This window comes from Amblyomma americanum, chromosome 11 (assembly GCF_052857255.1).
Source record: "Amblyomma americanum isolate KBUSLIRL-KWMA chromosome 11, ASM5285725v1, whole genome shotgun sequence".
NCBI lineage: Eukaryota > Metazoa > Arthropoda > Arachnida > Ixodida > Ixodidae > Amblyomma > Amblyomma americanum.
Window position 1 is genome coordinate 124,757,592 of NC_135507.1, and position 72,089 is coordinate 124,829,680.

Here is a 72,089-nt window from a genome sequence, read left to right on the forward strand (position 1 = left end):
ACCGGCAAACAGCGGGCGTCTCTCCCGGAAGTCGGGAGCAAAGCCGCCACCTGCGGCGCGGCCATAGCTTTGCGCGCCGCCTATAGGGAGCATTCACATTTCGTATTCTCGGTGTTGGAAACCGGTGTATGGGGAGTGTACGGTTCTGCATTCTCACTTAGCTTCAAAGCCCCAATTCTCTTAAGTTAGTTTACCTCCAACATAAGGGTAAACGTTGGTTTTGAAATATTCTGCATGCGCTGCACTGGTGACATTCTATACGCGGCATGTTGTGCTCAAGAGATATATTTGACTTAGAAGCCTCATTCAAAGCGAGCAATACTCAGCAGTAGTTACACTGCGTAGCCCGCGCCATCTTATCACAGTGGCTCCTTCGAGACTCATACGAGCTTTGGACACTTTGGCCGAATGATTGCACAGGGTTCATTCTTGAAGGCGCCTCTCCAAGAGAACGTTTCTGTTTCATAGCACTCGAACATGGAAGTTCTCCCTTGAGAAGCGCTATATGTTTCCAAAGCGTGCGGTGAAGTTGAAGTCGACGTTATTATGGCTGAAAAAAATCTTTCTCAAAAATCTTTCATGAAATCGGGTCTCAAACTGACACTGTTATGTGTGACGCCAAGCGCATGCGTTGCCTTGAGTGTTCTGCTTCATAATATGTGTTTATTTCTCTTTTGAAAGCTGGGTGCTTCCAATATAATGTTTATTTTGTGCATGGTTTGTCCTGGGATAATAATGCTGCGCTGCCCAGCCGTGCCCACTACCATTAATGCTTAACCGGGCTGATTATTATCGCGTACACGTAACTGGTAACAAACTATTATTATTATTACTACCACCATATAATGTTAGCTTCTTGGCGACAGACACGCAGACGAGAAAATATAATTCAGTAGTGCAGCGACCAAGAACAGTGATTTTAATGCGTTAAGACGTGCGGAAATTCAGTTTCCGTAGTTGGATAATCAGTCAACATGAAAACAGGTGCATGAATCACGAACTCGAACCAAAAGGATCCGAAGTTAAAAAATGGCACAGTAAAGCTTCTTTCCTTGTTTTTGTCTGTCTTCCTTCCCAACGTCATCCAGCCCAGGATAACTAACGGTTGTTATAGCAGAAGAAATAAGTGGCTTTATTAAGGGCTAAATAATTGATTGATTGAAACCCTTTATTTCAAGTGGGATAGCTCAGTGGGCTAGTTTTTTGGGAGAGGAAGTAGGAAGGAAGGTCACATATATAAGATATTTCTTTAAGAAACAAAGGGAGGTCCTGGATATGCAGAGTTTCAGCGGAAGGCAGTTTCTGCTGGAATAATGCAGGAAAGCTACTCCTAGCATCCTGTTTTCTTGCTCACTTGTGTTTGGCGTCAAATCAGCGGTGTTTTAATTGCTGAAGCTGCCTCTACCGTGTTTTCCTATGTGCGAGCAGTACGCAGGTGCGCAGAGACCACACATTGGGAACAATGCCGCGCAATCTTGACCCATTATTAACGCTGCAAAGAATTTATCTTATGCAGCAAGTAATGCAGCCCCTTACTCAAGTTAGACGGTAAGGAAACTTGCACACACTGATACTGGTCTCCACCGCACATCGCTAGCCTCCAATTGGCCAGGGATCACTTTGCTTAATGTCTTCTTTCGTTTTCGTTAGCGTCACACGAGACTACGAGATTTATTCCTAAATTGCTGATATGGCCAGTGATCTGGGGGTTGATGTGGTGTTTCTCAGGGAATCCTTTTCCAAGGGTCGTCGTCGCTTGTGGCCAGTCTGCAGCATTCGGTGAATCCTGGATCGGCCAGCACACGCAGAACCACCGGTGGAACGTTGGTAATTACTCCGTCGATCCGGTGCCTGCGAGAGAGAGGGGCCAGTTAGACTATTCCTGAAAGTTGGAAACTTATGATTAAAAACGCAGCACCTGTACGTCTGATTCGCCTTTAGGCTGACGTCTCACTTTTAGATAAAATCAGAAAACAAAATTACGAATCGCTTCGTTTGACCTTTTCAGCAAGGGTAAGTCAAAACAAATACAAACTTCGAAATGTCCGTTAGTAGAGATGGAGTTGCTTACACCGTGAGTATGTTGTCCGATAAAGAGCGTTTACCCCTACCTTAGTAACAGTTGTACTGGAGGTGCTTGGTCGACTGTGTACACATAGACCTTGTCCGCGTAGTTTTCCGCGGATGCGGGATGGGCTCTGAGGGCGGTGACGCTGCGAACATATCTTGAATAGTTATCCTCCTTCCAGCTTTCATTCTGAAATGCGAATCCCTGCCAGACATGACGTCTGATGCCAAGTCGATGAAAGATATTTGCTATGACTGACAGCTCTCCGTTGGTGACGGCAAAACCTGCGACGATAGATTGTGCATCTTTAATTTCTCTAGACTGGTTCATGCTGCGGCATACACAGTCTACACAGCGCCTCACAGAATTTGTTAGCCGAGCATCAGCTTAGCATCAGCCACCTACTTGTCAGCGCTGACGGTAGTCTATGAACTGCCACATCCCTACATGGGTAAGGTTACTCTTTCGCCATCACTACCATCACCATCAGACTTACCATGTCATATATGCAGGACGTCCAAACTGTGCATCATTGTAATACGTGTTTTGTTACCGGCTGACAGCTGGCGGCTAGCCTGAAATCCCTGTAGATGTACTTCGCGACATCGTTGAAGAACCAGAGGTGGAGGGCGGAGAAGTGAGCATTACGCGAACACGTACTTCGCTTCTATGTGGTCAAGTTTATTTCAGTTTATGTCGTACAAAAACCGTGGGTGACAAAAAAAAAAAGCGGTTCGCAATGGCCGCTTGGCAAGCTTCGTAAACCGTAGAAGTCGGCAGCATTAGCAGAGACAGTTACACAGGGGAATCATTATGCATTGTTAGAGAAAGGAGAGAAAAACGAAAAAAAAATAGAAATGACAAGTAAAAACATTTCAACACAGTAACAAAATACAACCTAATCAATGAACAGTTCCCTAAGTGCAGAAGAAGTCATTTTTGTTAGATTGCTATAGAGAGGGGTGTTCAAACATTTCGGTAGAATATATTTTAACATCGCAGAATCGTAGTTTGTTCTGCACCTGGGTATTGCAAACATTCCATGGCCACTAGTTGCATAGGGTGTGGCATATGGTACAAGAGGAACAATGCGGCTGTTAAAGGATCATTTCCTGCCGTGATTTTTTTATAAGAGCAGGCAAACCTGTACTCAAATAGCTTAGTAACCGGAATAATTTTTTGTACTTTTGTCTCAAGGAGCGAGTCGGGCGATTAGCCTGCAGCTTCGTGTAGTGAAAGAGAGGAAAGACTGCTGCAAACAAGGATGTGCGATTTCTCGTTTGTGCGCGCTTTTACAGCATATGAGACGTCCGGCAAATCCCGGCGGATGGCCTATTGCTAGATAAGGCGTGCGTGCGGGGTGGCAAGCGCTTCACGCCTTGCCTTCACAGTGTGCGTGACCATGCGCAACGCCTACCCTGCGCGTCTAGCCCTGTGCCTCAAGACTGGTTACGGTACCCGGCTACTTCAACACTTTGACAAAACTGCATCCACTGCAGCTTACCCGGGAAGCTAATGACAGTTTTGAGGCAAAATTGCAACCGAGAGCCCACACCCCTTCCGGTAGCTCCTAAGCATCTCGATTAACATCAGCATTTCACCCTTCCCCCCCCCCCCCCCCCCCCTCCGAGCTGTCGTTTAAATTCGAATTACAACAAGGGTAAACGTCCGGTGAATTCCGTTCCATCGGCAGTTTTAACTGATCCGCTAAAATAGGAGAGAACCGCCGTGCTGCCAGTTAGACAAGGTTCTCTATGGCCGCCGCGGTGGCTCAGTGGTCATGGTACTCGGCTGCTGACCCAAAAGGCGCAGGTTCGATCCCTGCTGTGGCGGTCGCATTTTGGTGGAGGCGAAATGCTAGAACCCCGGATACTGGGCGATGTGAGAGCACAAACCCCAGGTGGTCGAAATTATCCACAGCCCTCCACTGCGGTGTCACTCATAGCCTGTGTCGCTTTGAGATGCCAAACACTCATGAAGCATAATTTTAAGGAAGGTTCTCTACAGGGCAATATCATTCCCAACCTGGCTGAAAGTTCCCGTGAGGGACTAGTTTGTTGCTAAGAAGGGTAGATACACGAATATTACAGCCCTAAATCTGCTCACTTATAATGGAAGTTGTATACTTTCTGAAATCCAGATCAGAGACTTGGAAATCCAGGATGCAAGTATGCCGCTTTGAACGCAAACAGCCGCTTCTCGGGGCAAAATTTCTTTCCTGTATTGTGAAACATGCTCTGGATGCCAGCTTTTGTTACAACCGAATTCGAGCAAAGCACTTCAGCGCTCGGCACTGCTTCGGAGAGAGACTAATGTCAATTTAGAAGAGACAGCCTTGGGTAAGCGACTTTATGAAAACTGCTGCTGTCAGACCCGAGGGTCCCGACTCAGCCAATCTCGCTCATTCATTGCAGAATAGGCCCTGCTGCTCCGCTTTGCTGGGTAACGTTTATTCGCTAGCGACTAAAAGCCAACACGTTCAACCCAACAACATTTTTCACTGTTGAAAAACTTGTTATAAATGGCACTGCCAGCAGTTCACCGCAGTGCAGTAGATCTAGCGCAGATTGTGTTGCGAAACGGCATCACTAGAATACGTGCACTGCTCAAGACATAGTTAAACCATCAATGCGCTTTTTAATGTATAAGAAAACGGACCTTGAATATAATGTATGCCCTGCATGCCCACTTTCTGGCTTCTACTCAAGATGTTCAAATTTAGAATCAGTTCTTTTCTGTGAGAAGCAACAAAGAAAGCTCAGACGAAATGTGGACCAAGCTCACTTGATTGCGTGCAAGCCCCCTTTTCATGTCATACACTGACGGCAGAATTCTATTCTAACAATATGTAAGTACATTTACATTTTAAACGAGAGAGCAAAAAGTATAAATTGTACAGAAAGAACCGAGAAAAATAAGGCACATCGTGCCATTTTTCCAGTTAACAATTCTACGTAGAATATTCAAGTACGAAAAAAAATTATAGAAAAAGCATTTTTTTTTTTGCAAAACACATCATACACAAGGACGTGAGGTTAATCTGATCAGGCAAAACCAAGCAGTAGTGTTTTTACAGTGTTGATAAATTCAATGACCTGAACATTGCTTCCAAAGAAAAACCTTAGGCTCGGAGATGTTAATGTCGTTAATATCAATTTGATTGCAGTGAAAATTGTTTAGTAATGTTGGGAGAAAATGACGTAGCATTGTTTTTTGTCTAGCTTTGTCCGTCAAAAGAGTTTTCCAAGGTTGTGACTAACGCGAGTCCTGAAGGGTTGTTTACTTGTTTACTTGTGCTATTATTGCATTAAGTTCTTGATGGTTATAGCAGAGTTATTTGTATTTGCCAATGAATATGCGTATAAACTATGCATTCTTGTTATTTTAAGCCAGGTAAAATATTTGCCAGTATCAGCTTGTGTAAAATTGTTGCTGGGCGAGTTGGTATTTCTTCCTTTGTTCACACAACGCGACGCCGAACACGGACACGGAGGAGACTCAACAAAGCGCTGATTTCTACAAAGGTTTATTCTTGCGCGCAGCGTATACATATGCAGTACAGCGCGCATGCGCAGCAACGAAAGGAAATGCGAAGAGTTAGGCTGAGACTGGGGCAACGGCAACGGACTGCACGAGACACATTCTTCATCGATACAAGAAAGCGGGCAGCTAAAAAACTGAAGAGCAAGCTATCACGAGGCAGAAAACAACAAATCCCCATCGTACGGACCTACTGCAAAGTTAGGAGGAGGAGGAGGAGGAAAGGCAGGGAGGTTAACAAGACGAATAGCCGGTTTGTTACCCTGCACGGGGGAAAGGGGTCAGGGGAGAAAAAGATGAAAGAAAAAAGGCAGTTGCAGGAAATTAGTCACTATGTAAAGTTACAGCGTTCAGTAAATCACAGCCTATCGTGCAGGCCACAAGTCTTCAAAAAGCAGAGCAGTGCCTTGGACGCCTTCACCGCCGACGACCACCGCGGCCAGTGGCCGAGAATCTTCGTTTCCGTCAGTGGGCGCAGGTCGAGATGCTCCAGTGTACGGCAGAGAGACTGTTGTCGGCGCTGTAGGCAGGGAATTCACCAAGATGCGGGCTATTGTCTCATCACACCCGCAAACGGCCCATGCAGGGCTGCCAGCCATACCTATTAAGAAGGAGTAGTGCTTGGTGAAAGCTACACCAAGCCACAGGCGACAAACAACAAAGTTGCTTCACGTCGTGGTAGGCCGGATGGAAGCCGAAGCTTCAGTTCTGGGTTTAAAGTTTTTGAACGCGAATGCGAGAATTGGCCTGAATTCCACGCGGCAAGCGTGATGCCCCGCGACAGTGGTCTAAGCCTATCCGCTGCGTCGGCTCTCGAGAAAGGGGTGGACACGCAATCACCCTCATGGTGAGCAGTTCGTGCGGCCTTGTTTGCGCGCTGGTTGCCTGCGATGCCGCTGTGTCCTGTCAGCCATTGGTAAACAATATCGTGCCCTTAGTTGATGGCTGTGTGGTGGAGCTCTCGGATTTCGGTGACAAGTTGTTCATAGGACCCATGACGAAGAGCAGATTGTAACGCTTGGAGGGCTGCCTTTGAATCAGTGAAAACAGACCATTGCTGGGGTGTTTCTTCAATGATATGCTCAATGGCGACACGAATAGCAGTAAGTTCTGCGCCAGTCGATGAAGTCCGGCGTGATGTTTTCACTTTCTTAACTATGGTCCTTAGGGGGTGACTACGGAGCCCGAGCAACTGGAAGGGGCCACTGAGCCATAGGTGTATACGTACAGTCAGTGTCCGTGTTTCTCATGCAAATATTCTAGGGTTGTCTGTTTCAGTCCTGCCGTAGATAAATCAGCCTTCTTTTTGATGCCCGATATGGAAAGCAGCACACAAGGTTGGTGCAGACTCCATAATGGAGAAGACGGTCTAGAGGCTGGTGTAAATTGGGTTTTTAGGAAGTCGCGATAAGCATCAATAATTTTCGCAAACGATGTACTCGGCCGCTTAGCGGGAAGACTGGCAAGATGGTGCGTGGGAAGCCGAGAGAGGTGACGAATATGCGATCTCAAGGCATCGATTGAGACATAGGCAGTCACTGGATTCTCCTGAGCGATGAGTACTGTTGCGACTGTAGACGCTCATTTGGCAGTTCAAGGCACGTCCGCAGAGCTTGAGCCTGTACACTTTGCAGACACCGTATGTTCGTTTTCCTCAAGTTTCCTAGTTCAGGGATACTGTACCGAAGGAATCCCATGAATAATGCCGTATACAGCTGGAGCATCGAGTGCACTGATGCTCCCCACGACTTCCCTCCGAGAAAAAATAGAATGTGAACGATCGATGTCAGTCGCCTTTTCATGTACGAGACATGTGGACTCCATGTTAGATTACGATCGATGATTACTCCGAGAAAGCGATGGCTTCTTTCATAGGGTATTGTTGACCCATTTATGCTTACGGGGTAATGGGACATGCTCTTGCGTGTAAGGGCAACAACGGAACATGTTTCAGTAGAAATCTCCAGGCCTTCCAGGCGGAGGTAGGCCGCAAGAATGCTTGTCGCTTTTTGAAGCCTTTCTCGAACTTTTGGTCCCGTAACACCTGATGCCCAGATACAAATATCGTCTGCATAGAGTGAGACTCTCGCCGACTGTGGTAGTACATCGACAACGCCGACAAGCGCAAGATTGAAAAGCGTTGGGCTGACTGAGTACTCCACCTTGTGGGACCCCACGGGAAGTGTAATGTGAAGATGTTGGTCCGTACTCAGTCTGCATAAATAGTGATCGGTTGGATAGATAACTGCGTATCCAGAAGAACATGCAACCACCAAGTTCTGCAGCTTCCAGAGAGTCCAAAATATCTTGATGAGTGACGTTATCATACGCCCCTTTAACATCCAGAAATAACGTCGCGGTCAAGCGCTTCAGGTGCTTCTAATGTTGAACTGTAGAAACCAGGGCAATCACACTGTCAATAGAAGAACGTCCCTGCCGAATCCCGGACATTACATCTGGGTATATTTGATAGCGCTCCAGATACCACTCAATTCGCGTAAGCACCATCCTTTCCATGGGTTTGCCCACGCAAGTAGCCAATGCGATTGGGCGGTACGATGCTAGGTCAAGCGGCGATTTTCCAGGTTTAAGGACTGCAACCAGACGACTTGATTTCCACACGTCCGGAACTGTACCCGCACTCCATGATGAGTTCAAGTGGTCTAAAAAAACATGTCGAGCCTCCTGACCAAGGTTTGCAAGTGCAGAGTATGTTACTCCATCGGGCCCCGGTGATGAAGCACGTCTGCAACTGGCCATGGCGGCGTCTAGTTCTTCCATGGAAAAAAGAAGGTCCATTCGTGAATCCCTAGGTCTAGGCACTTCGCAGCAATTCAGAGTTGTGGATTGGTTCCTGGGACATGCTATTCTTGCACAAAAATCTTCACCAATCTCCGCTTCGCTACGTCCTTCGTGAAGTGCGAGAGGCTTGAATGGTTGGAGCTGTTCAGGAGATGTTCGCAAACCACGCACCACACTCCAGATGCGTGAGAGAGGCTTTCGTGGATCCAGTGATTCACAGAATTCTTTCCGACGGTAAGCCTGCAAGATTTGAATTCTGCGCTGAATTTATTTTTGTGTGCGCCTTGCATCCCTTAAGTCGTGCAGCGACTTTGTGCGCCGGTATCTTCTCTCTGCTCTTCGTCGAACTGATCGGAGGCGCTGCAGCTCCACATCGAAGTCTGTGAACTTTGGCATTAGAGTGAAGAAGCATCTCGCGTGTTTCATAGTTTCCTAGATGCGCTCTTCAATGCATGTTGTGATGTCTTCTCTGCACGCTTCTTCCATATAAGTTTTAAAAATAGGCCAGTCTATTCGTTGCAAACGTTTGTCAGATCTGCATCCAGTGAGACCAGGAACAATAATATATGTGGGGATGTAGTCACTTCCATGTCTTTCCACGTCAACAAACCACCGGACGCGTCTCGCAAGACACCGAGACACAACGCCAAGTCCAGAAAACTGCTGTAATACAGTCCGCGAATGTACGTCGGAGAACCGTCGTTAAGACATTGTAGGTCGTTGTCAGATGCGAAACAGACAAGACTTCTTCACTTCGAATTCATCCGGATGCCTCCCCACATAGCGTAACGCGCATAACAGTCACCAGTGACAATCCAAGGCCCAGGTGTTGCAGCCAACAAGTCCCTCAGTCTGTCGGCGTCAAACCTTGTTGTTGGAGATAAGTACGCGCCCACAAGCGTAAACGTCAGGGTGCTGCTTTTTACCGTTACACAGACGTACTGGTTATGGTCGTGAGGGGAACCGTATGGTGCACGTAAGCAAGCTCCCTTCGAATGTAGAGGATGACCTTGCTATTTCCCCTGTGCGTGGAGGATGCAAAAGCTTCATAGCCAGAAATTCGGATGGAATTTTGTAAATTGGGCTCACAAATCACAAGGATTAGAAATCTGTGTTTATAGACGTATTCGCGAATGTCCAAAATGCGGGAATTGAGTCCACGGGCATTCCACTGGAAAATTGAGGCTTCTCTGACTTGGCTTTCAAATGGTAACGCTGGGAGAGCCATTGTGTCTGCTACTGGAAAGCTGAAAGAACTGGATTTAGCGCGTCCAGTACCTGCAATGCATTCCGTTCTGCTGGCGAGTGAACGCTACACAGCATCACACGCATGGCGTTCATAAGAGATCTTAAGATGGCGAACACCTGCACTTCCTCTCCCAGGGCTGGATCTCTGCCTTGGGCTCGGTCAGCTGTAGGCGTGAGACAGTGGGGGCGTGGTGCCTGCTCAGACACCAAGTTCGAGCGTGGCTTCGGCAATGGTGGCCATTTCACCTCTGAAGCACTCGTTCCGGCTTCACCAGTCACCGGGCTTACATTACTCGGTGGAGGGAGAGGACAAGTAGTAGGAGCGATGGGGGCTTCCCTGCCGCTGTCGGCCTTTCGTCTAGCAGATCGTCGACGACGCCAACGACGCCGACGCACCGCAGCTGCGGCCTCTCTGTGCGTTGAATGGTCTCGCATCATTTGCTTCAACACCGCCCGTTCTTTCTTCAGGCGGGGACAGACGAAGAAGCGTCATGAGGGCTACGGCAGTTGGCGCACTTCAAGGCAGTAGCGCGGCAACTGTCACCGCTATGTGCTTCAGAGCAGCGCGGGCACGCTATAGTGGTATTACAAACGCCGCTTACATGCCCAATTTTTATGCACTTCTGACACTGAAGCAGCTTCGGGACGAATGGGCGAACTGCATGTCGAAAGTGGCCAACCATCACGTGTGATGGAATACAATCGCCCTTAAAAGTGAGCTTGACGCACCTTGACTTGCCGAGGCGCTGACCCTTGGTTATTTCGTTGCTGTTCGTCGCTGGTTTAATGAGTATCGGCAGGTCGGAGTCAGGGATGTTCGCATCGATGTCGTAAATGACGCCAGCGGTTGTGCCATTGTTATCAAGAACAAGAGAGCGGACGAGGATGTCTCCGATCTTGATGGTGGCTAGACTTTGCAAGGCGCTCCGCTCCGTTACATCGATGGCAAGGAGTTTCCTTCGGCTGTTCATCCTGACGTCCTTGAGCACCTCCGGGACGCGAGCCTCGAGGAACACCGACGTAGCCTGCCTGTCCAGCAGGTTGAGGTTGTCGGTGGGCGATTCAGGCGTAAACAGGACTGTATGCGCCGATGCACTACGCATAGTGATGACTGTAGATGTGCTTGATGAGGATGAGTCCTCACTCTTACGACGTCTTCTCTTGGCTTTCTTGCTCATCACTGGGACGAACCCGTCGTCCGCCGAAGAGTCCTCGCTTGTGGCTGAGTGCAGCACGGTGGCCTGGCTGCTTGCCTCGCTCGATTGGTGGAAGCGCTTCCTATGGGCGGCTGCCGCTGACCCACCGGTTTCCAGAGGATGCCCGACGTCCACTACTTCCATCGCCATTACGAAGAGGGAGCGGCGCCTCCCTGATTGTGGAAAAAACACGATAAAACTTCAGAGGCAAAAAGATAGCGTTCTGGTCTGGAACAACTTCGTCTTCTCTCTCTCTCTATCTAGTTGATTTGTTGAGATTATGAAGTATTGTGGTTCTCCCACGTAGGACCACGTTTCTGACCTGAGTATTTATTATTCTAATGAGCATTTGTGCTGGGCTTCTGTATCTGTCCGTCTGTGTCTTATTTCTTTGTACTCGTCCATTTGTTGCGCTAAATTTTCCAGGATACATAGCTTTGGACAGCTTATCTGGTGCAGACAGCACCAGATGTACACCTGCTCTTCTGCCAGTTTTTGTTTTTAGATTGCGGGTGACAGCGTGCAAGTAAGGTATTAGTCAATTTTTTCTCAAGATATTTGTCAGCTCCACCACTGTTTTGAACCATTTTTGGTTCTCTGAGCATGCCCTCTAGAACACACAAGGGCGTACACGGATAGCCCGCGCCCCTCAACCGGGCCAGCTGGCTATGCAATACAGATTCCAGTCGATGCTTCCACATTTTCGCGAGGAGGAGGGAGGAGGAAAAACATTTATTCAGAGCACAAAAACTGGGTGGGTTCAGTACGAGAACCCATTGGTCGTCATCATAATCCGGCCCCTCTCAACCAGCAATTTCTGGTCGAGTGGGCTGTGGCTATAAAGGGTTGCCTCCCAGCGCTCATGAATCGGATCGGGATTGCTGTCCAAGTCTGGGTTTTCTTGACATTCCCAAACCGCATGAAAGAGTGTGCCAACTGCTCCACAGAAGGGGCAGGACGAATTGTAGGTTTCTGGGCACCATATACTCATTAGGTAACGATTGGGCAGAGTATTAGTTTGTAGTCGCCTGATTATGTGCTCTTCATATTTACTTAGGGTTTTGTGAGGAAGAGGATATTCCCTTCTTGTGATCTTATAGTACTCCGTAATTTCTGCGTGGCTTAGTAAGGGTGAGGGGTTGTCAACTATGTCAGAGAGAGGCTGCGTGCCAGATGCTCGGAGGAGGAGAGCTCGAGCAGCTGTGTTGGCCGCCTCATTGCCCGTCGTTGAGAGGTGCCCTGGCGTCCAGAAGATCTGGATGTTTGAAGGATTAGACCTTTCCAAAATTTCCCAACACGGAGCGCCAACGCGGCCTCTGAGGTAATTGCGTACCGCTGCTTGTGAGTCGGACATAACCGTTGCCTCGCTGTTCTTTGATATCGCTAGTGCGATAGCTGCTTCTTCAGCCGATGTGGTATCCACCTCTTGGATAAGGCTGCTTGCAATGATATCCCCCCGGGGTGAAACTGCTGCAATTGCCGCGACTCCGTTAACGGGTCCAGCCGCATCGACGTAGATCGTGTCCTTGTTTCCATTCCAGCGCTTAGAGAGGTGTCTAGCTCTGGCTAGTCTCCGTCCTCTGTTGTATTCCTCATCCATGCGTTTTGGTATGGGGTGAGTCGTAATGTGTGATCTCATCTGCATGGGCATGTCGATCTTGTCAGCGACTTCTCGGGGTGGACTGATTCTCAGCTTATGTAATATTTTCCTGCCAGGCTTAGATGTTGAGAGCCTGACAATTTGATCACATTTTCGCGAGAGCATTGCCCCTTTTCACTCAAGCACACCGGTGTTGTGCTGACCCAGTCGTCTCCTTTCCCACGATTTCACCAGCCTCAGCTACCTCTCTCGTTGATTTGTTGACATTCTTATGAAGTATTGTGGTTCTTCCCACGTAGGGACCACGTTTTTTGCACTGTTCGCAGTCACGGCAGTGTATGCCGAGATGCCCCGATGACGTTGTTGTATTGTTCCATGAGCCTCTGGTTCAGACATGCCCGATCATGCTGAGCTAGGCGATCTGTCCGATCCCGCAGCTATGTGCAGTGTCTTGTCAGTGCTGTCAGACTGCCTTCAACAACTAGCATCGACGGATAAGTTGCCGTGAACAGCCCATCAAATTTCCTGACCTGGGAATTTATATTTCCAATGACGATGTGTACTGAGCTTACAAAACGCGAAGAGACAAACACGTACTTCCATTTGCTTTAGCCCACTCCAAACTAGTGAAACTGGCACTTGCAAAGTCTTGTTTTTGTAATGTCCTCGCGAAAACGTGCAATAATTGACTGGAATCTGCATTCTCTAGCCAGGTAGGTGATCCGGTTGAGGAGTTCCGGCTGTCCGTGTACGCTCTTGTTTTCTGATGCAGAGGACATGCTCAGAGAAAGTAAAAATGGTTTCAAACAGCGGTGGGTCTGACACAGACTGATATCTCACATGCACGCTGCAGGCCACAATCTAAAAAAACAGGCGTACATGTGGTGTTCCTTGCACCAGATAAGCTATCCAAATTTTGTAGGAAGGTAAATTCCGCCGTCACTGTGAACAATAACTGCACTGTTAGACACCAGCAAACGTTTGTAGAGGGCGCAAAGAAACGTGGTCTACTCGATACATATGCACTGTGGCCGAACTTATATCTGAACCAGGGGCTCATGGAACACAACAATAATGTCATCTGGGCATCTCGGCATAAGCTGCCGTGACTGTGGAAAGTGCAAAAAACGTTCAAGGTTCAAGGTTCGTTTATTACATGTTTATGGTACAAGGTTAGAGAAAAACATTGGTATACAGAAGGAGGTCCCAAAGTCAGATACTGTGGACGGGACCTCCTGTAAGAACAATTGTAAAAATGAATTACAGACAGCAGATGCAAAAAAAATTTAAGTTGTTGGCATCATAAATGAGCAGTGAGCGAAATACGAGAAATAATGCAAACCCTTATTTGAATGAAAATGATTACACACCTAATATCATACAGACCAATACAAAAGACAACTCATTGAATAATATAAATGACAAAACTAGTACCATATACCAAGTAAAATACTATTAGGTGGTTGTAAAAACTGACGTAGAGTGGATTTAAAGGCACAGATATTAGGTGATTGCTTAATGCTAACTGGTAATGGGTTCCATAATGTACTGGTAGTCAAACGAACTGTTTGCTTTCCATAATTAGTGTTAGGTTTAGGGAGTAAAAAAATGTTATTAGCAAAACGCGTGTCGTTGCTACGCGGATTTTGATCACTGCTAGTTAACGAAAAAGGAAGATTTCTAACAGATTTGTACATAAGGGTACATAATTTGTGTTCGATTATTTTGGGCACTGATAAAATATTGTATCATAGGAGCAGACGAGGGGAATTTGCATAGTTGTGACTATAAGTGATAATTCGAATTGCTTGATTTTGAATAGTTTGCAGAGAAGATAAATGCGAATGATACGTGTTTCCCCAAAATGAAGTGCAATACTGAATATAGGAGTGGATGAATGAGTAATAGAGGGAAATGAGAATGGGAACATGGAAATACGGGCGAACTTTAATTAATACTCCAATACCATACGCCATTTTTCAAGAAATAGATGAGATGTGGGTCTGAAATTGAAGATGTTTGTCCAGTACTACGCCTAAAAAGTATGCGTGGTCAGCTGAAAGGATTGAGTTTGAGCCTATGCTAACAGACGGGTTTTCGCAAAGAATTTTTTGAGGTGACCTAACAACTAAAAAGCTGTATTTGGATGCATTAATGAACAGCAAATTATTTCTGCACCAATCGAATACATTCTGTGCATCAATGTTAAGTTTATCGATCACTTTATTTGTGAATCTGAGGTTAAGATTGTTGTGTCGTCAGCATAAAGAAAACATTTGGAATTATAAAGAAAGCGAGGGAGGTCATTGATATATAATAAAAATAGAAGAGGGCCAAGAAGGGAACCTTGCGGAACTCCAACGTTTGTAGTTTTGAATTTTGAGCATGTTCCCGAGATGACCACGGCTTGTTTTCTATTGAATAAATAGCTTCTAATTAGCGAAATTGCAGGCCCAGTTATGCCGACAGCGTCAAGCTTATTGACGTAGTCCCTACTTGGGAAGAACCGCATTACTTCATAAGTATGTCAACAAGTCAGCCAGAGAGATAGGTGAGAATGGTGAAATCGCGAGAAAAGCAGACGACTGTGTCAGCACACCACCGGTGTGCTTGAGTGAAAAAGAGCGTCGTTTATTGCGAATTCTAACTTAGCGGTGGGTCCGGACTATGGGGATTCTGTTGTTCTCTGCCTCGTGATAGCTTGCTTTTTAGTTTTTTAGCTGCCTGCTTTGTTCCTTGTATCGATGAAGGGTGTGTCCTCGTGCAGTTGGGTGCTACTGCCCAGTCCAAGCCTGACTCTTCGCATGTCCTTTCGCTGCTGCTCATGCGCGCTGTACTGCATATGTATACGCTGCGCGCAGCAATAAACCTTCGTTGAAGTCAGCGCTTTGTGGCACCTCCTCCTTGTCCGTGTTGGCCGCCGGGCTGTGTGAACGCAAGCGTGAGCTTGTGAGCCAGCCCCTATGATATGGCGAATAAACTTTTTTGTAGTATATGTATGCGATGTATACTGGTTACGGTTGTTGTCCCACATGCCAGAAAGCAATAGCTGATATGAGAAAAAAATGAATTCATCTTATTTGTTTAGTTTCACAGGTTGTGGCAGGAACGAGTGGAATTTCGTCGGAAATTTCAGCAGAATTCGACATTGTTGTATAATGTAATTAACATGGTTGTTCCTTGACATGTTTTGTGTGGATATACCCCAGTATTTTAATTGTATCGGCGAGTTCTATTCACTCTCATCCTAATGTGATATATAAAGCGCTCGGTGTCTAGAAATGCCTGGGAGCGAAAAATGACAGCCTTTGTTTTCTCAGTGCTAGTTTCTAGGAATTTTGAAGCACTCCACTTATGTAGACCTTAAAGGAGATTGATGATCTCAGCCTCTAATAACTGGAAGTTACTGTTGCTATTAGGCATGGTGGTGTAATCTCCCTATGAGACAAAATATGCAATATGGGTAAGCGTAATTATGTCATTTACGTAAATATAAAGGGTGAAGAATGCTCCCTGTAGTACGCCAGTATTAACTTGTCGGCATGATGACAAGTAGTAATCTATTGAGACGCTTTGCATTCAATGCTTAAGGTATGGTGTTAGAAGTGGTAAAACGTTTATTCTCACTCTGTATATTTCAGTTTCTTTAACAATGTTTAAATATTAGGATGATGAAACACTTTTTAAAATTCTGTGTATATTTTATGAAATGTTGAAGTATTAATTTTTTTCCGTGTTAATAGCGCTATCTCAGTTGATTTCGATTTCCTGAAGCAGAGTTGTGTCGATGCTCATAAGTTGTGCTTTTAAATAAATTTGGTGATGCCAGTGTGAATTATTTTTTCTTGCCCATTTTAAAATATCAGTAGCAGCGAAATCGGACGATAGTTAGACAAGTTGTTGTTGTATGCTACATGTAAAATTTATTAGTGTTTCCGAGCACTGTATGCTCGCCTTAGGTACGCAGTGGCTGAGCTGTAATGCTGCTAATTAAGCTAAAGGTGGAATGATCGAATCGTGACTACGGCAAGCAGATTTCGATTGGGGACAGATATATTCCTGCGTGTAGCGATTTCAGCGCAACTTAAAAAAAAACCCTCAAGTAATCGAAACAAATGCGGAGCCGTCCAATACGAAGTGTCACCTAGCCGAAGTGGAGGGGCAGATGATAAAGCACATCTACAATGTAAATTCTCTATGAGAAATTCCGCGAAATTTGTGGAAACAATTCTCCTCTATACGTCTAGGGTGGTCAACAAACAGCACTCACCCAGATGGTCAAGAAGAACCGGGGCCAACTTATGCCGCAAAATGGTATCATATGCACTACGAATCAGTTCCACGTCTTCAGGAAAATAACACGAGATCGACACGTTCATCATGTCTTTTGGTTCAACTGAAAGAAAAAGAATACGTAGCATTTTTTGAAACGAAGTGATTCTTCATGGCCTTGTGTGAGCGTAGAATAAAGAAATGCAGTTATTCTAAATTCTCAGTCATGAATATCTTAAAAGGCTTCACCACGATTTGTCCATCCGTGCGGATCGAATTTATTTGACATAAATCTTGATTTTATTTATTTTACTGCAGGCCGTGGAGGCCCAATCAGCAGTGGGACACCATACAGTAGGTCAGTATCAGTATTACACGATGCCAAGTGTAGGGTTCTATACGAGCAGTGAAGAAAACACAAAAGAAGAAAAACAGAAAGCAAATTGCGACTAATGAGCGACAAAGGCTATCGGTCAAAAATTCATTCCATCGAAGAACGAACTTGTTCGGATGCAAACATGTGACTGGGTAGGTTGTTCTATTCGGCTGTATTCGTAGGAAATGAAGAACATCTAAACTTATTTGTGCCGGCCAGTAATGAAAGTCGGGTATGTAGTTGTCAATATTTCGTTACTTTCGTATAAAAGAAACTGCAGTTATGTTGAATGGTTAACATGGAATTGGAAATGGTAGATTTTAAGGCGGGGTGAGATTTCCACGAAGGCTTTCGAAAGTTGGCTTTAGAACAGTTGTAATAAAAGCTAGGGCTATGAACTTTGCTAGCAATCTTCTAAATAGTTGCAGATATTATTAGCGAGAAAAGCTGGATTGAAATTCCTTCTAGTATTATTCTTTTTTTTCTACGAAAGCACCTTTCTTTCCTTGAATTCTACACAATGCAATATGTTTAAATTCTTGCATGAAAGTAGAATTTCTTGTTATACTCAACTGGTACCAGAAGCATGCGGAATGAATAAAAAAGGTTTATAACATTTTTTCCTTTATGCGTGCTATAAAATTTTGACATGTATTTTGTTTATCATTGAAATATAAATTTACTTGGGCTTTTGATTCTGGTATCAGCCAAGTAAAATACATTGAGTGAAATCTGGGAAAAATTTTGTTCACATATGACAAACAGTTCGTGTTAAAAAGTGCATCAACTTTCAAGCATGCTTTGTTGAATACAATGCGGATGAAACACATGAAAACCCACACCTTTCCGCTCGATGCGACCGCTAAAAAAGATAAAAAAAGCAGTTCCGAAGTCGCTAATAATCAAGTGTAATATATTTCCTGAAAGCTAAAGAAACCCTCTATTGCTTTATCAGCAGGGTGCAAAATATAACATTGAATTTTTTGACAGAAAGTCTCACCTCTCTTGAAATAGGAATTTTATTCAGGTTAGCGTTCTCCAGATCTCTAAGAAGTTGATGTTATTAATTTTTATTAATTCAGATGGGGAATCATGTCGATAGTAGCGATTGCATATAAACCGAACTAGTCATTTTTTAACATATTGAAGCCTGAGATGTCTTTTTTAGTGAAATGATACCAAATGTGGCAGGCGTGCTGCAGGCGAATTCGTATTAGTAAGTGGACCAGCAGCTTTACGCCGGAAGGTCACTATTTGATTCTGTGCATTACTTAACTGAGCATACCACGTGCAGAAGGAGAATTATATTATGAAATTGGCGAACCAGCTCAGGTGGTTTGTCATTGTTACGGCAAAATATTTCGAGACAGTCACTTTGAGAAATCGGGGTCGGCTTCAGAATATACTGGAAAGGAAAAGGAGACTTTTCCTTGTGATGCATCTTGAACAGTTCAATCAGCATCAAGTTTCATGTTCTAGAGATCACACCAGTCATAAGCAGTATTGAGAGTTATGTTAAGCCATCTTAACTTTTGCATTAATGCCGTTGAAGAGTAAGCAGTCATTTGCAAATAAATGAATACTAACACTTTAATGTATGCAATTTGTCAAGAGAGGACGTCACAAAGATGGCATTCGAAATCAAGCAATTATTGGCGCATGCCTAGATATGACGATATGCAGCTAACTACAGTCCGAGATAAGCACAGCTCATCAAGCTTTAACAGTATACCGGAATGTGGGATCTTGTCATATGGTTTGCTAAGATAATGGATTATGATATCTATTTAACCAGAGCAACCGAGAAGGCTGCCTGCACAATTTGCACATTAATGCGGATTGTATTTATTGAGACTTCGGGCGGGAATTGTGTCCACGGAAAGAACGAAGTCGGGCGAAACCAACTGCAAATAATTTGATATCTCTCGGATGGTGCAGCGGAGGAATCGTTAAGAATGAGCAGCATGTACAGTTGCAGCAGAGCGCACTCCTATGGCACATGGGAGGAACAGGAAGCTAAATTCAAAGGTAACAATGATGACGGTGAAGTTTTAGAATATATTGCACCAGAGCGACTTAAGCTCTAAAGGTTTCAAATAAGGAGGGTATATTTACGGTTGGTAAGCTTGAAAATTGCGATGTGAAGATTTAGGTAATTATTGTGGCCGTTATCGAGAAAGGATCAGGATCATGTCCAACATTCTCTGACAAAAAAAAAATGAAAATTTGAAAATTGTAAGGTACTGTTACCGAAATATTGAAGGTAATTGTCCATTCGTCTGATATGTAACAAAATATTTCTTTTAAAGAGTCGCATCGATCGCATCGAACGGTTAACATTGCCATAAACAAAAAACAATCGGGGGAACGCTTTTGACGATAGCAAAAGCGTTAACAGAAGAAAACAACAACAACAGCGTCGTCGGGTGATCTGCAGATAAATTGATTGTTCTAGTGAAATCTTACATTATATGAAAAAATTGCGGCCATACACTGTTTCCCGCTCAAGAATGCATTTGCCCAAAATTGTTGGGTGTGAGTGGCAAGTACCGTGTGCCCTCGGTGGCCGCACTGATATACAAAGGTACACCTCGGCCAGAGAATGTTGTTGCGCATCTCATTAAGTCCTAAACGGCGTGTAAGCGGCTGAATTAGTTTAAATTTTTATTATAATTTTGTGACCGGGCACAGCAGGTTCACTGCCCAGCAAGAGGCAAGGATAAAGGAACATAGATTTCTTAAAAACCCCTTCATATACTTTTTTATTTCAAATTTATAAAAAATACAACTTATTTGTATTTGCAATGCTTTTACTATGCTCCATTGGTGATTATCAGGTGCGCACGCTGTACGGAGGAGGTGGCGTTTACAGAAAGGGAAGAACCGTTAACTCTGCCGAGGGGCTCCGGTGCGGCGTCAGAGGCAGGGAAGACGACAACTAGTAGGACACCAACTTAAACCTTGACGTAATACTTTGGCGCTAATAGCTGGTTCCGCCTGGCAAGCCACAGCATCTGCACCTTGGCTATGCGAGGAGTTCTGTTTTTTTTTTTTTCGAAATGAGCCAAATTCAGAAACCGAAGCTGAGTCGAAGTACGTTGGAGTGAAAGGCATATCCGTACGTCTTTTCTTTGAAAAAATAATGAATACGAACGTTTTCTCGTAACGACTAGCAAACCCAAGCGCAAATTCTGTTTTGAATAAAAAATAAAGCGAGCCATATCCTGCTCATATACGGATCACAGTCAGCCTGATGCACTCGGGAGAGTATTTTTTGTCTACTTGAGATTCATAATTTGAACTGTCGCGAGCGTGGTTTTGTTTATTCCTTTTCGAGCGCTACTTCTGAATCGACCGCGTAGAGATGGACGGAAGATCTGAAACAAAAAAGCATATTAATAAAAGGATCAGGAGCCATTTGCCAAGGAAGCAAGCATGCGTCTCTGCTGCATTCTAATTTAAAGTTTGGGCTTGTAGACATTGGCTTCCTATATTCGTGTAAAGCTCTGTAACGGCTTTTTGTTCATCCCTCAAAGCTGCCGGCGCGCGGCTTTTTCGCTTTGTTTCTAATGCAAGTCGCAAAGAGGAGGAGGAGGAGGAGGAGGAGGAGGAGGAGGAGGAGGAGGAGGAGGAGGAGGAGGAGGAGGAGGAGGAGGAGGAAAGCAGGGAGGTTAACCAGAAGAATAGCTCGTTTGCTATCCTGAACGGCAGGAAAAGGGGCGATGGGAGAAAAAGATGAAGGAGAAAAAACAGTTGCAGTAAATTAAAGTCACTGCGCAATGTCACAGCTTTCAGTAAAGTCACAGCCTATCGTGAAGGCAAGAAGTCATCAAAAAGCTGTGCACTGCCTTGGAGGAAGTCGCAAAGAGATTCATCTCCAGTGATCGCACCCAGGCGCAACGAATTCTACATGGTACTTTTGTGGACCGGGGAGTCCTCCTTCTTTCAGGCTCATCTATATCCTTTTCCAGACTAGGGTATCTCGATAGTTCGTTGCTAGCTTTAAATTGAGCGCGGCGGAGAGTGGTGGCCACTCTGTTTGAAGACCGCCGAGCACGTTTTTGCTATTGCCGCTGCCGAGTCATTCATTTATATGTGGGCACAAATCCCTCCAATAAACAGTTTCTTTTCGAAACCATTTTCGCTGCCTTCTTTACTGCCGAACTGCCGTCACCACCACGTGACATGTAGCCAGCAATTCTGGAGAAAAGCATTTTTCAAAGGGAAAGAGTTTATGAGCGTAGTTTATACACAATTTAAAGATTTCAGAATAAAAATTATTATATCTGTATATTTCCCCTCGGCAGACTTGCATTTTTTTTGCTGTTAAAGTTATTGCTATCCTCAAAAACCTTCCTGATCGGGTTTCTATGGGAGTCTTAAATGCTCACGTCGAATGAGGGATAAACTTTAAAAGAAAGATTTTGCTACGCATCGGAAGACTGTACCATTACCTTCAATATTTGCATAAAATTATTTTAACATATTGCAATATTCAAAAATTTAGCCTAAGGATGGTGAACATCATTATTAATTACTAGCAGCGAAATGGCAGATGTAGGCAGGAAGCGACAGAACTAGCGGTTGTTATGCTGTTTTCACTCCTGTCTGCGTCTGCCATTCCGCTAGTAATCCTGGATCTGAGATACTAGAGAGAAGTAAGAGAAATTCTATATCCTTATGCATTATAGCTATAGAGTACTTTCCTGCTGTCGAACACGAGAACAGAAAGCTGTCTCTACAGCGCTTGTGACACAAGCTTGTTGTCCACTTTCACTCGCCGATGTTGACGCGCAGCAGTGGCGCTGATTGCACGCAGTTAATGCTCTAAATGGATTTCTGTACAATTCAGAGCATAGCTATTTTTAAGTATTATTTTTATAAAGAGAGGTTGAAGTACTGCTATCGAAATAAAATTCTCGAAAGAAAATAGTTCAAATACAGTCCCCAACCAAAAAGCGTCAAATCCAAATTTCACGTGCTGATATTCACCAAATTATATGCATAATGTTTTCAGTACGCGGAGGTGTGCAGTTGTTCTCACTTACATGTAAAGTAAGTCACATAACAGCTTCGATAGTACTATGGTTTATGCAGATCAGAAATTTGCGAGCTATGCTCAGTTCCGGTATAAGTAGATTTGGCTGATTAAAAAAAAACTCCATATATACCACTGCGTAGAATCCCATTCAGAGGATCTTTGGCGACAGGGGAACTAAACAAGCTCATTTACATGATTTTCATTTTGTATTTTGCGTGCGTTGAGCTCATACTTTACAATGTAATAATGAGAAAGCGCAATTCAAATGGGTAAACCCCTAGCAGGAACTTGGCATGTTTGTGGGTTTGTGCCAATAGAAAGAAATAAAGATATATGAAATAAGTATCCGCGACTGGGATTCGAACTCGTGGCGGAGCGAAAGGATAAGCTCCGCTGGCCAGTGCGCGAGAGCACTAGGCTATAGCTGCAGCAGAACACGCCTCGTGTTAAACACACACTCGCTCTGTGTATTGCGCATCGTCTTCTTTGTCAACTAATACTACTATAAAGCTAATATTGGCACTTTGAGCTATGTGGCAGTAGTGACAGAGAGATGAGCGCTGCATGCGTTGGTTTGGACATCGTTGTGGGAGAAACAACGGCACTAGAGCAGTACGTGTTGGCGTTGACAACATTGATGTAAAAACGCAGCACTGGAGCACAGGCCGCCGACGTGCATTGTGTAAATTGGCATTGACAATCAACACTTCGAGACGCGCATAACTGACTTCCTGAGTCAGTGAACACCTAAAGCGCGCTTTCAGGTACGTGGCGGTGGTGTGCACCTCGAAAAAACAGGGCTTTCGCGGAATATTTCGTGCTTAACAATGCTAAATCTCCACCATTTTTTTAGCAGTCGACGAACACCAGCGCTTTTCCGAAGACTCGGGATTTAAACTACAGATGAATTCGCTTAAGACCAATGATAAAGTCATTGTGAAACGGGATGCAGGCTGGTTGGTTTTCATTTTGATATGGAATGGGCTGAATTAGGGGAGACGCTAAAATGCTGCACGTTCAAAGATCGAGGCTTTTCGGCGTGCATGTTTCAGTTTACGCTCATGAGATCATCAGAAATGTACGGAAAACGGAAAAGAAAGCGCTATCCAGGCAACCTTATTCGTTTAGAGCCCGCATTGCCAGTAGTAAGCAGTGCCTTAGTGCCATGCTTTGAAATCATGATCCATGTTCTCCACTATAGACAGTGAGGTGAGTCGCTTATAAGTCTTTTTATTGCTTCCATTAACTTTACTAAAGTAGCTGAAATTAAGTGAAGCGAACGTTTAACAAGCACGCCCATCGAATATTCGGACTTCTAAATCTCATAAATGAAGGAGTAATTGTAATAAAAATTACAAAACAGCAAACCATCTTAGTTTCAAGCCACGCATTTGCTACCGACTGTTGTGCTACAGGTTCAACACACGCGATCATTTTTTTTTCAAGTCTAACTGGACAGTCGTATTCGCAATACTTATCTATATTCATTCTCATGCTGGTTAAGTTTGAGAAAAATAGTATGCGTACTCACTACCATTCCAGAGGTGGTCGATCAGGTTGTTTGCGAGGCTAGCACCAGCTGATCCTAGATTTCCTTGAGCTCCGTCAGTTTTGACGTCGATGATGAAAAGGAGAATCTTGCCATAGTACTTGGACGCATCTTGTAACGGGAAGCAAAGGAACGCGAAGCCATCAGCTGAACTTACACCAGTTGCTACTCTGTTTAAAGGAATGTAGGATTCATATGAAAAGGGGTACAGACACAAAATTTCGAATGCAAAAAAGGATGCCATTTCTTTTATGGGCACGAGGGGCGTTTTTCAATCCGAACCGGTGACGTCAATGTGCACTTGCCCCAGCTTTGTGACGTCATCAAACCCAGTCGTTGTTCATAGGAAGAACCATTGCTTCTCAGCAACGCCGATGTCACCGCAATATGGTAGCCTAGGGTGACAGGTAAACCATGACGTCAAGGTGCACTCCAGAGTACTCCGGAGCTAGACATGCTGTCTACTATCGTGACAGTGCAAGGCTAAGACTTTTTGTGTATTTCGATTGAAAATTACAATTTCTATCCCTAGTTCCTCACTGATTCACGACAAACAAAATCGCGAGTTGCTTAGCAAAGAATATATTGTCAGGAATTGGTGGTTTCCTAGCGGTTTTTCAGTTGAGCCTCATACCGTACACCTATATAGTTTACCGTTCTGAATACCTGCTGACACCCGATGAATTGCGTGGATAGAGACGTGGCGCCTGCTGTTGATGAAATGAATGAGACATCTTTTCGGGTACCCTTTCATCCTATGATCTGTAGGCTTGTTAAAGCTAGTGTTGACTTGGTTATATTGGCAGTTACCTTACTAAGTGCCTCGGTCACTATGCACGAAGAATAAACGGCATACAAGTTGCTAGTGTCGTTTTCAGTTCTCAGTAGCCTTTGGTATCACCTTTCAAGGCGGTTGGTATAATGCAGATTCTTTCATATCTGTGGTATGTTTAAGATAACGTTTATTGTATATAAATGGTTGGGAGCCTTTGGAACTGTATAGTTCTATTTCGTACAAGAAATCTATACGCACGCTTCCCTTCTTTAATGTTTATAGCGCTTTAAGGCTACTTCTACCGCTAAATCTAGAGCTGGAACATCGTGGTGAATATTTCCACACATAGCCTCTTACTAACTTCCATTTTTCAACACGTACCCCACTTTCTTTTTAACGAAAGAGCGTTGAGTAGCCCGTGTCGCAAAAATCTCTAGGCAACAGAGGTGGACTACCAAGGCCACGTGATCTTGTGCTGTCAACACAACCTACCCACCGGATATATAGGAATCTGGCCACCACGGTGGGCGAAAGTTGAATTAATGATCTGCCGCGAGAGCTTGCTTGTGAAGAGGAACCTGGGTCGCACAAGCCCCACCGGGGCAGCACATGTCATTGCATGGCAGTGGCGCATCGCTTACACTGCGCCAGGAGTGGTATCAGGATTCCCAGGGATCTATGAATGTTAAGTAGGAAATGACTAATTCCTCATTTAAGAGCCCTGACCCATTAACGCTATCGTGTTACACACTTAATGCGGAGTTTGAATATCTCCTGCTATTTTTTGTCATGGTGATTCATACGGAGAGATTTGTACCCACAAATGCCAGAAGCGTCGTGAAAAGCCCTTCAACCCTGCGCTCCAGATCAAGACTGCAGCACATTACGCTCCTGGAGATGTACTCTGAATCACTTTTATCTCTATATGTTAGGGATCCTTATGCTTAGCGACGTTTGTGTAACTGTGAAATCTAAAATATTGCGGCCTGGTTTCATAACGCAACGCTACTCACAAGCGCTCGCTGTGTCCCTAACGTAGGTCAGGTAGTGCACGACTTCCTCTTGGGCCGAGCAGTTCAGTGGCGACTCGCAGGGGTCACCGTGAAAGAACTTGGCCGCCGAGCCGTTGGCGGCAAAGGACAGGTCGGCCTCGACGGCATTCGCCCCTTGGGCCAGGAATGCGTTTAGATAGGCAATGCTGTTAGCCATGTGCCCGATCACATACACGGGTCGACGGGCTACGTCGTGCACGTGCAGAGGTCAACGCTGCCGCAGGTTTGCAGGTAAGGTCGAAAGGGTGTAGTTTCTTGTTTACGATGGTCGTGAGCGGCACTTAACGGCTACCGAAACCCTTACCATATCGTGCGGCCTCTGAACAGACACAGCTAATTGGCACAGATAACGTAGGCATGCACGGTACCTGGAGGGAAGAAGTCAAGGAATCGTTTGTTTCGCACTTGAAGACGTGTGCATCTGGCTCGAGCCTCCGATATCTCTTTTAAGTAGGATGTGCACGAATATTAGAGATTGGCAAGGATTTTCATGAAGTCTTCTTGTGCGGAGCAGTAATCAGAATTACGAAGCGTAACCTCTGGTGCACATCACGGGTCCGACTTGAAAAATGAAATGGAAAATTGGTTTTTGGAAAACAAAATGGCGCAGTATCTGTCTCAGATATCGGCGGACACCTGAACCGCGCCATAAGGGAAGGGATAAAGGAGGAAGTGAAAAAAAAGAACGGAAGAAAGAGGTGCTGCAGTGGAGGGCGCCGGAATAATATCGACCACCTAGGGATCTTTAATACAGCACACGGGCGCCTTAGCGTTTCGCCCCAATCGAAACGCAGCCGCCGCGGTCGGGTTCGAACCCGGGAACATCGGATCGGTAGCCGAGCGCCCTAACCACTGAGCCACCGCGGCGGGTTCGACTTGAGTCCCGTTTTATTTTTAGTCTATATTAACAACATTGCTTCTGATGTTAATAAAGAATACACAGTAAGAAATTTCACTGACGACTGCCTGCTGTACTGTGGTATAAATAGTAGAGATAATGAAAATGCACTTAATGATGTTTTTGTAGCGGTTGAAAATTGGTGCCAAGGCTGGAAAATGAAGATCAATGAAGAAAAAACGGTTATTCTGCGTGTCACGAACAGGACCAAACGTGGGCATGAATACTGTTATATGCTAGCATCGACCGCACTTGCCACAGTAGAAACACTTAAATATCTGGGAGTCCTCATTCCTAGACATCTAAGCTGGAAAAATCACGTACTAAAATTTTGTTCAGCCGCTAAGAAGAAACTCCTGTTTTTGCTTCGAAGATTAAAACTGGCCTCACAATCTGCCAAATTAGCTGCCTATATAACTTATGTGCGGCCAACATTAGGATATGCCTGGATTATATGGATCCGATAGAAAGTGGTTTAATAAAAAAAATTGAAAGTGTGCCAAGAAGAGCGGCTCGATTTATAATGCCCAGATATACGCGTACTCATTCTGTAAGAGAGATGCTGCATCTTCTCAATTTGCCACCTCTAGCCGAACGTCGCCAAATGACCGGATTAAAATTTTTATTTCAGCTCTCAAGAAATTCCTTTGGTTCAATAGCTGCTGCAGCGGGGGCCAAGTGGTTGAGCATCCACCTCGCATGCAGGAGGTGCGGTGTTTGATCCCCAGTGCCGCCAGGTACCCACCAGTGTTACAATCGGAACAAGCCCTCGCCTGGCCTGGTGCTCGGCTTATCAGGGGTGATTTCCTTGGAAAGATGGGTCTTTGACCCCACCTTCAGTAAACGAAAATACCTCGTTTCATGCCGCATTCTGGCCATAGATGCCCTTGCGGCATAAAAATCAGTATTCATCATCATCAATATCAATAGTTCCCATTAGTAGGTCCCCAAGCAACTTACACACCTGAGAGCAAGCAATAAATGCTGTTGCCAAACCCCGAATACACGCATTAATGTGTACGCTAATTCTTACTTTCCGCGGACGATAGCAGAATGGAATCATTTACCAGCGTCTCTCTTACAGTGCAGTACATTAATAAAGTTTGAAAAAGCTGTCTCTACTTCCCACTAAAAGGTTTCATCACTGTCATACGCCTAACCGCTTGATGATTGCATCTCGCCTAAGGTGAAGACCGGAAATGTACAAATGGTTTTCTGTTTTATTTTCTGTGTGATATAACTGATTTAAAAGTGAATATTCATTAACACTGCTTCTGATTTGATTTCATTTAGTGGGGTTAACGTTCCAAAGTGACTCGGACTATGAGGGACGCCGTAGTGAAGGGCTCCGGAAATTTTTACCACCCGGCGCTCTTTAACGTGCACTGACATCGAAGTGTACATGGACATCTAGAATTTTGCCTCCATCTAAATTCCACCTCCGCGGCCGAGATCGAACCCGCGTCTTTCGGGTCAGCAGCCGAGTGCCATTACCACCGAGCCATCGCGGCGGCCTTTAACACTGCTTCTGTAAAATAAAACCATTGCACTGCAAGAAGTGTGATTGTGTAGATGAATTTCGTATTTTTGTATAATCACAAGGGAACATGTTACTCCTTAAGTGTCACGTTCCACCACTATAACGGCCCCACGGCCAAGAGTATTTGCAAATAGCTCAATTAAAAATCAAGCTGGAGTTCAGTCGAGGCTTATGGGCGGCTTTTCTGTGGCCCCAGCTTCCCTTTAGAAAGGCTTTTGATACCTGGCTGGAATTTTCTGGGTCTTGGTGACTCCTGGGTTCTTGAACGTCAATTAGGTATCCTTCGATTCGACCCGGCGTACTGTTTCCAACCTACAGTTTGAATAGCAAAAAAGTTTGCTGTTAGTTTCACGTCTTGCCATGTTCAGGAATCAAAATACTTTGCCGAATGTGTAGCTTCTGATGTCCGGACTGAAACCGCGACATTGCAAAGGTCACCGTTTTGTTTTGTAGGGGAATTTCTAGGTTTGGAAACCTACTCGGAGTAACTTGACATGTTTCTTTGCGGTTACGGTTAAAACATTGCTTCAAGGAAATATAGGGTTAGAAGTGCTAAACAAGCATAGTCGTCTTATGTTGGAAGCGACGAAGGTCAATGAGCAAGCTCTTTGTGTTTAAAGTGCTCAGTGTGAAACTGACGCGCGCGGCCATGAAGAGTGATGCACACCATTACCTCACACTTTTGTTCAAATATTCACAAACTGATTGTACCCTCGTGCGCTTAAGACGGAGTGTTCAAATTGACAGTAGATATTTTTCAAACATTCTCAAAACAACAGTCATTTTTGGACTGGCAGAACGCAATGGGATACAAAAATCTGTATCTCGCCGAACTTCGGGCAGACCAGTTCATGCTGTGGGCAGCTTTTCTTACCTATAGCAAGCAATCACACTGGGAAGTAGTTAGAAATTGCATTCTGAAGGCAATGATTTACCGGAGCTGAGGCTGCGGTGTACTTTTTAGCATCATCCCAAATCTTCTTTAAATTTATCTTCAGCAGAACGTTGCGATATAAGCTGCACAACATTTTAGTCAGCATTATAGAGTTGCAAGGAGGTATAGTGAAGCCTATTCTTACTGAAACCTTGTTTTCTAAAAAATGCCGTGAAATGTGCTTGATAAGACTGGGTGGCTTCTCTTTTAACGCATTCCACCTAGTCCGGTGTCTAGTGTTTAAAAAACATTCTGAAGCCATATCACAGCGGAAAGATTATATAAATAAAATTAGTGTGGTTTGACGTTTTCGTTAAAGGCCCCTGGTAATTTGCACGCCTACATATTTGAAATCCAATACCTTAAACATCCAGCATCCTTGGGAAAAAAATTTAAATATTGGAATGTTGTAAGGTACTCTTGTGCAAATACTGAAGGTAATGGTCCAACCTTCCGATGCGTAGGAAAATCCTTCTTTTAAAATTTTTCCATGGCTCGCATCGACCAGTTAAGACTGCCATAAAGAACCGATGGGGAACGTACTTGAGGAAAGCAAAAACGTGAATACCAAAATAATGCAAGTCTTCCGACGGCAGATCTGCCAGTATATTGATTTTTGTGCTGAAATTGTAAAAACGTATGAAAAATTTTGTCCATAAATTCGTTCCTGTTGAAAAATGCTTTTGTTCAGAACTGCTGGTATGAGCATGCCCGTTGTATTTTCTTGCTTAGTCTGCAAACACCTTAAGGGATACACCAGGTTTTTCAGGGAAGACTTCAATAATTATCAAAAATAAGGTTTTTGAGGTAAAAATTTGGCTTTTTCAGCATATTACCAGTGTTGGCGGACACCTGAAAGTCGGTGAATTGTCCTAAGTACTAAGCTGGTTTGCGAATTTTGAATAATTAGCTTTTTAGCTATTAGAGTTCGGCGCCTACTTTTTATTAGGGATTTGCAGCCAGTGGTTAGTAATAGCCACATCAGCGTTTAGAATTTCGAAAACGCGATTGTCCTCGGCGCTCTTGCTCGACAATCTTTGGCTACGTTGTGCAAAAATACATGCGCTTTCTAAAAGCACGCAGGACAAGCAATGTAACTAGTCAAAAGAGCCAAATATTGCCGAGCCAGTTTTAAAAATTATAGAAACTGATACGGCTACAATTCTCTAATTACAAATAGGCGCGTAACTCTACTAGTTAAAAAGGTCATTGTTAAAAAATGGTATTGAGCTTGCTACTTATGACGATTCACCTGTTTTCTGTTGTCCGCCAAAACTGCTAATAGTAAGCGGAAAAATACATATTTTTACCTAAAAAAAACAAACTTTGAGAGTTGTTGAAAGTCTTGTCTGAAACACCTGGTATATTGAAGCCCCTGGAAGGCAGCTGGCTGTCTGATGTTTCTGGCGGCCTTTATCTACGCCGTTTGTTCATTCTACGACACAAAGTTTTCATCAACTGTTCCAGACCGTTTTGTAAAGCATGGTAGCCGAAACACCTAATCAGCTAAGCTAGCAATAAGGATAACAAAATATGGCATGAGGAGACTGGTGCATCAAAGAAGGACCCCAGGAAAGCAGAGAAGAATGTATTAGGCATATTAGGTTAAAGTTGCACTAGCACTAGCTTTTGAGGGACGAAAAATCACTGCACCTCATATATACCTGACCTTTCACGAGCTCAGGATACAGCGGCGACGAGATGCCACGTTTGAACAGGCTTTTAAAGTGTCAGAACGCTTTGGGTACAATGCTTAATGAAGATTTTAAAAAATTAGAGGCGTGCTACTATTAACCGCTGTTTTTAACAAGTTTTGCTCTGCAGTTGCGTATGCATATAAAATGACATCGAGATTTCACACCACGAATACAGCATTCGATGGTGCGTTATTACTCCGCATTTGTGGTACGTAATTTGTGCGATTAAATTAGAAGTCTTGTCGTTATTTTTAGGAACACACGCGGCGCTGTATGGCATTGGTAGTAGTGAAGGGATGAGGCGGATGCGAGCACCTTATGCCTAGGGGTTGGACATTTCGGTAGAAACGGAAGGAAACCAATTAGTGTACGCCTAATTCAATTTTCGAAATTGGGGTTTAGCCGAAAAAAGGTCAGCATTCTTGGCATACAAGGCACAGGTACCATTGGCTGTTGAATGCGAGTTACACTCAGCCAAAGCTGAAAGCGAGGAAGCAGGAAGCTTGGGACATGATACGACGATGGGTGTTGTTGGATAAGCAGCGCAGTTGCACGATTTAAGCATTGCTTCGCTAGCGTAGGCGCCTGTGACGACCGGGAAGCACCACCTCCTCGCCACCTGTTGGCTAAGCCCTGTTCAATATGATGGCTTGCTTAGAGCAATTAGTCACTTAAGTAGCTCAATCAACTGTATGCAGGACACTGGCACGAAACCGTGCATGGGGATCATGAAAGGCTGTGTTGTGGTTACAGCGACAATTGGGCGGCTGTTCCATCGCTGCCATCAGTACGCAGACCATGTGATGCTCCGCCCTCGCGCTCAACCCAGCTCGACAACCGAACAATAACATGTCAACCTAGCTCTTAGAAGAAAATTTCGACTATCATTTTTGTCTGGCGGATATCTCACTTGAGTTACTCTATTAATGAAGGTAGCTATTTCTTCTACAGCTCACCTCCAAGTACTGTTATTTTACCTAATTACTAGTAAATAAATTGTTCACGACGAAAAAATCACCGATATACACTTCAATTGACTTTTCACCATACAAGATTGCTGCATTAAAACAAGGAAAAAAGTTAGTATTTCATTCGTGGAAAGTAACATTCGCCGGAAAAAACCGAAGCTTGGGTTTTCAAATCGTGATGTGAAGGTTCTGGCTGTTTGCCTCATTTCCTAACAAAGTACGGGAGTATGTAAGTACTCATTAGTGAAAGCACATGACTCGCCATCCCGTAAAGCCCTGTGTGAAGCCGATGTTGCCTCTCCGGATTACAAGTAACTTCTTTTGAATGCGTGAACGGATAAGGATTTGAAGGGTGTGTAGTGTGCGATTTTCGACGCAAATTGTAACCTCCTTGTCTGTATTTTTTTGCCTGCCTTCTTCAACGAATAATTAGTGCAGGGTGAGGACCTCTGCTTCTGGCCGTTTCTTCATATCGATGCTTTTCTAAGACCTATAGTTGCTTCAGTAATGCCCAGAAACTATAAATATAGGTTTTATTCCTCAAATAAGAATATTTTGGATATCTTAAGCATTTTGTTACCTGAGGTAGACCAAGAATAGCTTCTTATCAGCTACGGTTTAAGCACCTGGTTTTATATCTAGTAGGGATTTACGAGTTGTATTTAGGTTCTAGGCAAGTGTATTATTACAACTCCTGCCAGGTTATTCATGCCTCCGATACCATTCGCTGCCTTCGCATGATGGTAGTGATAGTACCCGCGTTTCGGGAATGCTGGGCTTGGTCAACAATCATGAAAAGCATATTCTTTGAATGATTTCGTAGTACATTCACACTGCAATACGGATCAGGCATTATATTTTCTAGTGCTTCGGAAGGTGGTTATGCTGAGGTAAAAGCAATTTTCTGTATATTTTTATCGCTGCAGATTGCAAATAGCGCTTCGGAAGGTGGTTATGCTGAGGTAAAAGCGATTTTCGGTATATTTTTATCGCTGCAGATTGCAAACTTTCATTTCACAGCTGCAGTACAAGACACGGCGATAACCCTTAACATAATGATATAATATTTTATACAAAACATTTTATCTTTTACAAAAACAGGAGGTGATGCCAACAAGTTTCACATATTAATTTCAGCGTAATGCTTCCGATATAGTAGATCCCAGCAAGAGAACGGTATACTCACCGTATAAGCCAGCAGCACAAACATTGTCGTCCTCTGCAACATGCTTCCACTTGTTTCAAAGACTGTAGACATCACTGAATTGCAGGCTCAGATAAAGAAATTTGCTTGGTTGGGTTTCCACCTATAACGTAAAAATAATGCTTAAGTACGCGGGTCGAAAGAAGAAAGTGATGCAAGCTGAAAGCAACGTCATCATGTCATCATCATGAAAGCAACGATGTCATGTTTTTGTTTTTTTAACATTATAGTAATGTCTTTCTTGTCTTGTGATCAGGTTTGATACCCTTAAGTGTGCTGTTCTTTTCTTGAAAATGATTGTTCCACCCTTTTCCACCTTTTTGTTTTCCTGTGTTCAATAGCCATGCCAAGTACTCGTTTCAGTGCTGGTCAAAGATGCTCGTTGATGAACAGGGGCGAGTTCGGTGAAAAAACCAGGTCCTCAGTTGACAAGCGCATTTTACGTGCTTTTTAGAGCACAGCATCTCGCTTTGGACGGCTTTTGAACTGCACAAAAATAATCGGTGCAGTGTTGGGGTTTTTTGCAGGGACGCGATGACAAATTTCAATGTCGCCTTTCGCAATAGGCTCCTTTAAAACCTCCCCTATTTCTTCAAGAGCATCAGGAAGGTTTTCACCTTCAGAGAAAGGTATCCCTTTAATCTCAAGGTTCCGATTCCTTCAATACTTCTCCGAGAAAGGCACTCGATCCTCGAGCTGTAAAACTTGCGTTTTGAGCGCTTGGAATTCTTCTAATAGCTTTTCATTAGCCGCTTTGAGCTCTTTGTTTACTTTTGCGAGCTCATCATGTTCTTGTTTGCTGTCCTCGAACTCTTTATTGCAAAATTGGAGACTTGCCTTTACTTCCCTTAGCTCTTTTCTTAGATCCCGTTCAAGTTTAGCTTGAAATTCGCGCATTTACTTCCTAAGTTCAGCTGATTCATCCATTAAAAATGCAACAAAACAGTGCACACAAGCAACGGCGTTGGCAGCAGACAGAAATGGCAATTCACTGTTTGGAAAACGTTCTAACCTGCATTGATAGGGGACAAGATTTAGATGGTCTCGTCAGGCTGCCCTTGCTGCTGCCAAGTGATTCCTCGGTGAAAACGCGGCCCTTTTTGTAGCAGGCGCTTCCCTGGTGGACGTGACGTCACCGTCGTGCTTAGCACGAGCCAAAATTCTTGCGATTAGAGCAGTTCAGCTCCCTGAGTGTCACGATGTCGAATGCGCGTCTCTTTCTCATAGACAGGCGCCATGATTAGTCTAGTTACTGGCGTTATGCATTTCGCCGTTTTGGGACTGTACCTGACGAAGCCGTACGCTGAAAGGTGAATACTTAACTTTGTTCTAGTCCAGCGCCATTTGTGACCAATACCATATTGAAAAATATTTCCCTTCACCTGCCGGCAAAAAAAAGTGGTTGCAGAAAAGCGCTGATGGGCCGGCGCTGATGACATAATCTGGGTGCATCCCCGTGCGCGGCGCTACACAGCGTTGGAGTTGGCAACGTCATAATGTAGAAGGCACGACTGTTCTCTCGTGTTCACTTAATGGGTCTCTAGGTGGCGGAACAAAGTTTAAAAATGTTTATTCCCTAAAGGGGCATATTTCAATAACCCGTTGTATGAGCCGGTGCACCCTTTCGAAACCTGAACACTTAGGGCAGAAAAGGTACGCTCTGGCCTTAAGTAGCTGTGGAGAGCAGAGTGCTCTGCAAAGTTGCACTCATACGGAGAAGGACTGTATCCATTTACCCTTTCATTGTGACACGCAGATATGAGTAAGTTCGGATAAACAATAGAGGGCGTTGATGCTAAAAGTTTGGCTGCAGCTGCCGCTTTTCCGTTCGCATGCAGTTTGAAGTTTGAAGTTTAGTTTATTTGTTAAGATACATGAGCAATGCGTGCATACATTGATTGATCATACAGAAGAGGTCTCAGAGCAATATACTGTAATGGGACCTCTTATAATAAAGCAGATAAACTAATGAAAACGTTTTCCAATAGCAACAGCGAACAGTAGTGAGTTAAAGTATATCAGGTAAACTCTGTGACATATTAGGTAAAAGTGCATTTTGGAACACAAAACCAGAGATATCACCGATAGGGGAAACACAACACAATTAAAAAAAACAATTACCCTACGAGTTGGAAAGAAACAGGTTAAGCTGGCGCTTAAATGACGACAAATATGTAGCTATTTTAATATTATAGGGAAATGAATTCCAAAGCTTGATGAATGAAAGTCCAACTGTATGAATTCCGAAGTTAGTGCAAACTTTCGGAAGCAAAAAATTATTCCGATGGGAAAAGTGTGTAACATTTGAGTTCGTGATGTCCTTTGAGAGTATGAATTGCAGAAGATTATGGTCATTAATGACTCTAAAACCAAATACACCAATATTTAATTTAATGAGAGTATTATTATTGAGTATGTTAAGCTCGTTACACAAAGCGGATGTAGGAAACCACCGGTTAATCCATGTTAGCATTCTGACAGCTTGGTTCTGAACAAGTGGGAGAGATGATAAATGGGAACGGTATGTCTTCCCCAAGTAGTAATGCAATAATTTAGATGGCTATCTGTGAATGCATAGTACAGAGTGATTTAAGTACGCAGGTTAAAGAAGCGACGAGCTTTTAGTGATAGTGTAATTCCAGAGGAAGTCATGTCCTGAAATATCTGCATGTGCCGGTCAAATTTTAAACAAGAATCTAGAACTATACCAAGAAACACACATTGATCAGTTGGATGGATAGGATAGTAGTTAATATACAGGGGACAAATGTCTTCTCTAATTACGGCCTTGGAGCTAAATACCATAAATTTTGATTTGAGAAGATTAATCTGAAGCTTGTTTTTAGTACAACACGCATAAACGTTATTAAGATCTTGATTAAGGTCTTACGTAAACAAAACATTTATTAGATGATGACAGAGTGGTATCATCCGCATGTAATATGCAGTTAGATTTAGTGAGGCAACTTGGGAGTTGATTAATCAATATCAAAAACCGAAGAGGACCGAGAATTGAACCTTGATGGACCCCGATGTTAATATTTTTTTTTTTGTAAAACAGAAAGCCAGTGAAGCGTACAATTTGCTCCCGGTTAGATAAGTAGCCGCGTAACCGATTTAGGGGGGTCGAACGATACCGCAATATTCAAGCTTAGAGAAAAGAATATCAGAGTTAATCGTGTCGAAGGCTTTTGAGAAATGAAGAATACCGAACCAACAAAGTTGCCTTTAACAGTTTGTAATTTACGCCAGTCGTTAAAGTATATTACTGCAAGGTTAATAGAAAACCCAGTTCGAAGTCCAAATTGCTTAGAATATAAAACATGGAACTTTTCAAAGTAGTTTGACAACTTTCAATGAATTAGCCTTCCAATATCATTACTGAAGAAAGGAAGAAAACAAATAGGTAGGCAATTAGAGAGCGAACATTTGTCGCCTTTCTTAAACACTGGGATAGCCTTGCTTCTTTTCAATTCGTGTGGGAAATATTGGTTATATAAAACCGTCGTGCAGAACGCTATGCTCAAAGTGGTTTTCTCTCAGCATGGTGTACTGCGACTTTGAAACCAGTATAAACCATTGTAAGGTTTGTAGTTTGAGGCAGTAAGGTTTATATTTTCGTCTTACGAAAGAACGCAGTCCCTATAAAAACTTCTTTTACGAGCACAGTTACCAACATTGGCTATTCGCAAAAAAATGTCGTCTAAAGTTTTTTTATCAGCTTTATCACAGTATGTTCAGCCTTATTCCAGCTTGTACTTGCTGCCACACGGAAGACTGTCGTCGCGTACGAAACATCCTTTTGCAGTTATGTCATGCATGCCGAGAGTGTATGTATATAAGCTTTCGTTTCTGCCTAAAACAAATATAGAATGGAATAACCTTTACGGACACGTATTCGTCAAAACTTGTTCACTTGCATCCTTTGTTAAAGAGCTGGAATTGTGTTGTATTCATCGATTGTACGCTATTACCCTTTAACAGCCCGCAAGGGCTAACAGTATTTAGAAATAATAAAACATGTGTGTTTGCAACATCACGAAATCTAGGGATTTGTTCTCGAAATTTTGTCTCGAGCCAAACGGATTATTCGGACCTATGTGATCACTTGTCGACTTTTTATACCTTAATAAATCATTCTACTTGGATGATAGTAAAAACACAACTTAAAACAGGAAATTGTTGAGCAGATAACAAAATATTTAAAGAATGAATAGCAGAACCTCACAGGCCTGGTAATATTAGGTAAGATAGAAACGTTTAGATGAGTCTATTCCTCTTCAATTCAGAATATCTATACTCAAAATCACTCCAAGTTCACATTTCGTAGTAACGCAACAGGAAGGACGGCACGGATGTTCAGTGTGCTTACATTAAAATGACAGTGAAAATAATTGTGCAACGTCTAAAACTTGCGAAAAGTGACGCGGACTTCCACTCGGGGTTATGAATGCGAGATGTTGCTAGCAAAGAGCAATTTCGCAGTTTAAATAACTGAAAAACGCCATACGTGACACTATGACCGCTAATTCCTAGTGCTGATTAAACACATAATTTAAAAGGTGTTTACAAAAAAGTCTGTAATGCTAAACCTTCCTTTACTTTATCCATGAGCGCAACATTAATGAAATACAATCGGGTACTGAAGAAATCGAGCTATTTAATGAGTAATTTATTCTGGCAGTGCAAATAACATAGATTACGCGTTCATGCTCATGCACACTGCATAGATATTCGTGTACAGGGCGTCATTTTCTCTGAGCCGCGCCGACGAGGGTGCAAATAAACTTGTATAAGTATTTCAATGAAAATCAATGCTACGCCGTACACTGGCGATAACAATTCGCCACCAATGAATTCAGTCGGCTCGTTGTCTACGCACTCTGGGTAGTATTCTGCTTTTCTGACTGTCTCCAGGTGAATGCAATACTGAGTTCTCAATAGTTATTCATGGGATTCTGGAAAAAGAAGACAATTACAGCCAATATTTAAGCTTAGTTATTTTATCACAATTGATTAAAATTAACTTAAAAGTTATTTGAATGCATAGATCATCTACAAATGATGTAATTCAAAAAGATGTTTTTTTTTTCCTTCCGCCATCTCACACCAGCAAGAAAAAGCGGTTTGTTGAGTTCGCTGATGCATATTACTCGAATCTAAGTTGACATGAACTTAAAATACCTGTAACTAACAATTTTCAAAGTTTTCTAAGGGATGGAACAGATCATATTAGAGCAGGATCATTGTATCTGAAAAAAATATCGTAAATGTTGCAGTCCCACAAAGATCACTTTTAAAGCGGCTTTTTTTATTTACTACTGCACACTGTAGTATATTTTTGACAAAAGACGTTCTCTGTATACTCCGTGTTTTGGGTATCCCACCACTAATTTTTAAAACAGAGTTTTTGAGGTAAAGAGAACCTTTTTTCGGCATACTAATACTTATGCTGGCGGACGTGAAAAAATAGGTGAACTATGTTACTAGGAGAGTGATTAACAACATTTTCATTCTTGACTTTTTAATATTGCAGATTGTCGCTCGATTACAGAGTTTTGTAGCCGACCATGAGTAGTACCCTTATTCGTTTTTGGAATTTCTAACACGCAGTTATCCTGGCAGTTGTGGGTCAACAAATTTGTGTCATTAGGTGGTTTTCGAATTGCGCAAGAAATTGCCCAAATTTGTTGAGCTACAGCAGCGATTGTAATCGCGCTTCAAAAAAATTGTATAAAATGTACGGCTATCACTAAAGGCAGGCTACAAATAATAAGCTGCAATCAGGCTCCTGTAGTGGTTAAAAAGACAACTATTAAAATTTAGTTATACACTTTACTAGGTAACGTGATTGGGCTCTTATCTGATGTCCACCAACACTGGTATTACTATGCAGCAAAAAGCTTCTTTTACTTCATGAAACCCTGCTTTTAAAAATTTGTTGCAGGCTTCCTTGAAGCACCTTGTAGAAGGTTGGTAAAAGCTTGTTTGCTCTCTAATGTTTGTTTAATAGAGGCTACTCCTGCGAGTAACAAGCTTAGCGAATATAATAGCTTTAGGAGCTCGGTGCACTCGTATAGATATGGTGAATTATTGTATAATCCACTTTGCTTTATTGCCAAGAGTGAGCATTACACAATTTTTCGCTGTCTACATAAAAAATGTCATTAGCCAGAGCCGACATGTTAGTTGCCTAAGACAACAGGAATAAAGACGAAATTGTGCATTAAACATTGTATAAATTTCAGAAGGGCTGAGAAAAAATAATAATGCTGCAATGACGAAATTAATTTAGAGCACTGCCCTGAAAACAACCACGGTACGGTTTAAACTTTATTATGTGAGAACGATAGATATCAGAGGTATAATACCAAGCTTTTCAAAAAGTTCATGGCACGCTTCGTGAAGGACGCAATTTTTTTAACACGTTCACTGCGTCGTGGCCCACCGGTGAGTCACGCAACGCAGTCCAGCCGTGGTGGCACAAACAACGAGGCGTTTCTTGTAGTACGGCGACGATATGCTTCCACAAATGCATGAAAATGCGTTTCTACTATCATATCACTAATGCCGGTAGAGATATAAAGCGCACCTGTATTTATTGACATTGGCGCTTGCAATGCGTCTGATGATAAAGCTGGCAGCTATCAGGAAACTGCGGAGAAAATGTTCCAGCTACCCGCTCCAGCCTTTTTGTTCGGGCGCTTTCCACATGCGAAACGTACTTTTGAAAAGCTCTCACAATGTGTGCAAGAGCTCAGCTGAAGAATTAGTCGGTCCTATTCGCAATAACTTGGCTCACTCTCGGTGCCAAGCCTCGTGGTCCTCATCCTTGTGCTTTCCATTTTTTACGAGCATTCAAAAATTGTGATAGACTGTCAAAAATTCGACGGAGGTACAGAAATCCAGAAGACCCTGCGATGGAAGCGGATCTGCCGGGATACACGGCAGTCCAAAACTTTTTTTTTTCTTCCGAAAATTATTCTGGATGTACTTCAATAAAATGTCGAGTTTGAGGTCTTGTTTTTTGAGTCTTGGTGCTTAGTGAATGCCGAAACGCAGGGTCACGTGGCGTTGCCCCACAAGGGGAAGCTGGTCGGTGGGTAGTAAACGTAGCAGGCAACGGCTTCAAAACGCAAACTCTTTATTGTAGAAACTTTTGCATGCCCCGGAAAAGAAAGAAGAATCGAGGGTGCGAGAGCAACAAGAGCCTCTGGCACTTGCTGGGACCAAAACGACAAAATTCTTGGACGCACTCTAGTTACATAAAGCAGAAATTTTGTAGACAGAAAGGGCGCCGTTTTTCAAGGACATCCTCGAGAACGCGCTTCAGGCGCGTTCACTGGGGATGAAGCGAGCAGAGTCGCGGTAATAAATGACTCGATAAATTCTCCAGATGCCGTATGCTACAAGGATCCATTATCCATTTTGTTTTTATGATCCATTTGGTCCTTTACGTCAGGTCATTATTGTTCGATGACGTAGCCGTGCCGTTCAAACGTCCGTGGGAAGCGACCTGACTACTGGCTCATTGGCGACCGGACCTCACTATTGGATGCACCTTGCAGCCCATATTGAACCACAGCGCGCAACGAATGGCGAAGGCTATCGTCAACGCGGGTATCTGCTGCTTTCCATTTCTGTGATTGGTCAACTGCTGCTTTCGTCTGATGATTCCGTCAGGCTTACGTCACGCGAAATGGAGCCGAAAATGGACAATGGATTCTTATAAAATGCGGCCCCACGGAAAGCAACTTCCTGGAAATGCACGGGCCAAGTGAACCACGTGATGATTTTCTGCGCTAGCGTACATGATTGAACTAGCCCGCGCAAGCTGTGACCGAAAATGCCAGTAGAGACATCTTTCAGCAGGCGGAAAAAAACAGCCTCAGAAGTGTGCCCCACCGGTGTGTCACGCCGCACCCGCGGAAAGCATCGGGTAACCCACCGGTGGGCCTCGACGCACAGAGATCAAAACTAAGATAAGGGGCTACGCAGTGAACGTGTTAAGTATACACCCGCTTCATCTTCACAAGTATCGTTGCCACATGTGCACTCAAAATGAAAACGAATGTAATGATTTCGTTACATATACCATTTGAAACAAAGAGCTCTGGTGTGAGCAAATCTTATTACAATTTTTTTTTTGCCTTAAAACACCGTATATGCACCAGGGTACACAATATTCCTATGTTTCTAAACGGCCACTAACATTTATTTGTATGTAGATTAGCTAGTGCTAAGATTTTATTTCTTTTCTAAAACCAAAATTTTCGGTAAATTGAAACCTTAGTACGACTTCCTTAACACGTATTGATGCGCCGTTCAATCGATGTTTCCTAGTCTGGCCTTCTCCCCGTGTCTGTATGCACACTGCTGCCAGTGCGATTAGGGTTTTCCCATATCGGCTAAGCCGTCCGGACTAGCAGATCGTCGAAGACAAACGGCACGAATGCATACGATTCGAAACTAAGTTTATTTGTGGAAACTTACGCTCATAACGAAACAAAGTAACCCGAAGGCGGAAATAGCAATGGGTGCACTCAGTGTTCGTCCGTATAACACTCAGCGTGGCACTCTGCTTAATCCGATTTAAAGGTGGTTCTGAATTTTCAAAAAACGCCCCAACAGCGCCTCGAAGTGTGAAAATTGCACTAGCTGCTGGGCATGATCGTGATCCTTTTAGAGCGGTCTACGGGTGTCTGATATGAGAGGAAAAACAAGTATTAAAACTTGGCTCAGCAAAAAAAAAAAAAAACGTCCTAAGCAACTTGGGACTGTTACTTTTTTTCTTCTAAATCTTGATAGAGACACAGATTCCGCGCCTTCAGGCCAACCGACGATCGACATGGAAACTCTAGAGGAAGCAAGGACATTCTACCGTAGGGGCGTTATATACTGAACTAAGCGCGTTGTTGCCTTTCATAACATATGCGGGTATTAAGACGCTTGCCATGACGCTAATAAACACCGCAATGTTTAAAAAACTTAGGCAATATTAACGGAAAGGTGAATTCTCCGATTCTAACGCAGCGGCAGCTTGCACAGTGTGAGCATTGCTGTCGCAGGGTTGATACTTTCGTAGCTTTCGAAATTGTCGCTGTTTTCGGCACACATCTTTAATCTGAGAAACACACGCAAAGTATGCCTTGTGTGGAGCAATTCAAGTGAAAGAAGCAAACGGGACTGAACGAATTCTGCAGCTGTCACCGATTTGTTGCTTAATTGTTTAGAAGAGCGCACTTGCCATTTGGCGTCACGCTTGCAAAGTAACGTTGTATTCGTCCTTTGTTCGCCTACCTGGTATGTTTTTCTTCGCTCGCCCTCACCCAGTGTCCGCATATCCACGGAATTATACTGGCGTGGAAAAAAACGGTATTAGTTGCCAAACACACGCCGTGCATCTGCCATGAGCCGGATTATTACGCGCTACACTGAAGAATGCCTGGTATTAACTGTATCGGCATACATAGAAAGGCATTATATAAAAAAATTAGGTAACCACGAGGCTACAGTCCAGGAGTGGCTACTGCTGTTCACTCTCCACAAACAAACTGCTGTTGAAAGTTGCCAGAGCTAGCAGTAACGTTTGCAAGCCCTTACCTATTCCGAAGCGGAGTGAGATTTGTCACTCAGAACAGCACAAAACTGTGAGCGGTGAAACCATGCGTTACTTCGGCCGTGCCAAAGAAACTACATCATCGCGTTGCTTCGCGTTTCATTGGAGCGCCACCGCGAAGACGAGACGACGCGTACTGTACGTCAGGCGATGAGGGCTACCGGAGAAAGGGTAAAAAAAAAGAAAAGGCATGGCGCAAAGAGCAGCGGAAGACGCCGCCATCGCTCAGCGAAGAGTACGCGTGCCAGATGAGTGGGCCGAGCGCCCTAGAGGAGTGCGTAGTTACAGAGTGCGTAGTGCAGGCACGGGCAATAAAATGCAAGCGGATGATTTTTAATGCAGGGATGCATACAACGGTTACCTTTTAAACTCCCATTGCCCGTCACGGCTGCCTCCAGAAAGACTACAGGACATTCATAGGTGCCCTAGTGAGGCTCAGCGTAGTTTCAAAAATTCTGGCGTGTCGTTGTTAGTATTATTTCGAATATCCTCAAGTGAAGGAACATTAACTACGCTGCAATAGGATATGTCGGGCTAGTTGGCTGAATCTGAATGAAAAGGGTAAACTGCGTGAAAGGGATAAAACAAGAGAAAGGAACACACACGTGCGTTAGTAAGTGTCGCTTGTGTTCCTTTCTCTTGTCTTAACCCTTTCGCGCAGTTTACCCTTTTCATTAACTACGAATTGTTTTAGTTTCTGGTTACTACCTACAATAACTGTTGTAACATCAGGACAAAGGCATGCCAGGAAAATCGAACATCTTTATTTTGAGCAGGCATACATATATATATACTGATATGTGACGTCGCACGGTTCACGCCACGCGATGGTCGCGCTAGATACACATGTGGGCGTGTTAGCCGACTTGCTGCGCTATCACACTCTTTCCCGCTTAATTAGGTTATACGCCGTCGCTCAGAAGTTCTCGTGTCGAAACCAGTCTGGTTGCCTTTGCACGCGAGCACTTCTACGTAGCGCTGGCTCCTCCCCTGGTGTAGACAGTGTTGGCGCGGCGCATTGTGCAAGGGAGCCTCCGTCAGCTCCTGCGGCGCAAGCTCCACCGTGGCCGGCTGGGTTAATCCGGCAGGCGCTAGAGCTGCGGCGCTGATAGGCTCCGATGGCGACAGTGACGGGTCCTTGTCAGGTAGGGATGGGTGACCCTTCCGCCGGTCGGGCTGTCTCAGCACCCACATTCTTGGGCGGAGGAGTAGAGCTGAGGTCGTCGTGCAGAGGACGCAGGTGATCGGCATGCGTGAAGAGCAATTAATCGCGCAGTTGCACCATGTATGTCACAACACCGGCACTCTGAGACAGAACACCTTCTTCCAAGGCTACACTCCCACCGCGCACTGTTTTCACAAAAACACGGTCGCCCACAACAAACGCGCGCTCTTGCCCATGAACGAAATCACAATGTTGCCTTTAACAGCTCCTGTTTGTGTTGAATGTCCTTTGCAAAATAAGGCTTGAGTAAAGAAAGTTTTACGTGTGGCTGACGCTTGAAAAAAAGTTAATCGGTTGATTTGCCCGTTACACTACTTGGTGTGGTACGATAAGTAACGAGGACGCTATCTATTCTTTCTTGAATCGTCGGCTTCGTATGGGATGCCTCACTTTCAACCACGTGCTTTAGCAAAACCAGTTTCACGGTTTGTGCTGTTCGTTCTGCAGCCCCATTGGATGCTGGATGATAAGGCGGGGTAGGAACGTGTTTTACATCGGTGGTGTTCAGGAAGTCAATAAACCCAGGTGAGGCAAACTGTAGCCGGTTGTCGCTCACCAATACTTCAGGCAAGCCGTAAGCGACTAAAACACCCCTAAGATTCTCAATGCATTTTAATGCAGACGTTGATGGCATTGGCCATACTTCAATCCATTTTGACAATGAGTCTACCAGTACGAGGAACAAATTGCTTCCTTCCTTGCTGTGCAAGATCCACATGCACGCGTGAACAGCTGTGCACGGGGTATGGCCAGGGGTGAAGAGGGACCGGCCTGGAAACGGGTTCAACTGCTCGGCAAATTTTGTATCTCTGCACGTACTGTTCAATCGTTAAATCGATCGCGGGCCACCAGGCAAAGCTTCGCGCGAGCATTTTCATGCGGCTGACGCCCGGGTGCTCCTCATGGAGAATAGTTAGCACGCGTTCCCTCAGCTGTTCTGGGATTACCACTCTTACACCCCAGGTCACGCACCCCTGCTCCAGTGATTTAGCTTGCGCGTTTATACGTCGTCTCGTTCCGCGAGCAGAGCACGCCGAGTCTCTTCATCCCGTATGCCGGCAACCAGCCTCTCTCGGAAGGCATCTTTTAAGAAGTCGCCGTAGTCGCACTTCCTGGCCAAGTATTTAGGTTCTACAATGAACCCTTCGACGCTTTCACCCACTTGTAGCATGCGTCTGTCAAACACCGCTCCGCTATGACGGAAGTTCTGGGTCTGTAGTGTTCTTTCAGAAGACTTTAACTTCTTCATACGACTTTCCTCCCGGTGATTCCGGCACCGTGATACTTCTAAGTACTTCCTAAGCCTCTGGGCCTATCACTGTCAATAAACCGGAGAGGCACTTCTCGATGGCTATCCCATTTGCCGTTAAAAAGCGCTAAAACAGCTCGCAGTATGACCCGAAGTTTTGCATTGTAGGGTTGAAGTCTGATATCTTCCCCACTGACGACATCTTGAAAGAAGTGCAGAAGTTCGCTACTGATCTGTTTCCTCCGGAGAGACCGCGTCAAGTCTAGAGGCAAACAAAGCACAATAAAGGTCAAGCCAGCAAGAGTGAGGAATGTGAAACATGCGGGAGGGGACACTCGTCGGAAGTTTGTTGCACAAAAACTGTTTGTGACGAGTATTCAAAAGTGGGCCACTTGAGAAATATGTATTCGACTTCTAGGGCAAAATCAAAACGCACGCATGCCCTCGAATGTTCCGAGGAAGACTGTGAGAATCAACTGTATCATTTGGTTAACTCAGACCAATCGTGTTATGAAGAGGGTGGTAAAATTTAGGGGCACACAGTATGCAAACTGACACGGGGGCATCTGTCACAATTGTTCCATAACAAGTGTACCAGTCTCACTTTTAGCATCTAAATGTGAGCCGTATAAAATGTCGCTTCGCACGTATACTGGGCAGCAGATACAACTTAAGGGACAGTGTGACGTGGCTGTTCAGTACAAAGATCAGAGCATGACGCTACCTGTCATTGTTGTAAGGGAGAACGGAAGGCGGTTACCAGCACTGCTTGGTCGTAATTGGCTATAACGAGTTAAACTACACTGGCCGGAAATTGGGGAGGTTACACTCGAAGACAAGAGTGGCGGGTCTGAAGCAGAAGTACTTTTCCGTGTTTCCGGGCAGATTGGGAACAATACAGAAGTTCGGTACTCATAAGTTTTCTCCGAAGAGCTCTCCCGCTCGGGCTGCTGTTGGCGTTCCGTGCGGCTGCGGCACCGGTGGCCGCTTGAGCGATGCTGTCCCCCAGGAGCACAGACGTAGCTGACGGCGATGCTAGTATCCGTGAGCGCTTATCGGCGTTAGTAGTGCCCCAAGAGCACGTACTTTTTCCTAGAACTCTGGACGAGCTCGCTTCCTCCCGTCCGTGCCATCCGCCTTGTCACTCGCTCGCTGCTCGGTCGGCCGTTGCCTATGCAGGCGCGAAGACCGGCTCGTGGGCGTGTTAACCGACTTACTAACATATGTGGGCGTCTTGGTCGACTTGCTGCGATGTCACAATAACGACCTTGCGAAGGCGCAAGGTTGGTAGCCAAGGAAAGTTTCTAGCGGGCGCGCCGCGGCGCCAAGGCATGTCCAGCTTTCTCGGAGAAAAATATTGAAAATTGGAAAATTGTAAGACAGTGTGGTGGAAATACTGCTAGAAATGGTCCATTATTATGATATGTGGCGAAACCTTTCTTTTAAAGTGTTTCCATTCGATTGCATCAACAGTTACGACTGTTATAGAAAACCAATGGAGCAGGCTTTTGACGGTAGAAAAAACCTGAATAGAAAAAAAAATAGAAGACTGCTGTCGGGTGATGTGCGTTTATATTTATTGCTGAAGTGAAACGTTATATTGTATTAAAAACATTGTACACAAGCGGTTTCCCGCTCAAAAATGCTTTTGTCCAGAATTGTGGGTACGACAGTCGTTCCCCCCCGATGAGAGCTTCCATGTTCTTGGCATCCGTGGCACCTACGGTAGATGGAAATCTTGCGCACACAAAAAAACATAGACCAGAAAGGTAACACAGAAGTGCAAACTTCAACTACATGTTTATTGCAAGTGCAACACGCACGCACGCACGCACGCACGCACGCACGCACACACACACACACACACACACACACACACACACACACACACACACACACACACACACACACACACACACACACACACACACACACACACACACACACACACACACACACACACACACACACACACACACACGCACGCACACACACACGCACACACACACACACTAGAGGCTCGTTTGACAAGCATGAAGGAAGCTAACAGTCACCGAAACCAAGGTGCATAGGGGAAAGTTTCTATTTTTTTCTTCAGTTTGTAGTGCTGAAATGGGAGAATAATACTTGTATTACTCTGTCGCTTAAAGACCAATAAATATAAAGCAGCAGAAAAACCACCATGCCGCGGGTTGCATCCGAACCCACGACCTCCGAATATCGCGTCCGGTGCTCTACCAACTTTGATACGGCGACGGCAGTCCAATCTGCTGCTCTCGTGGGTATTTATGTTTATTGGGTGTAAGCGAACCTTGAGAGTGTTCACCAGCGCCACCCTCGTCCATAGCGGCGAACGTAGGACATCCTGTATTACCGCCAGTGGGACGTGGAACGTCATCAAGCGGTGAAGGCAGAAACTGTGCGAGAACCTTTTTATGCTACTTATGCCATCAACACTGCCAGAACCAAGGCCCTCGTTAAGTTATACTGAACTTTAATCTACATTCCAGAGTTAAATCAATGAAGAGACTTATAAATTTGCATGCTAGGCGTCTAGAATATGTCAGATTTCTGCGGTTTTTTTCTTGGGATGAGGAGAGGGGACTGTGGTTCATTGCGTGGGTATGAAGTTCAAAGAAGTGGGCATCTTCAACTGCTCATTACTGCCACAGCAGAACCTGGAAACCATTGATCATTACGTTTGCGTATGAAACATTTAGAATAGTCCATGTTGTCGAAGTGCCCTGGACGCTTGATGCATGACTGAGATCCGGAATTCTATTAATTCAAATGAGTACTCCGCCATTTCATCAGATTCAAATGGCCAAAGCGTCTCTGACAGCGAATGCCCCACACTAGTGAACCAAAAATTCGCAAAAAAACTCCACTGCTATCGTCCCACTATTTGCAACGCTTCCTGTTCTGGGCAATACATTTATGCCTCCCATCGCAGATGACAGTGTAGAAGAAGAAGAAATACTACTTTATTTTGAAATATGCGTACATGTTGAGACGGTGGAACTCTAAAGAGTAGCCGCCAGTCTCGAACAATGGGAGGCCGTGTTGGTCAGCTCACATCTGGGCGTTCAAAACCTGGGCCATTGAATGGACTACTCAGGTCGCTGTTAGCCTTGGACTGATCACCACCTAGCATGGATCATCTGCATTTTGCCTTCTGAAGAAATAAATGTTTTGCATTCCAAACAAGCGACTGGCCAAAAGCTAGTAAATCGCTTGAATATACCTCACGCCTCTATAAAATACCCGTGAACAAAAGAAACATGCAGCGAAACAGGTCACACACGAGCACATTGGGTGCCAAATATGACAAGAAACAATGAAAAAAACATACACAGTACAGTAATGAAGGGAAATTACGATTAAACTCCTTACAAAACACGTTAGGTGCAAATAAAATGCATTTTAATTGTCACGCACTCGTGGGGTGATGATAACGGGAACGGCAAAAGGATGCACATACACACTGTAAGAGTCAGAGGTTATAAGACTTTGTGTACAATGTACCACTTGAAATAATGTCGCGGAAGGTTGCACACGCTAATTCGGTTCGATTCCTACTTGTTAAGAACATCATATATAGGAAATTTAAGTGTTTCTTTACTGTTATTTGTTTTAGTGCGTGGAAGTGACCATTCGTCAGTGGAACGGAATTGGGTATAATTCTCCTTGAGCTTTAACATTGCGACATTAAGCAGAAAGTCACAAATTAATGGCGCATGAAATTTAGCTGTATAAGAGACGATGCACGAGAAAGCGATTTACACGAAGTACTTCATACCGCTTAAACAAACCAGCCGTATGGGCAGTAATACTTGCACCTGCGATAAGCTTGATAGCTCTCTTTTGAAAATGTAGTTTTCTGAATATTCGTTTCAGTTGTGGTGGTTCAAACTAGGTGGCAGCACTTAATGTTGATTGAAATAGGGCATGATAAATCATTAGTTTTACACGTGGGAAAGTTCAGTGCGGTGGCGATCAAGAAAGCCAACGGAAGGTGCTATTTTCTCAACCAGACGTGTTGCATGCTCACTCCGGCTCATACAGGAGTAAAATACTGGTGATTAGGAGCTGTCCACTCTTTCTATTTTCTGGTTCTCAATTAGGATATATTGGCTTGAGTCAATTTTGAGGCTAAGGGGTCTGAAAAAAAAACAGCTTCTGACTTAGTGGTAATAATAGACAACCTGTCATAATCGGATCACGCGCGCAGTTTCAAGAATAGTGTTGCCACGATTAGTAAATAGTCTACGCGGAAAATGAGTTCCTCGTTACTGGCACTGTTTACAAGGTCATTTAGGTACACGCTAAAAAGAAAACCTAAAAGGCCACCTTGGGGCGCACCACAGTTAATGGCCTGAGGACTGGGCCCATGACAATCACGGAAGACAGAGGCCTGCTTTCGATTAGTGAGGCAAGAGCATAGAAGATGGAGACAAATTCCTCGCACACCGTATTTTTCTAGTTTAGCAAGCAGAATATCACGGTTCAGAAAGTCAAAAGCCTTGTTGAAGTCAAGGAGGATGCCGAGAGTTAGATATTTGCGTACAAAATTTTGCAAGCTAACTTCTTTTTGTGATGGACAGCAGATTCAGTAGAGCGTCCCTTTGAAACTCACACTGTGAATCCATTAGCAAGCTGTGTTTTGCAAAATAGATGCCCATTCTTTTTAGCATTATCTTTTCATATACCTATGAAAAAACCAGAAGTCCAGAAATTTATTTATTTATTAATTTATTACAACCTCAAAGGCCCCATTAAAGGGGTATTACATGAGGGAGTGGAATTCAGGGCACATAGCTGATTCGATGGATTTTTTGAATGATGATGGGTCGGAGTTAAGTACGACGGTGTTGGGCAAGTCATTCCAGTCCTTTGCAGTGCGGACAAAAAATGATGACAGGTGAGCACTAGTCCGGGCAGGGGGAGGGTAAACAGCCTTCTGGTGGTTCGTGCGGCTGGAGATGCGGTGGGCAAGGCTGATAATAGACTTGGTCATGGGGTGACAGTAAAATTTATGAAAAAGGCATAGTCTTGCAATAGTACGGCGGTTTGTCAAGTTTGTAAGATGAGAATTACGTTTTAGTTTAGTGACACTTACATGATAGGAATAGGCCGAGTGGATGAATCTTGCTGCGCGGTTTTGTGTTGCTTCCAGTGAGTTAGAAAGGTTACTTTGATCGGGGTCCGAAACTGCGCATGCGTATTCAAGTTTGGGACGAATGAATGTAAAATAAGCTAACAACTTTACTGATGGAGGAGCTAGGCGAAGTGTTCGCTACGTGACGTGACCAATTGAGATCGCGGGTTAAATGAACACCCAAGTATTTATACTCCATTACCGCATTGATTTCGGATTTCGGAACTTGAAGCAGGTTGGAAGCGACGTCAATGAAAGGGTAGGAGAGATGTTTTTTTCGCGTTTAAAAACATAAGCAATTTGTTACACCAGGTTATTACACAGTCAATGTCGGATTGTAGGAGATGAATGTCACTACTGTTTGGTTATTGGGCGGTAAATAACGCAGTCGTCTGCAAACATGCGCATGTTAGAACACAAGTTAGCTGGTAAGTAATTAATATAAATAAGGAAGAGAAGGGGCCCCAGGACGGTGCCTTGTGGCACCCCAGACAGAATAGAAGCATAAGATGTACGCTTATTAGCTAAAAAAAACTGCTGTCGGTTAGTAAGGAAGTTCCGAATCCATTCCAAAACAAAGCCATCAAGATTTAGACGTGAAAGTTTTAGAAAGAGCCGCTTATGAGGAACTTTGTCGAAGGCCTTTCCAAAATAAAGGAACAGAGCGTCAACTGGAATGTTAAGATCGAGGTTGGAGCTTAAGTCGTTAACAAACAATGCTAGTTGAGTGTCGCGCGATAAAACGTTTAGAAAACGATGTTGAGCAGGCTGAAAAAAATTAACTGAAATTAGGAATTTCATAATATGTGAGTTTGTTACATGCTCCATTAACTTTGAATGAATGCTAGTGATGGATATCGGTCGGTAATTATGACGAGAAGACGATGGGCCCTTTTTAGGAACTGGAATGACTGCCCACTTTCCAGTCATGTGGTATGACACCTGATGAAAGAGACTGGCGAAAAATATGGGACAGTATGACGCTAGTAGTATGCTTTGTGTTTTTGAGTATTTTTGCGTTAATGCCGTCGATACCTGCAGATGACATTAGTTTCAAAGAGTCTATAAGTTTTACAATACCCTTAGGGTGAAAAGTAATATCAGGCATGGGCGGGAAATCAAAGGAAGGGAAATCAGGACAGTCACCATCTGGTTCGCGAGTGAAAACAGAGCTAAAGGTTAAATTTAAGATTTCTGCAACGTCTTGCTCCACGATTGGATTATTGTCATCGTCGCAAAGTGTTATCGCATCGCTCGACTTAGGATTGATGTACATCCAGAATTGACGGAGGTTTGTGCGTAGCATATTGGACAGTGTAGATGAAAAAAATGAATGCTTGGCTTTGAGAACTTCTGAGGTATAAGATTTTTCAGCTTCGTAATATTTATTCCATGTGTTCAGGTTCTTAGAACGTGTTGCGGATCGAAAAATCCTCTTTTTCTTGTTAAGGCGCTTTAGTGAATTATTAAACCAAGGTTATGTAAGGCGCTCAGTTACGACAATTGTAGGAATGTATCTTTTAATGAGGCTGTGTATTTTGTTTTTAAAGAGTGCCCAGTTAGTCTCAGGAGTGCCTTGTTCAACGTGTATTAGAAACGAACTAGAGAAAGCTTCGAGTTCTTGGTTAATGATAGTGTAATCGCCTTTATCGTAAAGTGTGATTATTTTGGTTACTTTCTTTGGTTTGGGCAGGTGACTGAAAAATGTGGCATGGATTATTTAATGATCACTAAGTCCTGGCAAATAAGAAAGTGAAGATAGGGTTTCTGGGTGCAACGTTAGAATTAGATCAAGTATGCTAGATGATTGAACTGTTTCTCTTGTTGGAGAGGATATCAGCTGGGGTAAAGCGAAGGTTTGACACGTGTTGATGAAAACCGCACTCAGGGGAACTTGATGACGTCTCAGACGGGTTAGACCAATCTATTGCGGGGAAGTTGAAGTCACCCAGTACGAAAATAGTAGCATGTGGAAGCTTTGTGGTTACCGTGTGAAGGGCGCTGTGAAATAGAGGGATGAAGGAAGCGTCGCTATCGGTGGGACGGTAAGAAGCACAGATTACGGTGGGAGTGAATGAGTCGCTAGAGCAGATGAATAATATTTCTAAAGGTGACTCTACCTTTAAGCTGTAGCATTGAAGGTTGCTATGAGTGGCTATCAAGACGCCGCCCCCTCGTTTGCCTATGCAATCACGACGAAAAACATCGTAGTTAGGAAATATGGCCTGCACTTCGTTGTTATGTACGGATTCATTTAGCCAGGTTTCAGTTAGTATGACTGTGTTGCATTCAGTTGTGTCAATGACACTAGCCAATACATCGCGTTTCGGTAGGAGGCTTCTGATGTTAGTGTGCAGAAATGAAATTGGGTTGGCAGTCTCTTTATGCTGGTGACAAGCCGACAGCTACGGGGCACGTGGTACTATCTGCTGTGACGCGTGATCAAAAGTATATGTGGCATTTCCGATGGTCATCTTTTTGTGACGGAGAGTGAATTTTTCTTTCTGGTGCTTTGCAAATTGGATGACGTTCTTACGCGCCATACGAGTGTTGGGAGAATAGTCTTCAGAGATGCTGTAGTTGGTCCGCTTTAATTTTTTTGCGTTAGTGATGACTTGCTCTTTTACTTTAAAATGCGCGAATTTTACTATTATGGGTTTGTTCTTATTTTCGTCAAAACGGCCGAGGCGGTTTGCCCGTTCGATGTCCATTGGTTGAATTGAAATCTTGAGGTTAGTACTGCAGAGTTAGTGATTAATTTTTCTGATTCCACCCACGTTTCCAGGCAGGTGTCTTTGAGCCCAAAGAATAACAAATTACAACGACCAGCACGTCTTCCGAGTCATCCAGTCGTTGGACTATATCAGCAACCTGACTCGCATTATTTTCGGCAAGGCACTGGACGTTCTCAAATTCTGCTTTAAGGAAGCCTAATGAAGCATAGCCTTCAAGTTTCGCAAGTCGTGCGTCTTAATTCGTCAAAGGTTTTTTTCTTGATGCGCCAATTTTGCACGAATTGTTTTCATTTCGACCAGAAGAGATGCCTGTCCAGCTTTGATATCGTTCAGTGCCAGCATATTTCACTATTGCTATCACTGGTACTATCGGCGATGCCAGCGCGGGTGGAAGGCCCAGGACTTAGCTCGACATCACCACACAGCAGTAATAGATTTAGCAAAACATGTGTACAGTCAGCAACAAGAGCAGAAAGGCACTGTGGACTCGGCAGCACAATCAAGGCGGATTTAAAGTGGTGGCGAAGGCTGGGCCGAAAAGTGGTTTAGCGCGACTGCAGCACAACCAGAGGATGGGGGGCAAAACACTCATATAAAGAAATGATAAAGCTACAAAATTGGATTGTAATCTGCCAATAGAAAAGAAAAAATATATTAGCACCTTGTTTTATGAAAGAGGTAAGTCATTTTATTAAAACCTGGCAAATGTATTTTTGCAACACTCTTGACCTGCCCCCTATTCATGAGTGTGCGGTGCATTACAGCGCGTCTTTGCAGGCCTTGTTTCGATACCCGGCTAACCCGGCCACAGTGGCGGGAGCTTACGAAGCGATTTCTTATCGCCAGCTGTCTGCGATGGCGCGCCTGGTAAAGCGTATAAATTTAGCTCGCCGGTCTCAAAATGCTCCTTTTGCGAAGTTTTCGTCGTCCTTGCACGTCGCTTCTTTGTCACCGTTCGGTAAGATTTGCACCCCACTGCACCGCTGCGGCAGTTTTCTCGGTTTTGTCGTTTCCTTCGGCGTGCTTCCAGTGCGAAGTCTTTTTCCGTCTTTGCACGCTTCGCGCTCTTCTTTTGAAGCGCTTAGCGCTTCATTTCAAGATGAGCTTGCGGCATGTGAAGAAACGATGCTCCGTGGTACACTGCGACAGCGTGGATAGTACCATTGGTGTCACGCTACACCGATTCCCGCTGGACTTTCACAGCTGAGCTCTTGACAGTGTCGTCTGCTCTAGGTATGCGCGATAGCTTCGATATGGTTTCGCCGGGCTGTCATGTTATGTTATGTTTGCTTCAATTGAAGCTGTCGTAGCATTGTTTTCTATACTTTTCAATTTCCTAACTGACAACGTTCGTGGCACTTCAGGGCTTTTTCCTCTCTGCACTGTGACTATTGAGATGATTAGCCAACTTAAACAATACTGCTTGTGCTGCCTGTGACATGTATTTTTTGTTTGTGTGCCAAGGGTGTGCTTTGTGACTGTATTTGTTTGGTTGCTGCAATAAACAATGAATATGAAACTATGAAAACCATACTTTTGCGTACACTCTATTGCGAACTGTGCACTTGAGCCAGTGCTTTGTGCATCATACCAAGGATCATACCTTGCATCATACCTTGCTGTACTCAAAAGCTCTCAAAAGTACTAGCACCAGTATTTGCACTACGAAACATGCATGCTTCGCCACTGTCTGGAAGTGTTGCTGCCTTTCTATGCTGCCCCTCCTTTACCAGTCACTTTCATTGCGTTCCCAGTTGCACATTAACAAGGCCATAACTAGCAGGAACTCGAGCACATTTGACTGGCAAAGGTTGGGGCGCGCTGAAAGGCAGCAACCTTCGAGAGGTACGGGCTCGAAAACGCGGATTCTACAGGATGACCGCTTTATAATTCGCGCCAAAAGCATACGTATGCGTGACGCCATTCTACGTCACGTTTGCGTAGTTTGCCCCCCAAAATCCAGGGGGCGCTGGAGTGCCCACGAGCCGCCATTTTTTGGACCAATGGGCGTCTATGGAGCCTTCGCTACCAGTGTACATCTACCTTGGCACAATCAGACTAGCGTAACGTGATCGCTTGGCGAAAAGAGCTTAATATTTTTTTTTTTACCTACACGAGGCAAAGTTGAGGCATATTAGCGAACCTGGCCGTCGCAGTGCCGCCGAGTCCACTGAAGTGGGTGCTGATATCGGGGAGCCATATATGCGGTGACGTTGTCGGTGATGCAAGGTGCGTAGGTGGTTCCGGTAGACAGTTTGGCGGTTCCGGTGGCGGCGCTGCAGGGAATGAATTCGGGCCAGATGCGGTGGATTCCTGGGTCGATGGTGGGCGGCGCAGCTGCCACTGCTCTTCCACAATGGTGGTTGGTTTCCGTGACCACGAAGTCGCAGCGGTACGGGCCGCAGCACAACTGGGGATGGATCCGGATGGCCAGGAGCACGACAGGATAAGCAGCTGCACGAGGCAAAGGTGAGGCATATTAGCGAACCTGGCCGTCGCAGTGCCGCCGAGTCCACTGAAGTGGGTGCTGATATCGGGGAGCCATATATGCGGTGACGTTGTCGGTGATGCAAGGTGCGTAGGTGGTTCCGGTAGACAGTTTGGCGGTTCCGGTGGCGGCGCTGCAGGGAATGAATTCGGGCCAGATGCGGTGGATTCCTGGGTCGATGGTGGGCGGCGCAGCTGCCACTGCTCTTCCACAATGGTGGTTGGTTTCCGTGACCACGAAGTCGCAGCGGTACGGGCCGCAGCACAACTGGGGATGGATCCGGATGGCCAGGAGCACGACAGGATAAGCAGCTGCACGAGGCAAAGGTGAGGCATATTAGCGAACCTGGCCGTCGCAGTGCCGCCGAGTCCACAAATTGGACGGTAACTGGCTAATACGGCTTTGTCACCTCCTTTAAACACAACCTTTGCTGGGCATTCTTTATTTGATTAAGAAAACCAGGAGATGAAAGGGATAGATTAAAAATGAAAGCTACATACGGGGATACTATGTCCGCACAAGACATAACGAGCTCTGTTTGCAGCTCGTCATAATCAACACAGCGCACAGATTTCATACTCATTAATACTGCAAAAACTCCTGGCGAATTCGTTCGATATAAGAACAGAAATTTATTTTTAATATCAATTATTATATAAGTTGCAGGAAACCACTCAGCGGAAAGTCAGTAAAGAAACAACTTTTTCTGAATGTAAAGCCCAGTATAATAGCTCATTTTCAACAAATAGTTCACCTAATCTTTAATCATGTTTCTGTGAACAAAAGATTATTTTAGAATTTTCCTTAGCCTTCGGAATTGTACCTGTTAGTACTAAGTAGTCGCTGTTTTTGGGCTTGCTTAGCACCCCTTAGCTCATTTCTTAAATTATTACGATAAGTTTTGAATGAAGCTAAATCAGCAGGGTCCTTAGTGAGCGTAAAAAGCTTAAAGAGCTTACTTTTCTGTTGCAATATTTAATATGAAGCAGAGTTACCAAAGGCTCTCGGGTCATAGATTTTTTAGTTTTCGTCTTCGATGCCTAATGCGTAGCGTACTTTTAATTTGTTCAGAAAATAATTATGACAGTCGCCCGGCTGAGAGTAATAGAAAATTGAGGTGCAATATTCAGAAAATATCAATAACCCAAAGCGGTGAAGTTATTCTTCAGTAATACATGGATAAGAAAGTCGTCGCATCACAAATGGCAGTTACAGCAGCTTGAGAAACAAGGGAGTAAAAAACTGGCCAGCGGTCACTAATATCAGACTCTACAGTTCTAGCACAGATGAACCAAGAAGAGATGTCCACTATCAAAAGACCATGGGTACTTGGAGAAGTAGCTGTAGGCCTAGTAGGTGTTATTAAATTCAAAATGCCGTTTCACAAAATTGCATCTAAAAATTCAGTATTATGTTGGATCTTCAAGTTTCAAGTTTATTTTATTTTCATCATAGATGTGGGTAGGTCCGGGTAAAAAGAGATCGCAGATCACTTATGTAACGAATTATGGAACACAAAGTGTAACTAACCAAATTGCAGCCTTATGTAATGCGCACCCATCTTTAGTGACAATGGCTCAAGAAGCTACGAGCTCTATTGCCTTTAAGAAAAAATGAAGTTGCTCTTTCCTGTCTTGTAATTTTGCGATTACTTGAGTCTAGTTGGTACTGATTCTTTTTTTGTTGTCTGTATATTTATACTCCAGTGCCTGTTATCAAATTTTCTAATTATGTTCGTTTTTTTAGTTATTATCTGTGTTGCATTTATGATTAGACAGTTTGGGCGTAACGATGTCATGTTTTTGTTTTTTTAACATTATAGTAATGTCTTTCTCTCTTGTCTTGTGATCAGGTTTGATACCCTTAAGTGTGCTGTTCTTTTCTTGAAAATGATTGTTCCACCCTTTTCCACCCTTTTGTTTTCCTGTGTTCAATAGCCATGCCAAGTACTCGTTTCAGTGCTGGTCAAAGATGCTCGTTGATGAACAGGGGCGAGCTCGGTGAAAAAACCAGGTCCTCAGTTGACAAGCGCATTTTACGTGCTTTTTAGAGCACAGCATCTCGCTTTGGACGGCTTTTGAACTGCACAAAAATAATCGGTACAGTGTTGGGGTTTTTTGCAGGGACGCGATGACAAATTTCAATGTCGACTTTCGCAATAGGTTCTTTTAAAACCTCCCCTATTTCATCAAGAGCATCAGGAAGGTTTCCCTCTTCAGAGAAAGGTATCCCTTTAATCTCAAGGTTCCGATTCCTTCAATACTTCTCCGAGAAAGGCACTCGATCCTCGAGCTGTAAAACTTGCGTTTTGAGCGCTTGGCATTCTTCTAATAGCTTTTCATTGGCCGCTTTGAGCTCTTTGTTTACTTTTGCGAGCTCATAATCTTCTTGTTTGCTGTCCTCGAACTCTTTATTGCATAATTGGAGACGTGCCTTTACTTCCCTTAGCTCTTTTCTTAGATCCCGTTCAAGTTCAGCTTGAAATTCGCGCATTTACTTCCTAAGTTCGGCTGATTCACCCATAGAAAATGCAACAAAACAGTGCACACAAGCAACGGCGTTGGCAGCAGACAGAAATGGCAATTTACTGTTTGGAAAACACGACCGCGGCGGCTGCGTTTTTTTGGAGGAAAAACGCTAAGGCACCCGTGTGCTGTGCGATGTCAGTGCACGTTAAAGATCCCCAGGTGGTCGAAATTATTCCGGAGTCCTCCACTACGGCACCTCTTCTTCCTTTCTTCTTTCACTCCCTCCTTTATCCCTTCCCTTACGGCGCGGTTCAGGTGTCCAACGATATATGAGACAGATACTGCGCCATTTCCTTTCCCCCAAAAAACCAATTATTATTATTGTTTAGAAAACGTTCTAACCTGTATTGATAGGGGAAAAGATTTAAATGGTCTCGTCAGGCTGTCCTTGCTGCTGCCAAGTGATTCCTCGGTGAAAACGCGGCCCTTTTTGTCCGAGTGCATGTTCTTCGGGAGTGGAGCTACATACACGTGAGTTCGCAGAGTTGAGGGTAGGTCTCGGTTGACCTGGACGGCGCGTATGTCAGCCGGGGAATCCACTCTTTCCAAGATTGCGCGTCCAGCTTTGGTGGTGAGGAGGCGTTCCTTTTGCGATGCTAGGACGGCTTCTCGAATTTCTTCTATTGTGTTGGTCAGTCCCAGGTCCTCGAGGTGGCAGTTGGCCGTGTACATCGGGAGGCCTAACGCATGTTTGTAGGCGGTACGGATGATGGCATCTGCTTTGTCTCGCTCATTCCCCAGAAGTGGAAGGAATGGGAGACCGTATGACAGGCGGCTCATAACTAGAGCCTGTATCAGTCGAGTTGTATACTCCTCTCTCATGCCTTTTGGTTTGCGGGTGATGCGCCGAATCATGCGGGAGATCTGGAGGGCAGTTGTCCGGAGACGCTGTAACGTGTGGTTGGCTTTCCTGTCGCTGTGAAGCCAAAGGCCCAGGATGCGGATAAGAGAGACTTCCTTTATTCTCGTGCCTTCGAGGTAAACCTCGATGTCGCCGGGAGATTTGTAGGCATAGCCCTGAATGCGGATAATTTCGGATTTTTCGGGTGCGCAGCGGAGGCCGCAATTTGCTGCTTGTCTTTCTACGCAATTTACTGCCTCTTGTAGGGTGTTTTCTTTGTCGGCAAGGGAACCCCAGGTGGACCAGATAGTAATATTATCAGCGTAGATAGTATGGCCGATGCCTTCAATAGCCTCGAGTGCTTTTGCCATGCCGATCATAGCTATATTGAAGAGGAGAGGAGAAATGATAGAGCCTTGGGGACTGCCTTTGTTGGGTGTCTGCTCTGTGCCGGAGCGGACATCTCCCATGCCAATCGTGGCCGTGCGGTTCCTGAGAAAGTTTTTGATGTAGTTGAAGGTCTTGGGTCCGCAATCGAGGGCGTTGAGCTCTTTCAATATGGCGTCGTGAGAAATGTTGTCAAAAGCGCCTTTCAGATCAAGTGCCATAATTAGGTGCTCGCCGCCTCTTGGGATGTTACTGAGTACTTCTTCCTTGAGAAGGAGGAAAGCGTCTTGCGTAGAAAGACCTTTCCTGAAGCCGATCATAGTAGGTGGAAAGAGGTTGTTGTCCTCTATGTAGTTTTGGAGGCGGGTCTGGATAACGCGCTCGTATAGTTTGCGCAGGCAAGAGGTGAGGGAGATGGGTCGTAATGCTTCCAGGCTTGGTGGTTTGCCTGGTTTTGGGATAGTCACGATTGCGGAGTGTTTCCACTCTGCAGGGAGTTCTCCCGCCTCCCATAGAGTGTCATTTATGTAGGTAGTGAGGACCTCGATCTGCGACTTGCCCAGGTTTCGAATCATCCCATTTGTGATCTTGTCCGCGCCAGCTGCCGTGTTGCGTGTGGCAGATCGAGCCGCGGCGTAAACCTCTCTGAAGTAGTGACAGACCCGACGGACTCTGGTTCGCAGATGGAAACGCCAACGCCTCAATCGTCCCTTGAGACTCCGCATATCACAGATCACGGCAGAAGCACAAGAGTATGCACAACACCTCTCTCAACAGAATTGGCAGGAATTTTGCGAGTCAATACGCGGCACGCTGGGGATCTCCCGCACCTGGGCGATCCTCCGCAGCCTCGTCGATCCGCAAACATCGCGGTCTGCCACTAACCGTACACTCAAGAAAATCGCCCATCTGTACCCCGGAGACGACGCGGCCCTCCTCACGGCCCTCAAAACCAAATACATCGGCGCCCCCTATCCTCCCAGCACAATCTCGTACACGGGAGTCCCAAATGAGAGGCTGGACGCCCCCATCACCACTGGCGGACACCTGAACGACGCCGTAAGGGAAGGGAGAAAGGAGAGAGTGAAAGAAGAAAGGAAGAGAGAGGCGCCGTAGTGGAGGGCTCCGGAATAATTTCGACCACCTGGGCATCTTTTATATGCACTGACATCGCACAGTACACGGGCGCCTTACCGTTTTGTCTTCATAAAAACGCAGCCGCCGCGGTCGGGTTCGAACCCGGGAACTCCGGCTCAGTAGCCGAGCGCCCTAACCACTTTAGCCACCGCGGTGGGTCGCTTCATACTGTCGTTCTTGCGTATCTTTCGCGCTCTCCATAACTACTATAATACACTGCTACTACCGCTGCTGCTAATAGAAAGAAAGGAAAGTGCATGGGCCTGCCTACTGGCCATGCACGCTAGCTGCCGCGTGCTGAAAGCAGGACAGTAAAGGACAGGCGAGTGCACACATAAAGAAAAGGCGCGTGCTAATATGCCTCGGACCGATCCCAGAGGCAGTGCGATACCGGGCCGACTCTTGCGAGAGTGCTTCAAGGCAAGCACTCCGCCATATTCAAAAATAATTTTAATATTTTGGGTCCAAGGACCCGCTACAGATATTAAATCAGGTGTCAAATAATTACGATGGTAGCTACCGTACAATACACTGAGGCGAAACGCATGTATATATATGTACCCGCCGCTGGTAGGCACCTCCTCTCTCTCTACCCCAGCAGAGGCCATCTGGGTCCGTATTACCCAACTGTCACAAATTCTGTCCAAAGGTATTGACAGTGACGTCAAAATTACGAAATTATGGGACGTCACCGCTTGACGCAAAGAGGTATCAGCCAATTACAGCAGGGCGGTGCGCCAAGAGCAGTTATTTGCATGGTGAGGGCCTGTCTGCTAAATTTTTGTAAAAAGACTTAATACGCAGCAATCAAAATAACATTTTATTTTTCCACAAAGTTCGAAAATACTAAGCAAAACAACAAGCGTTCGAAAATACTTTTTGAAATTTGCTGGTGGGTAAATTTTGCTGCCGCGGGGACGCGCTGACGGCGGTAAAACATCAAGCCGCTTTGCACGAAACCAGCCGATTCCACGCCGTGCTATTTTTTACGCGGTGTCGGAAAAGAAGCAACTGTGCGGCTGGCCTAAGTGTGCCGAAAAATTTGAACGAAGGCAGCGCATCGACAGTGTCACCGGCTGTCGCGCACTTACACGGTCACAACGTGCAATGATCCTCCGCGCGCGCATTGGCTGCGTGTGGCCCGGGGAACGACGGGTGCGTCACGGAATCGCGACGAGTGATGTGTGTGACGGATGCGGTGCAGTGAAAACACTAGAACACCTGCTCCTTCGCTGCTCCGCGTTCGCCGATGCTCGTCGCGATATGCTCGCGGCCTATAGGGCGCAGGGCATACTACCAGACTCCATCAAGACGCTATTGTGGCCGCAGGGCAGTGCGCGCACTCGTGAGCGAACTTTGGTGAGCCTCTGTGCATTCCTCGAACACACGGGCTTGACGTCCCGTCTGTTCTCCGTCAGGTAGTTACACGCAGTGACCGAACGCTGCGCGAGTTCTACCTTGAACGACTAATAACTGGACGCCCCACTCCAGTTGTAACCAACACAGTGCTGTGCGCATGTGTGATTTAATTACTCTAAAATGAACTAATCACGCGCACAACCTGGACACATTTCTTATTGTGTAAATAGTTTGTACATATTACTTCTCCCCCATCCTCTCTTCCTGTCCCCTCGCCTTTTTCATTTCATTTCTCCATTCTGCCTGCTATCCTTTATTTCCGCTGCCCCAGCTCAGGTGCTTCAGTATCGATGGCAGATGCCGGGGCTAGCAAAAATCTTTTATTTATTTATTTATTTATTTATTGTAATACCCACAGCGCCATCCTTGTTACTATTATTTTTAATAAAACCACTACTAACACCACCAGCACTTGGTGCGAAATCGACGAAGACAACTTGTTGAAGTCTGTGTTGTTCGGCTCTTTCGATCGATGACATAAATGCTTAAAGTTGAGATGGTGCAGTATGTCAAGTCAAGTCAAGTCAGTTTTATTTACATCATTATGATGTGGGCAGGCTCAGGCAAAAAGCGAACGATTTTCGCCTGAGGGAGCCCGAGCCCCCCTACATGGCGTACAGCAAGGGGAAAATTTTTTTTTTTAAAAAGTACAAAATCCACACACGCTACCTAACAGAATATAATACAGGAATTTCAGAACAATCGATATAAACTCTTGGTACATGTTCATTAATACGCAATACATTGGTGTTAACATAGATGCAAAAGTCATTCGTGTCACACTTTTCACACAAAGGGAATACAGTGGCTTACAAAAAATGATTTCTTAGAGTTTGTGTACTAGATGTTTCAAGAGAAAAACGTTCAAAGATGAATTTGTTTAGTAACCTTGGAACTGCATGACGCATCATCTGTCGACCATGTTCTGTACGGCAAAAGGGAATGGTCCAACGTTCGTGTTTTCGAAACGAGTATGGCGTTGAGTTTGTTTCGAGGGATGACAATGCTGTCAAGAAATTGTCACCGTGAGAAATGGATTTTTTATATCTTATGGCTAAGAAAAATTCGTATAGCTTATGAGCGGGTATGATTTTGAATCTCTTAGACAGTTCTTCGGTATGTGCGAGGTAGTCAACATTTGCTATATAACGTACTGCTTTCTTTTGCAGCATGTATATCTTGTGCCGGTTAGTTTGAGTAGTAGAGCCCCAGACAAGGAAACAGTAGTTAACATACGACATGAATAATGTGTTGTATATTATAAATTTAATCGATACGGGTAGATAGGAGCGAAATTTCGCGAGAATTCCGACGCACTTTGATAAATTGGTTAAAGAGAAGCTAATGTGAGGGTCCCAGCTCATGTTCTTGTTAAAGAAAATTCCTAGTGTTTTTACTGTGTCAACCACCTCTATAATAGAGTTGTCTATTTTTAGCCTAAGATCTGATGTAACGGCACTCTGCCGGTAATGAAAAAGTACCGCTTTTGTTTTTTTACTATTTATTATCAAGGAATTTGCTGCGCTCCACGATTTCAACTTTTCTAACACTGTTTGTGTTTGAAATGAGCAATGGAATATTATTGCCACTAAATAAGAGACTGGTATCGTCTGCATACAGAACATATTTTGGAAGGTTACTGATATTTGTTATGTCGTTTATGTATACAATAAACAGTAGCGGTCCTAAAATGCTTCCTTGTGGAACTCCAGTGGTTATAGGTTGAAGAGTTGAAACATGCTGATCTATTGTTACACATTGATATCGATGCTGTAGGTAGGACTTTAGTAGACAAGCTGCAGTGCCACGGATTTTATATTTTTCTAGCTTGTTGAGTAGTATTTGATGGTTTAGACGATCAAAAGCCTTCGAGAAATCCACAAAAACACCTATGCACATCTCCCTATTTTAAAGTGCCTCCAGGATTATCTCTTTTTGCATTAGTAAGGCTGTTTCAGTAGACCTGTTTGGGCGGAAATCATGCTGTGACGGATTAATGAGGTTAAGTTTATTGCAAAAGTTCATGAGTCTTTTATGAATTACTCTTTCTAGGCCCTTAGAAAAAATCGGCAGAATAGAAATCGGTCGATAGTTGGACATATCGTTTTTATCGCCACTCTTGAAAAGTACAATCACTCTGGAGATCTGCATTAATTTGGGAAAGCAACCTGTTGATAACGCCAGATTATATATATAAGTCATTAGGGGGGCAATTACGTTCAGCACATATTTAACTGGAATAATTTGTATGCCATCAATATCACGTGATTTGCTATTTTGCAACGAGTTGTATATATTACATACCTCGCATTCATCTGTCGGATCAAAATAAATGCTGCGGCTATTCCTAGGAATTGTGCTGCTCAGAGATTGAGGGTTTTGAGAACTGCTGACATCTTTAAAAAATTTGTTAAATTCTTCGGCAAGTTCTCTACCATGTATGCGGCGGCCCTGAAAAACGAGATCTTTGATAACTGGCGACGATGGTGTTCTGTTTAGCAACTTGTTTAGTTTTTTCCATACGTCTGCACTATCTTTACAGGATTCCTGTTGGAACTGATGCTGCAAGAAACGCCTCTTTTCATTTCTCAGGAAGGAATTCAGCTTATTTCTATATTGCTTAAATATTTTTAAATCTAAAAGTGACCTCGTTTTGACAAACTTTTTATATAATCTAGCCTTCTTTTTTATTCGTCTTAAACATTCACGGCTGATCCAGGGCTTTCGGTTGTTATGATGTGGCTTTAAAATAATTTCTCTAAAATGTTCACAGTAAATTCGCTTAAAAATGCATATGAATGTTTCATACGCCTCATCTGCAGTGTCACAGTGGAATACAACATCCCAGTTTTCATTCACAAGACTCGAGTAGAAAGATTCCAAGGTTACAGGGGTGATGTTCTGGACAATTACTGTCGTCGAAGTTTGCGCATGCGTTCTTTTATCTTCACATTCAACAAAAAGGTATATGGGAAAGTGGTCGCTCATGTCGTTACATACAACTCCTGATATTACTTTTTTGCATCGATGTTAGTGATAAAAAGGTCTATCAAAGTTTCTGTGTACATTGTAACACGTGTTGCAGTTTTAGTAAAGATAGCATGACCATTTGCTTCTACTGTCAAAAGAAAGGTCTCCTGCGCAGGGCAAGATTTTAGCACATCAACGTTGAAATCACCCGCAAGTAATAATTCCAAATCATTTACATTCACGTAGTTGAATAGCAATTCAATGTGGGAAATGAAATTATTGAAATGACCGTTTGGTGGTCGGTAGATCACGCAGTAAATGTAGTTTCTCGATTTCAAGCATAGGCATTCAAAATCTTCAGTCAACAGAGACAGTTCAGGAATTATTTCACATTCTAGATTATTTTTGCTGAGGATTTCAATCCCCCCACCTTGTTTATTAGGTCTGTTTAGGAAGAAACTATTATATCCATCACGCCTGTAAACCTCTGTATCCATTGAATACCATGTTTCTGTCAACATTATTACGTCAAAGTCAAAAACAAATTCATTTAGAAGGATAGTAAGCTCATCTTCTTTATGCCTTGCTGATCTAATGTTCAGATGAAAGGAACTCAAGCCAATTTTTCTCGATGTATTAAACGTGGTGTTTATGTCGAATGGAGACTCTGCCATTTTACAGGCGAGATGCCAAATGTAAACAGGTGAAGACGCTTAAACCATTTTTTCCACGTCCTGAGCATTGCGAAGGTACAGAATCGATGACGACTCTTCCTTCCTAGCAAGAACCCTACCATTGCTTGTCCAGACAAATTTCCACCCGTTTGCTTTCTTTTGTTCAATAGCCATGCCAAGTACTCGCTTTAGCGCTGGACAAAGATGCTCGTTGATGAAAAGGGGCGAGCTCGGTGAAAAACCCAGGTCCTTAGTTGACAAGCGCATTTTACGTGCTTTTTGGAGCACAGCGTCTCGCCTGGGACGGCTTTTGAACTGCACAACGATATTCGGTTCAGTGTGGGGGTTTTTTGTAGGAACGCGATGACAAATTTCAATGTCGCCTTTCGCAATAGGCTCCTTTAAAACCTCCCCTATTTTATCAAGAGCATCAGGAAGGTTTTCATCTTCAGAGAAAGGTATCCCTTTAATCTCAAGGTTCCGATTCCTTGAATACTGCTCCGAGAAAGTCACTCGATCCTCGAGCTGTAAAACTTGCGTTTTGAGCGCTTCGCAGTCTTTTAATAGCTTTTCATTAGCCGCTTGGAGCTCTTTGTTTACTTTTGTGAGCTCATCACGTTCTTTCTTGCTGTCCTCGAATTCTTTGTTGAAAAATTCGAGACTTGCTTTTACTTCCCTTAGCTCTTTTCTTAGATCCCGTTCAAGTTTTGCTTGAAATTCGCGCATTTCCTTCCTAAGTTCAGTACATTCACCCATCTCAAATGCAACAAAACAGTGCACACAAGCAACGGCGTTGGCAGCAGTTTGGGCAGAAAGGACAGAAATGGAATTTCACTGTATGCAAAACGTTCTAACCTGCAATGATAGCGGACAAGATTTAGATGGTCTTGTCGGGCTGCCCTTGCTGCTGCCAAGTGATTCCTCGGTGGAAACGCGACCCTTTTTGTAGCAGGCGCTTCCCTGGTGGACGTGACGTCACCGGCGTATTGTTGTCGTCACGCTGGCTGCCTTCCTTGCCGACGCTTGCTTCCAACACCGATGAAATACTGGCCACGCTCTTGATGCTGCAATGATAGCGGACAAGGTTTAGATGGTCTTGTCGGGCTGCCCTTGCTGCTGCCAAGTGATTCCTCGGTGGAAACGCGACCCTTTTTGTAGCAGGCGCTTCCCTGGTGGACGTGACGTCACCGGCGTATTGTTGTCGTCACGCTGGCTGCCTTCCTTGCCGACGCTTGCTTCCAACACCGATGAAATACTGGCCACGCTCTTGATGCTGCAATGATAGCGGACAAGATTTAGATGGTCTTGTCGGGCTGCCCTTGCTGCTGCCAAGTGATTCCTCGGTGGAAACGCGACCCTTTTTGTAGCAGGCGCTTCCCTGGTGGACGTGACGTCACCGGCGTATTGTTGTCGTCACGCTGGCTGCCTTTCTTGCCGACGCTTGCTTCCAACACCGATGAAATACTGGCCACGCTCTTGATGCTGCAATAATAGCGGACAAGATTTAGATGGTCTTGTCGGGCTGCCCTTGCTGCTGCCTGTGATGTGTGGTTGTCTGTTTATATTCCTTTGGGAAACAGAAGACGACCACTAAGTGCGATTTGCTGGGAAAAATATAGTTATTTACCAGCATAAGCGTGTTTTATTTATGTGGCACAGAGGTGACCGCTGGAGCCTACCCCTTCTGCGCGCTAACTTTGCAGATTGCCCCCAACGCCTACCGCATGCATTTACTTACTAACGGTTGTGCGGTGCCGATGTGCGCCTCGTAACCGATGGCATCTTGAAAGCCGCCGGTGGCGAATAACCGCAGTGCACACAGCACCTGCCGCCGCACCGACAGCTCGTCCGGCAAGTCAAACGCGTCTTCGTGCGCCCTCCTTCGCCGTTACTCGCGCCAGCGCAGCCGCCTCAGTCGTATGGCCGCGTACACGGCCTCCATTTTCTGCCAAAAACGCAACGGTCTAATCGACCGCGTCGAGACTCTCAAAAAAATTCTATCAATTTCCGCCTGCATAATTAGGTTTCCAACACCAACGCTTCTGCGACATCCGTGACGTAATCTGCCATGACGCAAAAAAGCGATATGGCCGCCGGCCACGACCGACCAATAGGAGGGAGGCTTATTGACACCTTTTTGACAATTTGCCTAATTGCCAGTTGCGTATATATGCAAGGTCTGCCACACTGCTATAGCAACTTTACCCCACATGCTCTGGGACTGTAGCAAAAACCCTGACGTTGCTAACTCCGGAATCCTCCCGCCGCGCTGGGCCGCTGCCTTGCGTAGCCCCAGCCTCTATGACCAACTCTGGGCCGTCCAGCAGGCTCGCGAGGCGACGGCGAGGCAACACCTCGACGCCTCCACGTGGGAGACCTAAGGCCCCGTCGGCGAAAGCTCTGCCGGACTTTTAAATAAAGTTGTTACCAACCAACCAACCAACCAACCAACCAAACAATTGCGTAATCCGGCCCCTTGTGGTGCGAGCGGTGAGGGCAGCGGCATCGACAGCGGCGCCAATTGTTGGAGCGCGGCTGCAGCGTTGCTAGGCAACGGCGGCTCAAGGTCGTTCGTGGGCCATGGCATACGGCTGAAGTGCTACCCCACGACGAGCCGAGTTGGCTGCTTTAGTGTTGCTTTCGCAATAAAAAAAGGAGGGGGCGGGGCTAGACCACTACAGAAAGCTGAAAATTGGAGTACCTATACACCCGCCGCGGTGGCCGAGTGGTTAGGGAACTGGGCTACTGATCCGAAGTTCCCGGTTTCGAACCCTACACCGGCGGCTGCGTTTTTGTAGAGGAAAAACGCTAAGGCGCCCGTGAGATGTGTGGTCAGTGAACGTTAAATATCCCCAGGTGGTCGAAATTATTCCGGAGCCGTCCACTACGGCCCCTCTTTCTTCTTTCACCCCCTCCTTTATACCTTCCCTTACGGCGCGATTCAGGCGTCCGCCAGTCGTCAGTGCGCATGCCAAGATCTCTTGCGGGGCACCAGATGGCGCCACGTACCCGGCAGGCGCGTGCGCACTTTCCACCTCATCGGGACCAATCAGCGTGGCCACACTGGTTTGAAAAGTTTGAAAAGTATTTATTTGAAGTGTGTTTCATACACTTCAGGAAGGAGGCCAAAAGGCGTGGTGCCTGACGAGGGCCTTCCTCCCTGGGGGTAAGCAAACTGCACTCGGCACATACACACACAAAATAAACAAATACAATAAATGTAGCGGTCGCCATTACACTTGCTGGCATGTTAAAAGAAAAACAAAGGAAAAACTGTACAACAATGTTAAGGTATCTTCGAAGTTGTTAAGATGCGTGCTGTTGGGTTACAGGGAATTATAAAAAGGAAAAAATATATATACAATCATGTTGACTGTTATCAATTTATAATATGTCACAGGATGTACCGGTTAGTCATGTAGTCAACAGTGCAATCACTTTTCTCTTGTATATTTTTTGAGTTCTGCATTGATGGAGGAAAATTTCTGTTTTCATTCAAAAAGGTAGTCATCTGATATATAATCGTTTGGAATCCGTAATTTGTTCTTGATTTTGGAGCTCTTATTGTCATGTGTCGAAGGGGATATGGGTTTTGCGGTAGTTCTGGTGTTGCACAAAAATTAGTTTCAAGATGAAATCTGTTATATGTTTCAAGTGCTAGCCGAAGAGTTTTTAATTGAAAAATTGTCAGTAACCCCAAGCTGTTCCACCACGAGTTAGTGCTATCCAAGTAGCCTAGATTAGCAATTGCTCGTATGGCCTTTTTCTGTAGTAAAAACAAAGCCTTTAAATTAGTCTGTGTTGAGTCTCCCCATATCAGTAAGCAATAGTGAAGATGTGAATGAATTAAACTGAAATAAAGTTGCTTTTTGAGCCATACTGGCAATAGAAGTCTAAATTTATTTAGAAGGCCCACTGATCGCGAAATTTTTTTTTCTTACTTGATTAATATGGTCAGTCTACAACAGGTGTTCATTAAATATAACTCCAAGGAATTTTATTGACTGTACTCGTTGTAAAACATTCGAATTGTATAATATGATTGGCTCATTATCTATGACTTTATTTTTAGCTCTGAATATTACATACTTCGTCTTCGTGATGTTTAGTTCTAACCTGTTGGCCCTCAACCATAATGTAAGGTTTTCTAGCCAGAGATTAGCTCTACATTCTATTGCTTGTAAACTCGCGTCATGAAAGAAAATATTTGTGTCGTCAGCGTATAAAACTGTTTCGGAGGAAGGAAGAATATTAACAATGTCATTTATGGGAACTTGGAATAGAATAGGACCCAGTATTGAGCCCTGTGGCACACCAGTGCGTATAAGGCCGTGGTTTGAAGGTATGTCGTTAATCATTGTGAATTGTACTCTGGATGATAAGTAGCTCTGAATAAGATTAAGTGCGGAACCTCGTATCCCATAGAATTGTAATTTGCGCAGTAAAATTTTGTGACAGACCGAGTCGAAGGCTTTTCTAAAGTCTAAGAATAGTCCAAGTGTAAAAATTTTGTTTTCTATATTGTTAATTATTTTATCCTTTATGTGAAGTAAAGCTTTTTCCGTAGATTTCCCTTTCTGAAAGCCATATTGTTCTTTCGCAATAGCTCCGGTCTTAATGAAGTACGAAGTAAGGCGGGTATTGATGACTTGTTCAGCAATTTTTGAGAAGACCGGTAAAACGGATATTGGGCGATAATTGTTAGGATCATTATAGCTTCCTGTCTTATGTACCACACAAACTCTTGCTATCTTTAATTTATCTGGAAACCTGCCTTCTTTGAGCATTTGGTTGCATATATGGGACAACAAAGGTGCGATAATATCAGATACGGCTTTCACTACCTCACCCTTGATGTTATCAGCTCCAACGCAGCAGTTATTTTTTAGACGTATTATATACGAAGAGATTTTGGCTGTAGTTGTTGGGGAAAGAAATATCGAAGGCTTTGGTATGCCTTTAAGATATGACACTGGATCAGTGCATGTTGTTTGCGCAGACTGATTTTCACCAACCGTCAGGAAGTGTTCGTTAAACATGTCTGATAGGGGACGACCTCTGAGTGGAATGCCATCTACCACAATCTCTACTGGAGTTGGCTCGATTCGTTTTGGTACTAAATTGTTGTATGACCTCCATATCTGATTAGGGGCAAGTTTATTAGCGAACGCTTTTGCGTAATATTCCTGTTTTGCGGTTTTTAGATCAGTGTTGAGCTTATTCCTTACAGCTTTATGCAAGTTTAGTATATTGATGTCCTTGTGCTTCAAAAAATCAGCAAAGAGATTGTGTTTTTGCCTTATTCTTTTGTACAGCTCTTTCGTAACCCACGGTTTCTAAGACTTTTTGTACCTAGAGCGGCGGACTAGAGGAAAGGCTTCATAATAGGCATCTTGAAATTTTTTTTCAAAGACATCGTAACAGCGACTAGGGTCTTCTTCATTAAAAACGAGTGACCAGTCCACCTCTGAAATCATGCGTCGAAAGCAATTTATAGTTTCGTCATTAACTTTCTGATAGAAAGTGTTAGCTGCGCTATTAGAAAAAGTTTTCCTCGAATGTGGCAAAAAGACAAAAAATGGAAGATGGTCGTTAACATCGCAGGCCATCACACCCGACTGTACATCATTTGGTAAGAAATCAGTGAAACATAAATCGAGAGCAGTTCTGGTACTTGTGGTAATTCTTGTTGGCAGGTTTATAACATTTGCACAGCTGTAGGAAGACATCATACCAATAAAACTCTTAGAAACTGTATTCTCAGTCAATATATCTATGTTAAAATCACCCAGCACGACAACAGATTGGCTATGTCCTGTAAACGAGTGAAGTACACTGTCAAGGTAGGAAAAAAAGCGTTCAACTTTACCAGACGGGGGTCTATAAACACGAATTATAATAACACCACAAGATTCGCCAACAAGTACCTCAAAATCACAATCAACAACGGAAAACGACTCTAGGGAGGCGTGTGATACGCGATCACGAAAATACAGAGAGACACCGCCCCCTTTTTTGTTGTCTCTGAACAAAGACACATGAGAATAATCTTCAAATTGAGCAACGTCAGAGGAATCAGTGAACCAGGTTTCTGTAAATGCTAGAACATCAAATTTATGGTGAAGTAAGTTCAGATAAGCGCCAACGGCATCTCCTTTGTTTCGAAGACTTTGTGAGTTTAAACAAAACATAGAAAGAGGCTTATTTGAATGAGAAGGTAATCCCATTACTGTATCGTTAAATTCATGTATCGCGTAGTAACTGCGGTTTTGTGAAGATGCTTCGTAATCCATACTGCTAGAAAAGATAAAGAAAAACAGAAAAAAAACTAAGTTGATAGACGCTCACGCCTCCGAATCATCACTTTCAGCCTGCTTAGTTTCCTTGATATTACAAAGGTATGATACAGGCGTCCTATAGCTTGCGAGTTCGACTGTCGCTCGACCCGCTGCGGAGACGCCGAGTACGAAAGACAGGATTCCCGCGTCCCTCGGCCGCGCGGAGTTTAAAGTTGGCAAAGAAACTTCGATTGAGCCTGGAAGGTGACTGCGCAATCTCGAGCAATGTAGAATTCTTTCAACGTGACTGCGGTCATTCTAGATAAAACTAGCCACCTCTCGTCTCAGAAGATACCAAATACCGCTTACCGGCGGCTTTGAGCAGGAAAGAGCAAACAGTAAGAACCATTGCGGTATTGCGTCCTATTCAAGAATGTATCACATGCTTATGAACGAAAGAGAGGTGGGCAAAAGAATTCGCCAGAGCCACTTAATACTTTTTACGAGCATGAATTAGAAAGCGATATAGTCCCGCGGGATAAATGTTTTACCTGGGCCTCCTATTCGTGCCTCTGTAGCATTGCTTCCGCTTCACACTATAGCAACTGCGGATCGTTTTGA

General features: G+C 44.4%; 2 long non-coding RNA genes across 2 annotated transcripts; both read right to left on the reverse strand.

Annotated features, from left to right (window-relative positions):
* Positions 1–2,126: 2,126 nt before the first annotated feature.
* LOC144109956 (uncharacterized) lies at positions 2,127–23,764 on the reverse strand. Its single transcript, XR_013309656.1, has 3 exons — positions 23,675–23,764; positions 16,725–16,850; positions 2,127–2,352 (listed from the first exon to the last, which is right to left on the reverse strand). It is a non-coding gene; the product is annotated as an uncharacterized LOC144109956 (long non-coding RNA).
* A 4,415-nt stretch (positions 23,765–28,179) lies between these two features.
* Positions 28,180–42,481, reverse strand: LOC144110474 (uncharacterized). The gene is made up of 3 exons (XR_013309849.1): positions 42,364–42,481; positions 32,743–32,863; positions 28,180–28,269 (listed from the first exon to the last, which is right to left on the reverse strand). It is a non-coding gene; the product is annotated as an uncharacterized LOC144110474 (long non-coding RNA).
* Between the last annotated feature and the right edge of the window lie 29,608 nt (positions 42,482–72,089).